Here is a 72,089-nt window from a genome sequence, read left to right on the forward strand (position 1 = left end):
CCATAGCTGACATGATTTATACTCTTTAGCCACTCAGAGTAAGATACTATCACTCCCTCAGCATTCAAATATAGATCAGGAATAACCATAATGTTCCTCTTCAGAAAAATCTTATCAACTTCATTGGCAGTTTCAGCAATGATCTTGGCTTTGACTCTGGGTGCACTGGATTTGGTCACCTGCTTCTCGTTGGCAATAGGGATGAATATATGCCATGCTTGCAGGATGCTTCTTTCCTAGGGCTTTGTCTTGGAGAAATTCAGGATTGATCCATGTTGCAATCTGAATTCCATATGCTCCCATTAGATTCAGCAACACCAACACATTTAGCAAAATTACAATGTAAATATAGACTGCAAAATTGCCAAATCCCTAAAAAACATATTTTATCTCCAAACCCTGGTGTCATTCCTAAAATGCTCATGAAAGAGACTCCACTAAGGAAGTTTTCAATCCCATGCAAAACACTATAGCCAGGAGCAGGGAGATGTGGGTGGATGCGACCCAGACTGATGGATTTACCAGGATGGCAGGCATGTGCATTAATTTACATGCCCTATGGTGCTGGCATAGGTGTCAGCAATCTAGGACATCTCTTGCTCGCATGTGCCCATGCCTGGGGAAGGCACATCAACGCCAGGACCAATCAAAAACCCTTTTTTGTGAGTTCCATGGTGAATCCCCTTGTGATCTTTTCCAATTTATTACTGGTGTAGTTCTTGGTATTAATACCAGCATTAGCACCCCAAATGGCACATCAACCACAGCACATTTAGATGTCACAAGGGAAGCCAAAACTTTTACTTACTTTACATTCACATCTTTGCTGTAACGGGAGCATGCAGTGCCGGCTGTGCCGGGCCCCATAGCCCCGGATGACCTCCCTGGCGCTGTTGTCCTGCGGGATGCGGAAGCTCAAGCTCAGCAAGTGGTAGCAGGGCTTGAGGTTTCGCAGGATGCCTCGCAACCCGTTCCGCTTCTGCTCCTCACTCTCGCCGTTCTGGACGTGTGCCACCAACTTGCCCTCCAGGATGCTGGCCGCGTGATTGAAGCAGCTTTCCGCCACCTTGAAGAAGTAGGGGCTGTCCTCCCAGCCCGCCGCCGCCATGCTGTCCCGTGGCCACGTTCCAGCGGCAGTGGCATTTCGTCCAGGCGGCGCCCGCTCTTGGAGGCCCTGAGGAGGGCTGCTTTTTAAACTTCGCGCCTTCCCCGCAGTCTTCTCCCCTCACGGCACCCGCCACCTGACCGGGAACAGTCGGCTGCGCGGCCCAACGCCGTCTGGGACCGCCAGGCAGGACCGGCATCCCTTGCGCGCCTGCGAACGGACGTTCCCTCTGCCTATCCCGCGGGGCGTGAGGTGCGGGGCGGCGGTGGAGCTCTTTCTCTGTATTTGAGGTACACTCTCATTCATTCTAAAGTATATTTTGAGGTATAGAACTCTTGTCTGCATTTATTTTTCTTTCATCATTTCCAGAATATCAGCCCGTTGCCTGAAGGCTTCCGTCACTTCTGTTGGGAAGTTTTCGGTCAACTGGTTGTTCTTTCGCAGGCAGCCTCGCCCCTACTTCTTTCCCAAGCCAAAAAATGGAGGCCCTTGACCCAAGGTCCTTTCTTTCCCCACCCTTGGGTCGTTCCTGAATGGAGAGGGTGTCTGCATGCTTAAGGAACTTGGCCGGCACCGGCACGCTCCGGGCACACTGAGGCCTGCGGCGCGCACTCGGGCGGAAAGAGGGCTGTGCGGGCGGGAGGTGGACCCGAGGCTCCGTGGGCAGGGAATTCGAGGCCCCAGTGTTTGGAGCCCAAGTTACAGAGTGTGCTGGCTGCGGGTGGGTGTATCAGCCAGACTGCAGGACCCTCACCCTGTGGAGACAGGAGGGAAGGAAGCCAAACACGAACCCCCAAAGCACTAGCCCAGGCCAGGACCACAGTTGCCTGTGCCTAAAGGTGGCGTTGTTTAAAGGTATTTGTCTTTTGTCTCTGTTTTTAAATTTTTCTCTTTGTCTTTGGTTTTCAGTAGTTTATTATGAAGTGGTGAGCTGTGGTTTCTTTTGTATTTATCCTGCTGGAGTTTCATAGTTATTAAGCAACTCTTCATCTTCAAACCCACCATTATGCTTTGTGATGCGCAGGTTCTGGGAAGTATATTTGGCAGCAGACTTCTCTTATGTTCTGGCACTAAAGGGATACTACTTGCTGATTCTGTTAGCACCCCAGCAATAGGGTGCTATTTTTAGGGTACTATTTTAGGGTTCTTTCCAGCTTTCTCTCAGCACTCCCAGAACTAGTCCCCTTATGCCCTCTTAGATATGGCAGCATCAAGAAGCTTCCCCTTCCCAGTTCCACAGGATCCCTCTTCTGAACTCCTGCGATAGCAACACAGATGGGCACCGTGCCTCTTCAGGGATCTGAGTCCCAGCTCACAGAGAATCTCCTGCAGGCTTCTAGTGGCTGGCCATCCAAATTCATCTTTTTGTTCCCCTAGCCCTAAGGATGGCTACTTCCTGTAATTACTACCTCTACATCACCATAATGCTCTCTTTCTGCTTTTTGAATTTTTCTTTTTTTAAAAAAATTCTTATTTAAATTCAGTTTAGTTAACATAGTGTATTATTAGTTTCAGAGGTACAATTTAGTGATTCATCAGTTGCATTCAGCACCCTGTGCTCATATTATCAAGTGCCCTCTTTAATGCCCATCACCCAGTTACCTAATCCCCCACCCACCTCCCCTCCAGAAACCCTCAGTTTGTTCCCTATAATTATGAGTTTCTTATGGTTTGCCTCCCTCTCTGTTTTCATCTTATTTTATTTTTCCTTCCTTCCCTGTTTCTTAAATTCCACATATGAGTGAAATCATATGGTATTTGTCTTTCTCTGACTGACTTTATTCTCTTAGCATAATACTGTCTAGTTCCATCCATGTGGTTGCAAATGACAAGATTTCATTCTTTTTGGTGGCTGAGTAATATTCCATTGAATATATGTATACCATTTCATCTGTTGATGGACATCTGGGCTCTTTCCATTTTTGCTATTGTGGACATTGGGGTGCATGTGCCCCTTTGAATCACTATGTTTGCAACCTTTGGAGAAATACCTAGTACTGCAGTTGCTGGGTCATAGGGTAGTTCTATTTTTAACTTTTTGAGGACCCTCCATACTGTACTCCAGAGTGGCTGCACCAGCTTGCATTCCCACCAACAGTGTAAGAGGTTTCCCCTTTCTTCACATCCTCACCAACATCTGTTGTTTTCTGAGTGGTTAATTTTAGCCATTCTGACTGGTGTGAGGTGGTATCTTATTGTGGTTTTGATTTGTATTTCCTTGATGCTGAGTGATGTGGAGCATTTTTTCATGTAAATCTTCATTGGAGAAATGTCTGTTCATGTCTTCTGCCCATTTCTTGACTAAATTTTTTATTTTGGGGGTGTTGAGTTTGATAAGTTCTTTATAGATCTTGGTTACTAGACCTTTATCTGATAAGACATTTGCAAATATCTTCTCCCATTCTTCTGGTTGTCTTTTGGTTTTGTTGACTGTTTCCTGTGCTATGCAAAAGCCTTTTATCTTGATGAAGTCCCAACAGTTCATTTTTGCTTTTGTTTCCCTTGCCTTTGGAACTATGTCTTGCAAGAAGTTGCTGTGGCCGAGGTCAAAGAAATTGCTGCCTATGTTCTCCTCTAGGATTTTGATGGATTCCTGTCTCACAGTTAGGTCTTTGATCCTTTTTGAGTTTATTTTTGTGTATGGTGTAAGAAAGTGGTCCAGTTTCATTCTTCTGCGTGTGGCTCTCCAATTTTCGCAGCACCATTTGTTGAAGAGACTGTCTTTTTTCCATTAGATATTCTTTCCTGCTTTGTTGAAGATTAATTGACCATACAGTTGTGGGTTCATTTCTGGGTTTTCTGTTCTGTTCCATTGAAAATATGTCTATTTTTGTGCCAGTACCATGCTATCTTGATGATTACAGCTTTGTAATACAGCTTGATGTCTGGAATTGTGATACCTCCAGCTTTGGTTTTCTTTTTCAACATTACATTGGCTATTCAGGGCCTTTTCTGACCTGAATACAAATTTTAGGATTGCTTTTCGAATTTTTCAACTTCTGTTTAACTATGTTTTCATATTAAATTATACTGCTCTGTCCCATTCTCTTCTTTCTATGACTCTAAACATATTAAATCTTACCATTTCCCATGAGATTTTAATGATTTTATGCTGTATTTCCCATTTTTTGTCTGTATTTCAGTGAGGATATTTTCTGTTGACCTCATACTAGTTTATTGTTCTGTTCCTAATGTGTTTAATCTTGGTTATTATATTTTTCAGTTTTATCATTTATGTTTGATTCTGTTTTATAGATTCCAGTTCTCTAGAGAAATTCTCCATTTTCCCATCTATTTACTTGAACACATTAATCAAAGTCATTTTAAAATGTATGTCTAAAGAGATCACAAGTGTTGCCAAGGATGTGTAGAAAAGGGAATCCTTGTGCACTGTTGGTGGGAATGTAAATAAGTACAGCCATTATAGAAAACAGTATGGGGAGTCATTAAAAAATTAAAAATAGAACTGACATATCCAGCAGTCCCATTTCTTGGTGTGTATTCAAAGGAATGAAATCACTACCTTGAAGAGATATGTGCACCCTCATGTTCATTGCAGCATTATTCACAATAGCTAAGACAGGGAAGTGACCTAAGTGTGTATCAACAAATGCATGGAGATACACACACACACACACACACACACAATGGAATAGTGTTCAGCCATAAAAAAGAAGGAAATCCTGCCATTTGTGACAATATGGATGACCCCTGAGGGTATTATGCTAAGTGGACAGACAGAAAAAGACAAATACTGTATGATCTCACTTATGTGTAGAATCTAGAAAAGCCAAACTCATAGAAATAGAGACTAGATTGGTGGTTGCCAGGGGCTAGGGGTTGGGGAAAATGAAGAGATCTTGGTCAAAGGGTACAAACTTCCAATTATATATGAATAGTTCTGGGGATCTAATGTACAGCATGCTAACTATATTTAGCAATACTGTATTATATACTTTAAATTTGCTAAGACAGTAGACCATTAATGTTTTTACCACACACACAAAATGGTAACTATGTGAGGTGATGGATGTGTTAACTAGCCTTCTTGTGATAATTATTTCACAAGATATACATATATCAAATCATCTTGTACACTTAAACTCACGCAATTATCACGGTTATCACACAGTTCAATTATATCTTAAAGCTAGAGAAAGGCAAATGTTTGTTGAATAAATGCATGAATGAATGGATATGAGAAAAAGTTAAAATGCATATTTAATAACTTCAATACGTAGATCACCCATGAATATGTTTCTATGGTCTTTTTTCTTCTTTTTTTGGTCATTTGACATTTTTAGAAATAAAATTGAGACTCTGGCTGGTGTTATCTTACTCTATAAAAGAATGACTTTTGCTTTGTGTAGGCAGAGGCAAATCATCTTAATCCAATCTAGGATTGAGCTGTTTCAAAATTGTGTTGTGAGAACTGGTCTATTTCTTGTTCAGTATTACTTCTAGAGTATAGTGCTTCCGTGACCTTCCATAGCTCTAACTGGAAAAGTCATTACCACTCACCTTTTCTTGGCAGACCCTGAGCTCCAATTTTGGACTACAGATCTGCTTGGCTTCTCAGCCTCATAGGCACTACTTTTTGCTCATCTTATATTCTTGTCATGTGCTACTTAGGAAATGGCAAATATCTCATGGGAAGAATTGGTGCAGAATGTTAGTCTCACCTTAAAGCATTTTGCTTCTTCTGGTCATCTTGGCCCAACAAGTCCTGGCTGCCTTGGTAGCCCTGAATTTCAAGTTTTGTGTCTATATACCTGTGAACTGCCAAAAGTTCAGCTAAGGTTCTCAGCCTCTTAGCTATCAGTTTCTGCTTGGCCATCCACCACTTACAAATAGACAAAGGCCGTGAGGATAACATAGAATAATACAGAATATCAAGCTCATTTCAGTACACTTCTCTTCCCTCTGAGGTTTTGGTCTCTGACTCTTGACACCCTTGTTAGACATTCCAGTACTTTGAAACAGATGCTTTCTGCATTTTATTTATCCTCTTCTAGTTCTCAAGAGAAATGTTGATCAGATATAAGCCAATCCTACATGATCAGAAGTGAGATGTCTATATTCTTTATGACTAAGAAAAAGTGAGATTTCTAGAATGATGGCCTAACTTTGAGGGTAAAGCTTTTACTTTCCAAAATGTCTTAGTGTGGGCTGTCTCAAATACTTCTCTATCATTTGGCTCTTTCTCTGGATGCTCTACCTTCATCTCAATGATATTTAGGTATTGTTATTTTTTTAAAGATTTATTTATTTATTTGGGAGAGAGAAAGAGTGTGTATGTGTGAGTGGGGTGGGGGAAGGGCAGAGGGAGAGAGGAGAGAATCTTCAAGCGGACTCCCTGCTGAGCATGGAATCCGATGTGGGGTTCCATCCCAGGACCCTGAGATCATGACATGAGCCAAAATCAAGAGTCAGACACTTAACCAAATGAGCCACCCAGGCGCCCCTAGGCATTGTTATTTTAATTTGCAGTTCCCAAATGAAATTGATGTTGAGCATCTTTTCATATGCTTATTTGTTATCGGTATATCATCTTTAGTGAGGAATCTGTTATTTTGCTCATTTTTACTTTGGTGGTTCATTTTCTTATTGTTGATTTTTAAAGAGTTCTTTGTACATTTTGGTTTATCTGGTGAATCTTTGTAAATATTTTCTTCCAATCCATGACTTGTCTTATTTTCTTGACTTTGGGCAGTAAAACTTTGAAGGTAACTCAATCAATACCTTTTTTATTTTTTGGAAGTTTTGCCAATTCTAGATGTATTTTGCTATCTGTCAACCTCTATACATTTCTTACTGGAATTTTATATTTAACTGTTTTGGGAACTGGCAAAACCACTGAAAGTGGTTTTTTTTTTTAAAGATTTATTTATTTATTTGAAAGAGAGCAAGAGTGAGGGGGTTTGCTGAGGGAAAGGGAGAGAAATCCTCAAGCAGACTCCCCGCTGAACACAGAGCCTGTCATGGGGCTCAATCCCAGGACCCTGAGATCATAACTTTAGCTGAAATCAAGAGTCGACGTTTAACCGACTGAGTCACCCAGGTGCCCCCACTGAAAGTGTTTTTAATACTGTTGAGTTAACATGAAAATAGAAAGCATCCTTGTGTAGTTTTGTTTTCAGTACAACTCAAAAATCATGTGAAAAAAACTCCATTACTTTTGTAAAGTCTTAATTAAAAAATCAAAATTTGTGGGGCACCTGGCTAGCTTAGTTGCTAGAGCATGCAACTCATGATCTTGGGGTTCTGAGTTCAAGCCCCATGTTGGGTGTAGAGCTTACTTAAAAAAAAAATCAAAATTTGTATTTTAACACGTACCAAATCAACATCTAATGAGGTGGTGGGTTTTTTTTTTTAAACATATTTTGTTGCTATAATGCATACTGCTTATTTTATTGGTGTTATGATTAGTTTTCAGTGCTGGGGTTAAATTCTGTTGTATAGTTTTTAGTATGTTATGTTCAGTTGTTTAGATTTTGTCTAGAAAGGAAAGAATTAAAAACTACTTTCCCTGTCATGTAATATGTGCATTTTTATGTTCAAAGGTCACCATCTTTGATAAAATCCTAAATATTCCTTCCTTGTAGGAAATATTTTTGGATGAAATGGCTTTTTCACAGACTGGAGAATAGCTATATGCTGGAATTGTAGACTATAAGAACATTTAGATCACAGGATAATAAAAATGAAAGAAGCCTTCAGTATTTTCCAGTTATGCCTCATTATTTACAGGGGAGAAAACTGAGGCCCACAAAACAGAATAACTTAGACAAAGTCAAAATGGGTTTGTGACCTTATAATCCATATCTTTTCCTAATCTACCGTGCTGTTTTATGAACCAAACTTGGACATCCTTTTTTTTTTTTTAATTTGAAGACTTTACTTATTTATTTGACAGAGAGACAGCGAGGGAGGGAACACAAACAGGGGGAGTGGGAGAGGGAGAAGCAGTCTTCCCGCGGAGTAGGGAGCCCGATGCGGGGCTCGATTCCAGCCACCCCGGCGTGCCCAAACTTGGACATCCAATCACTATATTCCACTACCCAGTAAGAATCAATAAAGTAAATGTCTTTTATATCACATTTATTTTTATCAGTTGTTTGTTTGCTGGTTTCTTTGCTTGGCAGTTGTGATGTACTTGGGGCTCATTCGATTTCCTGGTTCCCAGGTGCAGCCATAGATCCTGGTATCTCTGTCCATGAGTATCACTTTCTCTTCTGGGCAGTGGTGATGTCTGCCTAGTAACTTCTCTTTTTCAGGCAACGAAAGCTGTGCCCTAGATGTCATAGTCACATGAATGGAAATAAAAGAAATTTGGTTCACTAGGCAGGTGGCACTGCCTTCATGACCCTATCCCAAGATATCCAACATCAAGTAAGAGAGGAGATATGCTGGTTGTATACCATCTTTCTATGTAGTGTTCACTCTTTGCTATCCTACACTGCTGCCTATGTTGTATGAAGAGAAAAGAAGCTCCCTGCCTTGAATTCTGAACCAAATTGAATTTTGAATGATGACAGGTTTTGTAAGTATATCTGTTCTTTCAGAAAGCTGTAATCTTTTTGCCAAAATATTGGAACATTTTGTGAATTTTGCTACTATATGGAGAATAAATATGGGATAAAGTATTTGAAAGGGGACTGTTCAAGAAAATACACAGTTACTGTACTTAGACACATGCAGATGAGCCCACTTTTCTTCAACACCCATCACTCAGATTCTGTCTTGAAAGGAATTCCCAGTAAGTCCTAGGTCAGGCCATATAGAGAGTATGGCTAGCTTAGTATATGCCACAGGTGAGCATCTGAGACAGTCTTTTTTATATGATATTAGGTGTCAGATGGAACTAGAGAGTAGGAAACTTTGTCATATACAAATGTCACTCAAGTAGTGCCTTTGAGGGCAGCACACTCAAGTACTTTATTAATGAAAATCTTGACAATGGAGTCTGTTATGGACCTACTGTGTTTAACTCTTGAGTCTGAATTAAGCCCCAACGGTAATTTTCAAATTTCCAGAGCACTTTCCAGAAGGGAATAATGGGCCTCACATTTCTTAGTGTGTTTTTAAGCTTTCCTACCATTCCATCTCTTTATCCCATACTTGTCTCTCCATGATTTTCCCTATATGGAACCATCCACACCTGACATACTCTGGCTCTTTGTATTGATCAAAGAGACCAAGAAATCATGGCTTGGCCCTGCCCTCGGCTTTCCACTCTCTTACTCCTTGACCCTTGTATTGGAGCACACCTGCTTGGTTTAGTGCTGCTGTTCCATGTTAGAGTGGGGACTCATGAGGCTTGGTTTCCTGACTATGGGCAGGGTGGAGCTCATGGGAAAGGCCATGTGGGTAAAACACCTGGCAGTTGCAGAACAGGCCTTCCTCTCTTGATTGTAGGGTTAGGGTCCAGGGTAGCAAGCTGATCGATCAGAGAACTATCTTCTTAGGTTGTGGGGGTGGACCCTTGATGGCTGCTCTCCAGTGCTCAAATTTAGAGCCATCCCAGAATCTGGAGGCCCAACGCTTCTGTACCAAATAAGAGAAGGTTGTGAATATATGAAGGAGAGAGATCCATCCTCTCCCACCCTCCCTGCCCTGGCCTCCACTGTCCTTAAGGATTTTATTATCACATTCCACCAGGAATGGGCATCACTAGCTCTGGAAGTTGCAAATCTCTGATGATCATGTGGCCCGCAGGAAATAGCCCTTGCTAAGTCTTAGGAAATGTAGTATCATAGCTTATCAGAGCTTGTGTCTTCATCAGGAAAGTCAGGACAATTCCTCATGCTTGCCTCAGAGGAATATTAAAATTAGTAAAATCTTAGGTTGAATATGTTTTTTTAAAGATTTATTTATTTGAGGGGCACCTGGGTGGCTCAGTCATTAAGCATCTGCCTTCGGCTCAGGTAATGATCCCAGCGTCCTGGGATCGAGCCCAGCATCGCACTCCCTGCTTGGCGGGAGGCCTGCTTCTCCCTCTTCCACCCCCTCTGTTTGTGTTCCCTCTCTCGCTGTGTCTCTCTCTGTCAAATAAATAAATAAATAAATCTTAAAAAAAAAGATTTATTTATTTGAGAGAGAGAGAGCGAGAAAGAGAGAGACAGTGTATGGGGAGGGGCAGAGGAAGAGGGAGAGAAACAGACTCCACTAAGCTGGGAGCTCAGCATCGGGCTTAATCCCATGACCCTGAGATCATGACCTAAGCCTAAATCAAAAGTTCAATGCCCAACCAACTGAGCCACCCCAAATATGGTTTTGACAAACCTAGAGTGTGAGGTGGTATCTCATTGTAGTTTTTTTATTAAATTTTTTATTTAAATTCAATTTAATTAATATATACTGTATTATTAGTTTCAGAGGTAGAATTTAGTGATTCCTCAGTTGCATAAAACACCCAGTGCTCATTACTTCAAGTGACCTCCTTAATGTCCATCACCCAGTTACCCCAATCCCCTGTTCACCTTCCCTCTAGTAACCCTGTTTGTTTCCTATAGTTAAGTCTCTTATGGTTTGCCTCCCTATTTTCATCTTATTTTATTTTTCCTTCTGTTCCCCTATGTTCATGTTTTGTTTCTTAAATTTCACGTATGAGTGAAATCATATGGTATTTGTCTTTCTCTGACTGACTTATTTCTCTTAACATAATACCCCTTAGTTCCATCAACGTGGTTGCAAATGGCAAGATTTCATTCTTTTTGATGGCCGAGTAATATTCCATTATATATATGTATACCATATCTTCTTTATCCATTCATCTATTGATGGACATCTGGGCTCTTTCCATATTTTGGCTGTTGTGGACATTGCTGCTATAAACATTGGGGTTCATGTGCCCCTTTGAATCACTGTATCCTTTGGATAAATACCTACTACTGCGATTGCTGGGTTGGGAAGCCTACATACTGTTTTTCAGAGTAGCTAAACTGGTTTGCATTCCCACTAACAGTGTAAGAGGATTCCCCTTTCTCCACATCCTTGCCAATATCTGTTGTTTCTTGAGTTGTTAATTTTAGAGCTTTTCCCCTAAGGTCAGGAACACATCAGGGATGTCCACTCTCACCACTGTTGTTCAACATAGTACTGGAAGTCCTAGCCTCAGTGATCAGACAACAAAAAGAAATAAAAGGCATCCAGATCGACAGGGAAGACTCCTCCCAAAAATTGCTAGAACTGATACAAGAAGGCTATAAAATCAATATACAAAAGTCAGTTGCGTTTCTATACACTAACAATGAGGCAGAACTAAGAGAAATCAAGGAATTGATCCCACTTACAATTGCACCCAAAACCCTAAGATACCTAGCAATAAACTTAACTGAAGAGGTAAAGGATCTGTACTCATCATAGTTTTGATTTGTATTTCCCTGATGATGAGTGATGTTGAGCATCTTTTCATGTGTCTGTTAGGCATCTGTATGTCTTCTTTGGAGAAATGTCTGTTCATGTCTTCTGTCGATTTTTAAATTGGATTATTTTGTTTTTGGGTATTGAGTTGTATAAGTTCTTTACATATTTTAGATAGTAACCCTTTATTGGATCTGTCATTTGCAAATATCTTCTCTCATTCCATACGTTGCCTTTTAGTTTTATTGTTTCCTTCTTTGTGCAGAAACTTTGTATTTTGATTTAGTCATGATAGTTTATTTTTGCTTTTATTTTCCTTGCCTCAGGAGACATATCTAGAAAAATGTTGCTATGACCAATGTCAGAGAAGTTAGTGCCTTTGCTCTTTTCAAGGATTTTTGTGGTTTTGTGCCTCACATTTAGGTCTCTAATCCATTTTAGTGGGGGCAGAAGGAGAGGGAGAGAGAGAATCTTAGGCAGGCTCCATGCTGGGTGTGGGGCTCAATCTCACAACCCTGAGATCATTATCTGAGCTAAAATCAAGAGTTGGATGCTTAACTGACTGAGCCATCCAGGTGCCCCATAGGTCTTTAATTCATTTTGAGTTTATTTTTGTGTATGGTGAAAGAAAGTGGTCCAGTTTCATTCTTTTGGATATAGCTGTCCAGTTTTCCCAACACCGTTTGTTAAAGAGACTGTCTTTTTCCTATTGTATATTCATTCCTCCTTTGTTGAAGATTAACTGCCCATATAATTGTAGGTTTATTTCTGGATTTTCTGTTCTATTAATCTATGTGTCTATTTTTGTTCCAGTACCATACTGTTTTGATTACTACAGCTTTGTAATTTAACTTGAAGTCTGAAATTATGATGTTCCCAGCATTGCTTTTCTTTTTCAAGATTGTTTTGGCTATTTGGGGTCTTTTGTGGTTCCATACCAATTTTAGGATGTTTGTTCTAGTTCTGTGAAAAATGCTTTTGGCATTTTGATAGGCATTGCATTAAATGTGTAGATTAAATGTGTAGAATTTTAAGAATATTCTTTCTTCTAACCTGTGAGCATGAAATGTCTTTCCATTTTTTTGTGTCATCTTGAATTTCTTTCATCAGTGTTTTATAGTTTTCAGAGTGCAGGTTTTTCACCTCTTTGGTTAAGTTTATTCCTAGATATTTTATTGGTTTTGGTGCGGTTGTAAAGGGGATTTTTTTTCTTAATTTCTCTTTCTGCTGCTTCATTTTTAGTGTATAGGAATGCAACAGATTTTTGTATATTGATTTTATATCCTGATCCTAACCCTACAAATAATGAAAATTTTACTTCTTCCTTAGAAATCTGGATACCTTTTATTTCTTTATATTGTCTAATTGCTGTGGCTAGGACTTCCAGTACTATGTTGAATAGAAGTGGTAAGAATGGATATTTTTGTCTTGTTCCTGACCTTAGGGGAAAAGCTCCCAGTTTTGTCACCATTGAGTATGATGTTGCTGTGGGTTTTCTATATAAGGACTTTATTATGATGAGGTATGTTCCCTCTAGAACTGCTTTGCAGAGGATTTTTGTCATGAATGGATGTTATACTTCATCAAATGCTTTTTCTGCATCTGTTGAAATGATATGATTTTTATTCTTTCTTACTGATGTGACATATCACGTTGATTGTTTTGTGAATATTGAAACTTGCATCCTGGGAGTAAATCCCACTGGATCATGGTGTATGATTATTTTTTTTTTAGTGTATTGTTGGATCAGTTTGCTGATATTTTATTGAGGATTTTTGCATCTATATTCATGAGAGATATTTGCCTCTCTTTTTCTTTTTTTGTGGTGTTTTTATCTGGTTTCGGTATCAGGGTGATACTGGCCTCTTGGAATGAATTTGGAAGTTTTCCTTACTCTTCTATTTTTTGGAATAGTTGAAGAATAGTTATCAACTCTTCTTTGAGTATTTGGTAGAATTCTCCTGTGAAGCCATCTGTTCCTAGAATTTTGTTTTTGGGGAGTTTTTTGATTACTGATTCAGTTTCGTTGCTGGTAATTGGTCTGTTTAAATTTTCTATTTCTTTCTGCTTTAGTTTTGGTAGGTTATGTGTTTCTAGGAATTTATCCATTTCTTCTTAGTTGTCCATTTTATTGGCGTATAGGTTTTCATAATATTCTCTTACAATTGTTTGTTTTTCTGAGGGTTGGTTGTTATTTCTTCTCTTTCATTAGTGATTTTGTTTATTTGGGTCCTCTCTTTTTGAGGAGCCTGGCTAGAGGTCTATCAATTTTGTCGATCTTTTCAAAGAATCAGCTCCTGGTTTCCTTGATCTGTTCTGTTTTTTTTTTTTTTTAAAGATTTTATTTATTTATTTGAGAGAGAGAGAATGAGAGACAGCATGAGAGGGAGGAGAGTCAGTGGGAGAAGCAGACTCCCTGCTGAGCAGGGAGCCCGATGTGGGACTTGATCCCAGGACCCTGGGATCATGACCTGAGCCGAAGGCAGTCGCTTAACCAACTGAGCCACCCAGGCGCCTTGTTCTGTTTTTTTTTTTTTTTCAGTTTCTATATCATTTGTTTCTCCTCTAATCTTTATTATTTCTTTCTTTATGCTGGTTTTAGGTTTTTTTTTGTTCTTGTTCTAGCTCCTTTAGGTGTAAGGTTAGGTTATTTGAGATTTTTCTTGCTTCTTGAAGTAGGCCTGTATTGCTATAAACTTTCCTTCTAGAACTGCTTTTGTTGCATCCCAGAGGTTTTGGACTGTTGTGTTTTCATCTTTATTTGTTTTCATGTATTTCTGGATTTCTCCTTTGATTTCTTGGTTAACCCATTCATTGGTAGTATGTTGTTTAACATCCATGTTTTTGTGGTCTTTCACTTGCGGTTGATTTTTAGTTTGATAGCATTGTGGTCAGAAAAGATGCGTGGTATGACTTTGATCTTTTTGAATTTGTTGAGACTTGTTTTGTGGCCTAATGTGTGATGTATGTTCTGGAAAATGTTCCATGTGCACTTGAAAAGAATGCATATTCTGCTGTTTTTGAATGGAATGTTCCACATATGTCTGTTAAATCCATCTGGTTTAGTGTGTCATTCAAAACCACTCTTCTTGCTGATGTTCTGTTTGGATGATCTGTCCATCAGTGTAAGTGGGGTGTTAAAGTCCCCTGCTATCACTGTATTACTATTATTTCCTTTATTTTTGTTATTAACTGTTTTATGTATTTGGGTGTGCTCATGTTGGGTGCCTAAATATTTACAAAGGTTGTATCTTCCTATGGGATTGTCCTCTTTATTATTATATAGTGTCCTTCTTTGTCTTTTATTAGTCTTTGTTTTATTTATTTTTTATTTTTTCTTATTTTTTCATTAAGTTGCCCCATTTTATTTTATTTATTTTTTTCCTGGTGTAAGACTTTATTTATTTATTTATTTAGTTCGTTCAGTTAGCCAGCTCATAGTACATCATTAAATTTTGATGTAGTGTTCAATGATCCCCCATTAGGTGCATATAACACCCAGTGCTCATCACAACATGTGCCCTCCTTAATAACCATCACTGCCCTCCCTTCTATAACCCTCAGTTTGTTTCCCAGAGTCTAGAGTCTCTCATGGTTTTTCTCCCTCTCTGATTTCTTCCCATTCAGTTTTCCGTCCCTTGCCCTGTGGTCCTCTGCACTATTCCTTATGTTCCACATATGAGTGAAACCATATGATAATTGTCTTTCTCTGCTTGACTTACTTCACTTAGCATAATCCCCTCCAGTTCCACCCATGTCAATGGAAATGGTAGGTATTCTTCCTTTCTGATGGCTGAGTAATATTCCATTGTATATATGTACCACATCTTCTTTATCCATTCATCTGTTGAAGGACATCTCAGCTCCTTCCACAGTTTGGCTATTGTGGACATTGCTGCTATGAGCATTGGGGTGCATGTGCCCCTTATTTTCACTACATCTGTACCTTGGGGTAAATGCCTAGTTGTGCAATTGCTGGGTTGTAGGGTAGCTCTATATTTTTTCAAATTTTATTTTATTATGTTATGTTATGCTACACCAAAGGCATAGATGCTGATCCATATAATCCTGTGTTGCCGACAAACAGAGCATCAGCATACTTTAGGTTGAAAAAGTAAGGGATTCCCATAATGTGTGTGACTATTTTATGTGTATGGAGGCTGATTTTTTTTATTATGTTAATGTTACAATACATCATTAGTTTTGATGTAATGATCCACAATTCATTGTTTTCGTATAACACCAAGTGCTCCATGCAGTATGTGCCCTCCTTAATACCCATCACCGGGCTAATGCATGCCCCACTGCCTCCCCTCTAAAACCCTCAGTTTGTTTCTCAGAGTCCATAGTCTCTCATGGCTTATCTTTCCCTCCAATTTCCCCCCTTCATTTTTCCCCTTCCTTCTCCTAATGTCCTCCTTGCTATTCCTTATGTTCCACAAATAAGTGAAACCATGTGATAATTGACTTTCTCTGCTTGGCTTACTTCACTTAGCATAATTTCCTCCAGTCCCATCCATGTTGATGTAAAAGTTGGGTATGCATCCTTTCTGATGGCTGAGTAATATTCCATTGTATGTATGGACCACATTATCTTTATCCATTTATCTGTTGAAGGGCATCTCAGCTCTTTCAACAGTTTGGCTAGTGCGGACATTGCTGCTATGAACATTGGGGTGCATATGGCCCTTCTAAAAAACAAGAATCCAGGGCCTGATGGATTCTCTGGGCAATTCTACCAAACATTCAAAGAATAAATAATACCTATGCTACTGAAGCTGTTTCAAAAATAGAAACAGAAGGAAAGCTTCCAGGCTCATTCTATGAGGCCAGTATTACCTTAATCCCCAAACCAGGCAAAGAACCCATCAGAAAGGAGAATTTCAGACCGATATCCCTGATGAATATGGATTCCAAAATTCTCAACAAAATCCTAGCTAATAGGATCCAACAATACATTTAAAGGATCATCCACTGCGACCAATTGGGATTTATCCCCAGGATGCGAGTGTGGTTCAACATTCGCAAATCAATCAATGTGATAGAACAGATTAATAAGAGGAGAGAGAAGAACCATATGGTGTCTCAATTGATGCAGAAAAAGCATTTGACAAAATAGAACATCCTTTCCTGATTAAAACTCTTCAGAGTATAGGGATAGAGGGAACATTCCTCAAGTTCATAAAATCCATCTATGAAAAACCCACAGCAAGTATCATTCTCAATGGGGAAAAGCTGAGAGACTTTCCCCTAAGATCAGGAACACGACAAGGATGCCCACTCTCACCACTATTGTTCAACATAGTACTAGAAGTCTTAGCAACAGCAATCAGACAACAAAAAGAAATAAAAGGTATTCAAATTGGCAAAGAAGAAGTCAAACTCTCTGTCTTTGCAGATGACATGATACTTTATGTGGAAAATCCAAAAGACTCAATCCCCAAATTACTAGAACTCATATAGCAATTCAGTAATGTGGCAGGATACAAAATCAGTGCACAGAAATCAGTTGCTTTCTTGTACACTAACAATATGACTGTAGAAAGAGAAATTAGAGAAACTATTCCATTTACAGTAGCACCAAAAACCATAAGATACCTCGGAATAAACCTAACAAAACAAAGAGGCAACCCACAGAATGGGAGAAGATATTTGCAAATGACACTACAGATAAAGGGCTGGTATCCAAGATCTATAAAGAACTTCTCAAACTCAACACCCAAAAAACAAATAATCAAGTCAAAAATGGGCAGAAGACATGAACAGACACTTCTCCAAAGAAGACTTACAAATGGCTAATAGACACATCAAAAAATGTTCATCATCATTAGCTATCAGAGAAATTCAAATCAAAACCACATTGAGATACCACCTTATACCAATTAGAATGGCAAAAATGGACAAGGCAAGAAACAACAAATTTGGAGAGGTTGTGGAGAAAGGGGAACCCTCTTACACTGTTGGTGGGAATGCAAGTTGGTACAGCCACTTTGGAAAACAGTGTGGAGGTTCCTCAAAAAATTAAAAATAGAGCTATCCTATTATCCAGCAATTGCACTACTGTGTATTTATCCCCAAGACACAGATGGGTAGCTCTGTTTTCAATGTCTTGAGGAAACTCCATACCATTTTCCAGAGTGGCTATACTCCTCAGTAATCAGATGACAAAAAGAGATAAAAGGCATTCACATTGGCAAAGAAGATCTTTTTGCAGATGACATGATACTTTATGTGAAAAACCCAAAAGACTCCACCCCCAAGTTAATAGAACTCATGCAGCAGTTCAGCAACATGGCAGGATACAAAATCAATGCACAGAAATCAGTTGCATTTCTATGCACTAACAATGTGACTGAAGAAAGAGAAATTAAGGAATCAATTCCATTTACAACAGCTCCCAAAACCACAAGATACCAAGGAATAAGCCTAACCAGAAAGGTAAAGAATCTATACTCTAGAAACTACAGAACAGTTATGAAAGAAATTGAGGAAGACACAAAAAGATGGAAAACATTCCATGCTCATGGATTGGAAGAATAAGCATTGTTAAAATGTCTATGATGCCCAGAGCCATTTACACTTTCTCTGCATTCCCTATCAAAATACCATTGACATTTTTCACAGAGCTTGAACAAACAATTCTAAAATTTGTATGGAACCAAGGCGCCTGGGTGGCTCAGTCATTAAGCATCTGCCTTCAGCTCAGGTCATGATCCCAAGGTCCTGGGATTGAGCCCCGCATTGGGCTCCCTGCTCAGCAGGAAGCCTGCTTCTCCCTCTCCCACTCCCCCTGCTTGTGTTCCTGCTCTCGCTATCTCTCTCTCTGTCAAATAAATAAATATTTAAAAAAAAATTTGTATGGAACTAGAAAAGACCCCAAATTGCCAGGGGAATGTGGGAAAAGGAAACCAAAGCTGGGGGCATCACAATGCCTGACTTCAAACTATATTACAAATGTGTAGTCATCAAGACAGTATGGTACTGGCACAAAAACAGACACATAGATCAATGGAACACGATAGAGAACCCAGAAATGGACCTTCAACTCAATGGTCAACTAATCTTCGACAGCGCAGGAAAGAATATCCAGTGGAAAAAAGACAGTCTCTTCAATAAATGGTGCTGGGAAAACTGGACAGCCACATGCAGAAGAATGAAACTATATCATTCTCTTATACCATACACAAAGATAAACTCAAAATGGAGGAAAGACCTCAATGTGAGACAGGAATCCATCAAAATCCTAGAAGAGGACATAGGCAGTAACCTCTCCAACGTTGGCCACAGCAACTTCTTTCAAGACATGTCTCTAAAGGCAAGGGAAACAAAAGTGAAAATGAACTTTTGGGACTTCAAGATAAAAAGCTTTTGCACAATAAAGAAACAGTCAATAAAACTAAGAGGCAACCCACAGAATGGGGGAAGATATTTGCAAATGACACTACAAAGCACTGATTTCCGAGATTTATAAAGAACTTCTGAAACTCAACACTCAAAAAACAAATAATCAAATCAAAAAATGGGCAGAAGACATGAACAGACACTTCTCAAAAGAAGATATACAAATGGCTAACAGACACATGAAAAAATGTTCATCATCATTAGCCATCAGGGAAATTCATATCAAAACCACAATGAGATACCACCTTATACTAGTTAGAATGGCAAAAATTAACAAGACAGGAAACAAATGTTGGGGACAATGTGGAGAAAGGGGAACCCTCTTACACTGTTGGTGGGAATACAGTATTTGTTTTAAAGTCTAGTTTGTCCAGTATAAGTATCGCTACTTAGGCTTTCTTTTCACTTCCATTTGCATGATAAATGTTTCTCCCTCCCCTTAATTTCAATCTGCAGGTGTCTTTTGGTTGGAAATGAGTCTCTTGTAAGGAGCATATAGATGGGTCTTGTTTTTTTTTTTATCTACTCTGTCACCCTATGTCTTTTGATGGGAACATTTAGTCCATTTACATTCAAAGTAATTATTGATACGTATTTGTTGCTATTTTGTTACTTGTTTTGTGGTTGTTTCTACAGATTTACTCTGATCCTTTCTTCTCTTGTTTTCTTTCATGGTTTGTTCACTTTCTGTAGTGATATACTTCGATTTCTTTCTCTTTATTCTTTGCATATCTATTACTGGCTTTTGATTTATGGTTACCATTAGGTTTGTATATAACATCTTTTGCATATAGCAGTCTATATTAAGTTGATGGTGGTTTAAGTTTGAACCCATTCTCCCAGGGTCCTGGGATTGAGCACCACGTGGGGTTACCTGCTCAGTGGACAGCCTGCTCTCCCTCTCCATCTGCCCCTCCCCCTACTTGTGCTTTCTCGCTGTCTCTCAAAAAATAGATAAAATATTTTATTTTATTTTTTTCCACAATTTATTTTATTTTATTATGTTATGTTAATCACCATACATTACATCATGTTTTTGATGTAGTGTTCCATGATTCATTGTTTGCGTATGACACCCAGTGCTCCATTCAGTACATGCCTTCTTTAATACCCATCACCAGGCTAGCCCATCCCCTCCACCCCCTCCTCTCTAGAACCCTCAATTTGTTTCTCAGAGTCTGTAGTCTCTCATGGTTCGTCTCCCCCTCCAATTTCTCCCCCTTCATTTTTCCCTTCCTGCTTTCTTCTTCTTCCTCTTCTTCTTCCTCTTCTTCTTCTTCTTCTTCTTCTTCTTCTTCTTCTTCTTCTTCTCCTTCTTCTTCCTCTTCTTCCTCTTCTTCTTCTTCTTCTTCTCCTTCTTCTCCTCCTCCTTCTTCTCCTTCTCCTCCTCCTCCTCCTTCTTCTTCGTTTTCTTCTTCTTCTTCTTCTTCTTCTTCTTCTTCTTCTTCTTCTTCTTCTTCTTCTTCACATGTAATGTATTTGTTTCAGAGGTACAGGTCTGTGATTCAACAGTCTCACACAATTCACAGTGCTCACCATAGCACATACCCTCCCCAATGTCCATCACCCAGCCACCTCATCCCTCCCAACCCCACCACTCCAGCAACCCTCAGTTTGTTTCCTGAGATTAAGAATTCCTCATATCAGTGAGATCATATGATACATGTCTTTCTCTGACTGACTTATTTCGCTCAGCATAACACTCTCCAGTTCCATCCACGTCGTTGCAAATGGCAAGATTTCATTCCTTTTGATAGCTGCGTAATATTCCCATATATATATATATATATATATATATATATATATGTATATACACACACACACCACCTCTTCTTTATCCATTCATCTGTTGATGGACATCTTGGCTCTTTCCACAGTTTGGCTATTGTTGACATTGCTGCTATAAACATCAGGGTGCACGTACCCCTTCGGGTCACTACATTTGTATCTTTGGGGTAAATACCCAGTAGTGCAATTGCTGGGTCGTAGGGTAGCTCTATTTTCAACTGTTTGAGGAACCTCCATCCTGTTTTCCAGAGTGGCTGCACCAGCTTGCATTCCCACCAAAAGTGTAGGAGGGTTCCCCTTTTTCCGCTTCCCCGCCAACATCTGTCATTTCCTGACTTGTTCATTTTAGCCATTATGACTGGTGTGAGGTGGTATCTCATTGAGGTTTTGATTTGGATTTCCCTGATGCCGAGCAATGTTGAGAACTTTTTCATGTGTCTGTTGGCCATTTGGATGTCTTCTTTGGAAAAATGTCTGTTCATGTCTTCTGCCCATTACTTGATTGGATCATTTGTTCTTTGGGTGTTGAGTTTGATAAGTTCTTTATAGATTTTGGATACTAGCCCTTTATCTGATATGTCATTTGCAAATATCTTCTCTCATTCTGTCGGTTGTCTTTTGGTTTTGTGGACTGTTTCCTTTGCTGTGCAAAAGCTTTTTATTTTTTGATGAAGTCCCAATAGTTCATTTTTGCCTTTGCTTCCCTTGCCTTTGGCGATGTTTCTAGGAAAGACTTGCTGCAGCTGAGGTCGAAGAGGTTGCTGCTTGTGTTCTCCTTTAGGATTTTGATGGACTCCTGTCTCACATTTAGCTCTTTCAACCATTTTGAGTCTGTTTTTGTGTGTGGTATAAGGAAATGGTCCAGTTTCATTCTTCCGCATGTGGCTGTCCAATTTTCCCAACACCATTTGTTGAAGAGACTGTCTTTTTTCCATTGGACATTCTTTCCTGCTTTGTCAAAGATGAGTTGACCATAGAGTTGAGGGTCCATTTCTGGGCTCTCTATTCTGTTCCATTGATCTGTCTGTTTTTGTGCCAGTAGCATACTCTCTTGATGATTACAGCTTTGTAATAGAGCTTGAAGTCTGGAATTGTGATGCCCCCAGCTTTGCTTTTCAATAAATAAAATATTTTAAAAGAAAGTTTAAACCCATTCTTCACCCCCCTCCCCCACCGTGTTTTAGGCATATGGTGTCATATTTTATATCCTTTTATGCATCCCTTGACTGATTTTTACAGAAATACTTATTTCACTGCTTTTGTGTTTTTTACTTTTCATTCTCTCACTTCTGGTCTTTCCACTCAGAGTCCCCTTTAATATTTCTTGTAGGGCTGGTTTAGAGGTCACGAACTCCTTTATTTTTTGTTTGTCTGAGAAACTCTTTATCTCTACTTCTATTCTGAATGATAGCCTTGCTGGAGAGAGTATTCTTGGCTGTAGATTTTTTCCTTCAGCACTTTGAATATATCATGTTACTCCCTTCTGGCTTGCAAGGTTTCTGCTGAAAAATCTGCTTATAGCTTTATGGGGTTTCCTTTTTATGTAACTATCTTCTTTTATCTTGCTCCTTTATTTTATTTTTTTTAATTTTTTAAAAAATTTTATTATGTTATGTTAGTCACCATACAGTACATCATTAGTTTTTGATGTGGTCATACACGATCCATTGTTTTTGTATAACACCCAGTGCTCCATGTAGTGTGTGCCCTCCTTAATACCCATCACTGGGCTAACCAATCCCCCCTCCCCCCTCCCCTCTAAAACCCTGTTTGTTTCTCAGAGTCCATAGTCTCTTATGGTTCATCTCTCCTTCCGATTTCCACCCCCCTTCATTTTTCCCTTCCTTCTCTTAATGTTCTCCATGCTATTCCTTATGTTCCACAAATAAGTGAAACCATATGATAATTGACTTTCTCTGCTTTACTTATTTCACTTAACATAATCTCCTCCAGTCCCCTCCATGTTGATGTAAAAGTTGGGTATTCATCCTTTCTGATGGCTGAGTAATATTCCATTGTATATATGGACCACATCTTCTTTATCCATTCATCTGTTGAAGGGCATCTTGGCTCTTTCCACAGTTTGGCTATTGCGGACATTGCTGCTGTGAACATTGGGGTGCATATGGCCCTTCTTTTCACTACATCTGTGTCTTTGGGGTAAATACCTAGGAGTGCAATTGCTGGGTCATAGGGTAGCTCTATTTTAAAATTTTTTGAGGAACCTCCACACTGTTTTCCAAAGTGGCTGTACCAACTTGCATTCCCACCAACAGTGTAAGAGGGTTCCCCTTTCTCCACAACCTCTCCAACATTTGTTGTTTCTTGCCCTGTCCATTTTTGCCATTCTAACTGGTGTAAAGTGGTATCTCAGGGTGGTTTTGATTTGAATTTCCCTCATGGTTAAGGATGATGAACATTTTCTCATGTGTCTGTTAGCCATTTGTATGTCTTCTTTTGAGAAGTGTCTGTTCATGTCTTCACCCATTTTTGACTTGATTATTTGTTTTTTGGGTGTTGAGTTTGAGAAGTTCTTTATAGATCTCAAAAACCAGTGCTTTGTTTGTAGTGTCATTTGCAAATATCTTCTCCCATTCTGTGGGTTGCCTCTGTTTTGTTGACTGTTTCTTTTGCTGTGCAGAAGCTTTTTATCTTAATGAAGTCCCAAAAGTTCATTTTTGCTTTTGTTTTGCTAGCTTTTGGAGATGTATCTTGAAAGAAGTTGCTGTGGGCAATGTCAAAGAGGTTACTGCCTATGTTCTTCTCTAGGGTTTTGATGGATTCCTGTCTCACATTGAGGTCTTTCATCCATTTTGAGTTTTTCTTTGTGTATGGTGTTTGAGAATGGTTGAGTTTCATTCTTCTGCATGTGGCTGTCCAATTTTCCCAGCACCATTTATTGCAGAGACTGTCTTTTTTCCATTGCATGTTTTTTTCCTGCTTTGTCAAAGATTATTTGACCATAGAGTCGAAGGTCCATATCTGGGCTCTCTATTCTGTTCCATTGGTCTATATGTCTGTTTTTGTGCCAGTATCATGCTGCCTTGGTGATCACAGCCTTGTAATATAGCTTGAAATCGGGCAACGTGATGCCCCCAGCTTTGTTTTTCTTTTTCAACATTTCCTTGGCAATTCGGGGTCTTTTCTGATTCCATACAAATTTTAGGATTGTTTGTTCCAGCACTTTGAAAAATGTCATTGGAATTTTGATCGGGATGGCATTGAAGGTGTAGATTGCTTTGGGTAGCATAGACATTTTAACAATGTTTGTTCTTCCGATCCATGAGCATGGAATATTTTTCCATCTTTTTGTGTCTTCTTCAATTTCTTTCATGAGTGTTCTATAGTTCCTAGAGTATAGATCCTTTGTCCTTTAAAATATTTTTTCTTTATAACTACGTTTTGCCATTTTAATTACTTTTTGTCTTGGTGTGGCTCTCTTTGGATTGATTGTTTTGGGGAATCTCTGTGCTTCCTGGATCTAGATATTTGTTTCCTCCCCCAGGTTAGGGAAGTTTTCAGCTGCTGTTTCTTCAAAAAGAAGAAACTTTTCTTTTTCCTTTCTTCTTCTGAGATCCCTATAATCGGACTGTTGTTACGCTTGATGGAGTCACTGAGTTCTCTAAGACTATTCTCAGTTTGCATAATTTTCTTTCCTCTCCTTTGCTTAGTTAGGTTACTTTTCTTTATTCTGTGTTCCAGGTCATGAATTTCTTCCTCTGCTCCATCTAGGCTGCTATGTATTCTGTCAAGTGGTATTTTAAATTTCATTTATTGTGTTCTTGATCTCTGATTTGTTCTTTTTTTTAAAAAATCTTTGTTAAGGGTCTCAATGATGTCCTGCACTCTTTTCTCAAATCCATTGAGTATCTTTATGATCATTACCCTATATTTTTTATCAGGCATATAACTTATATCTGTTTCCCTTAGGTCTCTTGCTGTGGTTTGGTCCTGTTCTTTCATTTGGGACTTATTTCTTAGTCTCTTTTTGTGTAACTCTTTGTGTCTGTGTCTATGTTAGGAAAGTCAGCTATTTCTCTTGCTCTTAATGATAATAGCTCTATGAAGAAGACCTGTAGTACCCTGCAATGTAGTGTCCCATTTCCCCAGGGCTTGGCATTTCAGGGAATGTCTCCTATGGCATATGCTCTGCTCTTGAGTCTTGGCCTCTTTTTCCTTCAGTCCAGTTGTCTGCTGAGGCTCTCTTTGCCTATTGTGGACAGTGTTTGGTTCCCAGCAGAGTCAGTGGTGGGGGGGGGCGTGTTTTAACATGTCTGGTGATCTGCTTGTGAAATGAGACCTACCCTGCCAATGGAACTGAGATCCCTCAAAATGCACAGGTTGGGAGATGTGTTCTACTGGTCTTCTGGGGAAGGGGTCTTGGAGCGATGGGACTAATGGTAGTGTGACTGGGAAGGGTGGATCTGCTGAAGTTTGGGGTTGAGGGGGCTTGATGCAAGCAAGTTAGGTAACCAGTATTGGCACCAATGCTGGTTCCCAGAGGTTGCTGTTGTTTGTGCGGGGGGCGGGGGGGGGAGGGAAATGGAGCATGACAGCTTCTTTGTTTCTGAAGGGGTCTCCGTGTGATCTCTGTCTCTGTGGGCCATGCTCAGAGATGAACAAATTGCTCTCCTTCCCTTCTGCCCTGGCATTTTTCAAACTGATGGTTCTACACTATATCTATACAGCCTGTTTGTCATATTGTCTCTTTAAAAACTCAGCTTCCTAATATCCTCTGGGCTGTCCCAGAGCCTAGGTGGCTGATTTTTTAAATTCCAGGCTTTAAGTCCTGCTGGTTATGAGAACTCAAGAAATTCAGCCTCTCTTGCTTTCAAAGGCAACTGTTATGGGAATTTGTCCTCCCCATTCCCGGCTCCCTGGTGTTTTTTGTCCTTCTCCACAGCATCAGCTCCCTCCCCACCTTGACAGTTATGGTCTGTGTCACTCCCAAACTGTGTCTTAACCCTTCCTACCTTCTTTGATGTGGCCTCTTCTCTACCTTTAGCTGTGGAGTTTGTTCTACCAGTCTTCAGGTAATTTTATGGGTCATTTATGCTAATATGAGTGTTATCTAATTCATGGGATGAGGTGAGCTTAGGGTTCTCCTACTCTGCCATCTTCCCAGCCAACCAATCCTAGTCTTTTTCTTTTGGAAAAGAAATTGACATCTCCCAGTGTTGGGGCATTGGCCTTTCAGATTTTTATTAATTTTCTTCTTCTAAGTCCTTCTTCTAACTAATTTTTTATTCCTTTTTCATGGCTTTCTTCTCTTATCTGACATTCTTTCTGTGTTCCCTTATTCCCTCAAATGAATGATGAGAATCTCCCCATATTTATTATGGTGTGGTCCAGGACTGGTCCTGAGATTACATTTCTGATGGGGCTGAGGATGGAGGAAGAAGCCCTGGTTCTGTAGTTCACCATTAATTGAGAGTGGTGGGGGACCACCTCTTGCCCCTATAGGAGAGTTGTATATTGGGAGTACAGGCTTCTGAAAGCTCAAGGCTTAGAGCCAGCTACATTCCTAGCCACTATACCCATGTCTTGGTGGGTGCCATCTCCTTTGGGGATTATCATAAGAGAGCTACTTACCCAGTCCCAGATGTAGATGACCTGAGTGTTGTGGAGCAGTTGCTCATCCCTGAGGTGGACACATGGAGGAGTCATTCTGTTAAAGGGGTCTAGAAATGTTTCCCTGAGAGCCCTGAGCCCTGCTCACATCTTTACTTTGGACTGTAGCCAAAGAAGGAGAGGTTAGAACTTAAACTAAACTAAAAACCTACAGGCTTGTCAGAGAGGCAGTTGCAGAAGGTGGCACCAGACATCTGGTCACTTGCAAAGCATAGTGAATTATGGCCATCAGATCTCTGTTTAACCAGGGCTGGGCATTAGGAGTCAGCAAAATGTCTCAGTCCCAATGCAGTGCCACTGGAGCCCAGGTCCGTGATTTCTCACTTCTTGTCTCCTTTTTTGTTTGGAAAATGGACACAAAGAGGCTTGAATTCTCATCCTATTCTGAATCTATCCCCCCCCCCCCACCTTTTAGGAAGCAGAAACCTGGTAAAAGCAATACTTAGGATCATAAGTCAACATTTTTACATTCTAGGTCATCAGGTGGTTATTCCCAGAGCCCTGCAGTGACCTCTTTGAAAGTCAACTGTCCTTGGATAAAGGAGAGTATCCTTCAAACTGAGGTAAGCTTGGCTTTTTTGGCCTGTTGACCTTTAGGGATCAGCAGCCAAGAAAAGTTTCCTCTGTATCTCATGATGGATGCTTCCTATTCATATTTCCTTACATTCTGGAATGGAGGTGATTAACCAGGCTTGGAGAAAGATCAGGGGAGTTCTCTCTGGACTGGTCCAAAACAAAGAAGTTTTGGATTCTTATGAGCTCTGTTTTGAGGAGGGGCTAGAAAAGCATAGGGTAGTTTTAATTCCCAGAGAGACCTCTAGACTAGTCAGATTCTCCTTTTGATTTCCTCCTCCCTCTGATTCCTCCACCCACTTGGCTCCAGTTATTTATATCCTCCATACTGGTGAATGAATCAGCAGTTTTGGAATCACAATGTAGCCTGTTAGAAATATAGAATCTCAGGTCCATGGTAGACCTACTGAATCAGGATCAACTTTTAACAAGGTATACAGGTGATTTGTATACTTGCACAAAATAATGAAGTTTGAAAAGCCCTGATTTATAAATTCTTTCTTGGATGGGTGAAGGAAGGAACTCCAGATATGGCTTTTATGCTGTAATTCTAGGCGTCTGGGTGTTTTGAATATTTTCCTTAAACACTAGAATTTGCATCTGGGCATTTGAGAACTATAATTTGACCACTCTGAATAAGCATTCTGCTCTGACCTCCTCACTGTTTAATCCCAATGCCAGCCCTGCTAAGCCCATAAAGGAGAACTGCTATACTTGCTCTCTCTTCTCTACTGAAAAAAGCCACATCTTACTGAGGGCTGAGAGTATCCTCAGATCCTCTGCAGGCATCCCATGGGAAGAACATGTCCAGCTAATTGGGTTGGACAGAGGAGAGACTAGCAGTGCTCATGGGAGTTCAAGGAAAGGCAATGTTTCACTTGGCTGAAGGCCCGGGTTGGGGGTTAAGAAAAGAGCACCTCAACTCCAGCTCTTAGCCAAATAAATGAAAGATGAGACTTTGGGTTAAACTCCTTATTCCCTCCCACCACTCTTGGCTTATCCAAACCTTGGAATACTGTTCTTTTACCTCGAATCCGAGCATCTTCCTGCAGCTGAAAAATAATGAGAATTCAGAGAGAGTACTTAGAGGCCAGTCTCCTCTGAAAATTTGGGATAACAGCTGTACACTTGGTCAAATGTAGTGATGTCTATGTGGGAAATACGGGCTTTTAAGGAATGGATTTAAATTCTAAGTTTCCTAAAAGCAGAATCTGTATTGTTTTTGTGTCCCTCATACCAAACCACTTAACATAATACCCTGCATATAGCATCGCTCAATAAATGTTTGTTGAATAATGAATAAATAAATAGGATGGGATGTGGCATCTTTAGGGGTGGGAGACACAATTCATTACTTATGGTCATAATTGCTCATTTAGTGGTCTCTCCTCTTTTATTTTTTCCGACCCTTTTGCTCTCCCGTTTCTGGCCCGTTTTACCCTCTCTGCATCTCCAGTGGTTCTCTGAGGAGAACCTTTAAATAATCTCACTGATATGAGGAATTCTTTTTTTAAATTGTTATGTTAATCACCATACATTACATCACCAGTTTTCCATGTAGTGTTCCACGATTCATTGCCCAAGCATAACACCCAGTGCTCCACGTAAAACGTGCCCTCTTTAATACCCATCACCAGGCCAACCCATCCCACCACCCTCCTCCCCTCTAGAACCCTCAGTTTGTTTTTCAGAGTCCATCATCTCTCATGGTTCATCTCCCCCTGAGACTTACTCCCCTTCATTCTTCTCCTCCTACTATCTTCTTCTTTATTCTTCTTTTTAAACATATGTTGCCTTACTTGTTTCACAAGTACAGATCTGTGATTCAACAGTCTTGCACAATTCACAGCGCTCACCATAGCACATACCCTCCCCAATGTCTATCACCCAGCCACCCCATCCCTCCCACCCCCCACCACTCCAGCAACCCTCAGTTTGTTTCCTGAGATTAAGAATTCCTCATATCAGTGAGGTCATATGATACATGTCTTTCTCTGGTTGACTTATTTCACTCAGCACAACACCCTCCAGTTCCATCCACGTCGTTGCAAATGGCAAGATCTCATTCCTTTTGATGGCTGCATAATATTCCATTGTGTATATATACCACCTCTTCTTTATCCATTCATCTGTTGATGGACATCTTGGCTCTTTCCACAGTTTGGCTATTGTGGACATTGCTGCTATAAACATCAGGGTGCACGTACCCCTTCGGATCCCTACATTTGCATCTTTGTGGTAAATACCCAGTAGTGCAATTGCTGGATCTTATGGTAGTTCTATTTTCAACTGTTTGAGGAACCTGGAGGTTCCTGTTTTCCAGAGTGGCTGCACCAGCTTGCATTCCCACCAACAGTGTAGGAGGGTTCCCCTTTCTCCCCATCCCCGCCAACATCTGTCGTTTCCTGACTTGTTAATTTTAGCCATTCTGACTGGTGTGAGGTGGTATCTCATTGAGGTTTTGATTTGGATTTCCCTGATGCCGAGCGATGTTGAGCACTTTTTCATGTGTCTGTTGGCCATTTGGATGTCTTCTTTGGAAAAATGTCTGTTCATGTCTTCTGCCCATTTCTTGATTGGATTATTTGTTCTTTGGGTGTTAGTTTGATAAGTTCTTTATAGATTTTGGATACTAGCCCTTTATCTGATATGTCATTTGCAAATATCTTCTCCCATTCTGTCGGTTGTCTTTTGGTTTTGTGGACTGTTTCTTTTGCTGTGCAAAAGCTTTTTATCTTGATGAAATCCCAGTAGTTCATTTTGCCCTTGCTTCCCTTGCCTTTGGCGATGTTTCTAGGAAGAAGTTGCTGCAGCTGAGGTCAAAGAGGTTGCTGCCTGTGTTCTCCTTTAGGATTTTGATGGACTCCTGTCTCACGTTTAGGTCTTTCAACCATTTGGAGTCTATTTTTGTGTGTGGTGTAAGGAAATGGTCCAGTTTCATTCTTCTGCATGTGGCTGTCCAATTATCCCAACACCATTTGTTGAAGAGACTGTCTTCTTTCCATTGGACATTCTTTCCTGCTTTGTCGAAGTTGAGTTGACCATAGAATTGAGGGTCCATTTCTGGACTCTTTATTCTGTTCCATTGATCTATGTGTCTGTTTTTGTGCCAGTACCATACTGTCTTGATGATGACAGCTTTGTAATAGAACTGGAAGTCCGGAATTTTGATGCCGCCAGCTTTGCTTTGCTTTTTCAATATTCCTCTGGCTATTTGGGGTCTCTTCTGGTTCCATACAAATTTTAGGATTCTTTGTTCCATTTCTTTGAAAAAAGTGGATGGTATTTTGATGGGGATTGCATTGAATGTGTAGATTGCTCTAGGTAGCATTGACATCTTCACAATGTTTGTTCTTCCAATCCATGAGCATGGAACGTTTTTCCATTTCTTTGTGTCTTCTTCAATTTCTTTCATGGTATTTTATAGTTTTCTGAGTACAGATCCTTTGCCTCCTTGGTTAAATTTATTCCTAGGTATCTTATGGTTTTGGGTGCAATTGTAAATGGGATCAACTCCTTGATTTGTCTCTCTTCTGTCTTGTTGTTGGTGTATAGGAATGCCACTGATTTCTGTGCATTGATTTTATATCCTGCTACTTTACTGAATTCCTGTATGAGTTCTAGCAGTTTTGGGGTGGAGTCTTTTGGGTTTTCCACATAAAGTATCATATCATCTGCAAAGAGTGAGAGTTTGACTTCCTCTTTGCCAATTTGGATGCCTTTGATTTCTTTTTGTTGTCTGATTGCTGTGGCTAGGACTTCTAATACTATGTTGAATAGCAGTGGTGAGAATGGACATCCCTGCCGCGTTCCTGACCTTAGGGGAAAAGCTCTCAGTTCTTCCCCATTGAGAATGATATTCGCTGTACGTTTTTCATAGATGGCTTTTATGATATTGAGGTATGTACCCTCTATCCCTATACTCTGAAGAGTTTTGATCAAGAAAGGATGCTGTACTTTGTCAAATGCTTTTTCTGCATCTATTGAGAGGATCCTATGATTCTTGTTCTTTCTTTTGTTAATGTATTGTATCACGTTGATTGATTTGCGGATGTTGAACCAGCCTTGCAGCCCAGGGATAAATCCCACTTGGTCATGGTGAATAATCCTTTTAATGTACTGTTGCATCCTATTGGCTAGTATTTTGGTGAGAATTTTTGCATCCATGTTCATCAAGGATATTGGTCTGTAATTCTCCTTTTTGATGGGGTCTTTGTCTGGTTTTGGGATCCAGGTAATGGTGGCTTCATAAAATGAGTTTGGAAGTTTTCCTCCATTTCTATTTTTTGGAACAGTTTCAGGAGAATAGGTATTAATTCTTCTTTAAATGTCTGATAGAATTCCCCTGGGAATCCATCTGGCCCCGGGCTTTTGTTTGTTGGGAGATTTTTGATGACTGCTTCAATTTCCTTAGCGGTTATAGGTCTGTTCAGGTTTTCTATTTCTTCCTGGTTCAGTTTTGGTAGTTGATACATCTCTAGGAATGCATCCATTTGCATTCCAGGTTATCTAATTTGCTGGCATAGAGTTGCTCATAATATGTTCTTATAATTGTTTGTATTTCTTTGGTGTTGGTTGTGATCTCTCCTCTTTCATTCATGATTTTGTTGATTTGGGTCATTTCTCTTTTCTTTTTGATAAGTCTGGCCAGGGGTTTATCAATCTTGTTAATTCTTTCAAAGAACCAGCTCCTAGTTTCGTTGATGTGTTCTACTGTTCTTTTGGTTTCTATTTCATTGATTTCTGCTCTGATCCTTATGATTTCTCTTCTCCTGCTGAGTTTAGGCTTTATTTGCTGTTCTTTCTCCAGCTCCTTTAGGTGTAGGGTTAGGTTGTGTATTTGAGACCTTTCTTATTTCTTCAGAAAGGCTTGTATTGCTATATACTTTTCTCTCAGGACTGCCTTTGCTGTATCCCAAAGATTTTGAACAGTTGTGTTTTCATTTTCATTGGTTTCCATGAATTTTTTAAATCTTCTTTAATTTCCTGGTTGACCCTTTCATTCTTTAGTAGGATGCTCTTTAGCCTCCATGTATTTGAGTTCTTTCCGACTTTCCTCTTGTGATTGAGTCCTAGTTTCAAAGCATTGTGGTCTGAAAATATGGAGGGAATGATCCCAATCTTTTGGTACCAGTTGAGACCTGATTTGTGACCTAGGATGTGATCAATTCTGGAGAATGTTCCATGGGCACTAGAGAAGAATGTGTATTCTGTTGCTTTGGGATGGAATGTTCTGAATATGTCTGTGAAGTCCATTTGGTCTAGTGTGTCATTTAAAGTTTTTATTTCCTTGTTGATCTTTTGCGTAGATGATCTGTCCATTTCAGTCGGTGGGGTGTTCAAGTCCCCCACTATTATTGTATTGTTTTCAATGTGTTTCTTTCATTTTGTTATTAATTTCCTTATATAATTGGCTGCTCCCATGTTAGGGACATAGATATTTACAATTATTAGATCATCTTGTTGGATAGACCCTTTAAGTAGGATATAGTGTCCTTCTTCATCTCTTATTACAGTCTTTGTTTTAAAATCTAATTGGTCTGATATAAGGATTGCCACCCCAGGTTTCTTTTGGTGTCCATTAGCATGGTAAATGGTTTTCCACCCTCTCACTTTCAATCTGGGGGTGTCTTAGGGTCTAAAATGAGTCTCTTGCAGACAGCATACTGATGGGCCTTGTTTTTTAATCCAATCTGATAGCCTGTGTCTTTTGATTGGGGCATTTAGCCCATTTACATTCAGGGTAACTATTGAAAGATATGAATTTAGTGCCATTGTATTTCCTGTAAGGTGACTGTTACTGTATATTGTCTGTGTTCCTTTCTGATCTATGCTGCTTTTAGGCTCTCTCTTTGCTTAGCGGACCCCTTTCAATATTTCTTAGAGGGCTGGTTTCATGTTTGCAAATTCCTTTAGTTTTTGTTTGTACTGGAAGCTTTTGATCTCTCCTTCAATTTTCAATGACAGCCTAGCTGGATATAGTATTCTTGGCTGCATATTTTTCTCGTTTAGTGCTCTCAAGATATCATGCCAGTCCTTTCTGGCCTGCCAGGTCTCTGTGGATAGGTCTGTTGTCAATCTAATATTTCTACCGTTATAGGTTACATATCTCTTCCCCCGAGCTGCTTTCAAGATTTTCTCTTTGTCTCTGAGACTCGTAAGTTTTACTATTAGATGTCGGGGTGTTGACCTATTTTTATTGATTTTGAGAGGGGTTCTCTGTGCCTCCTGGATTTTGATGCCTGTTTCCTTCCCCACATTAGGGAAGTTCTCTGCTATAATTTTCTCCAATATACCTTCTGCCCCTCTCTCTCTTTCTTCTTCTTCTGGGATCCCAATTATTCTAATGTTGTTTCGTCTTATCGTATCGCTTATCTCTCGAATTCTGCCCTCGTGATCCTGTAGTTGTTTCTCTCTCTTTTTCTCAGCCTCTTTATTTTCCATCATTTGGTCTTCTATATCGCTGATTCTCTCTTCTGCCTCATTTATCCTAGCAGTTAGTGCCCCGTTTTTGATTGCACCTCATTAATAGCCTTTTTGATTTCAACTTGGTTAGATTTTAGTTCTTTTATTTCTCCACAAAGCGTTTCTCTAATAACTTCCACACTTTTTTCAAGCCCAGCTAGTATCTTTAAAGTCATGATTCTGAACTCTAGGTCTGACATCGTACTAATGTCCGTATGGAGTAGGTCCCTGGCAGATGGTACTACCTCTTGTTCTTTTTGCTGAGGTGATTTTTTCGTCTTGTCATTTTGTCCAGAGGAGAATAGATGAATGAGAGAACAAAATGCTAACAGGTTAACAACATCCTTAGCAAAGATACTCTATACAAATCAGAAAAGACCTGAAACCAGGGGAAAAGAAAGGGAAAGAAAGAAAAAAGAAAGAGAAAAAAAAAAGAAAAAAAAAAGAAAAAGCAAAAACAGAACAATACAAAAAAACCCAGAATATGATCAGATATGATCAAGCTAGTGCATAGGTCAGTGGCATACAGTAGATTTTGGGCGTATTTTGGTCTGTTAGAAAAAAGTGCCTCCTAAAATTTTAAAGGAAGAAAGACTTATATATGTACAAAATAAGGGTTGATACAATGAAGGGATGGAAGATGACTGTAAAGATGAAAAGTATAAAAGATTTTATAAAAGGAATTGATAAGAAGTTGTTTGAAAAAAGAAAGAAGAAGATTTAAAAAAAGGAGAGAATGTGATCAGGCAGGAGAGTAGTACAAAGCCATACACTAGTGATTTAGGGTATATTTTGATCTGTTAGAAGAAACTGTATCTCAAAATTTTAAAGAGAAAACAACTTATATATATATGCCAAAAATAAGGGTAACTACTATGAAGGGATAAAATATGACTCTAAAAATGAAAAATAAAAAATGCTTTTTTAAAAAAGGGATTGATAAGATGTTGGTTGAAAAAGGGAAAAAGAAAAATTAAAAAAAAACAGTTAAAAAATTAACTTTGAAAAACTAATGAATCATGGTAAAAAAAGCCATGAATTCTATGCGCAGTATTCCCCTAGCACTGGAGTTCTCCTGTTCTCCTTGATTGGTAAACTTGGTCTTGGCTTGCTGGCTGTTCCTGCTGATCTGGGGGAGGGGTCTGTTGCCGTGGTTCCCAAATGTCTTTGCGGGAGGCGGAATTGCCCCGCCCTTGTCGGTCCGGGTAAGCAAGCTGCTCGGGTTTGCTCTCAGGAGCTTTTGTTCCCTGCAAGCTCTCCCTACAGCTTTGGAGGACCAGGGTGAAAATGGTGACCTCCCAACCTCCACCTGGAGGAGCTGAGAACTGGGGCCCCCAGTGAAAAGCAGTCATTCCTGTCTCCCCGGTCTCTGGCCGCACTCCCTGCTCACCCGGCCTGTGACCAAGGGTTTCTATCTCTGGCACCCGACCCCGTGTGGAGTCTCCAAACCCAGTAGATCCCTGCGGTGCGCTCCCGTGCCGCTCCTCCCCAGGGAGGAAGGGGAGTCTCCCCAGCTCTGCCGCTTGTTGGGTCCCTGCTGGAGGAGTAGTGGCCCGACTGTGCCGTGGATCACAGTTCATGGCAACCCCGAGGTGAGAGCCCGTGCCTTGGCTCCGTTTCTGCAGCCGGCTTCCCCGCTCCAATACCTGGGAGCTCTGCCGCACTCAGGCACCCCCAGTTTTTCTGTGACCCCGAGGGTCCTGAGACCATACTGTCCCGCGAGGGTTCCACCCCCAGCTTAGCCACTGGAGCGACGTCCTTCAGTGGAGCCGACTTCTAGAAGTTCCGATTTTGTGCTCCGCGGCTCTGTCACTTGCCAGAAGTGGCCGATGGAGGCCCCTCCCCTGCCGTCTATCCTCCCAAATATCACCTCGGATTCACTTCTCCGACGTCCTACCTTCCAGTTAGTGGTCGCTTTTCTGTTCAGAGAGTTGTTGCTACTCTCTTCTTTGATCTCCTGTTGAGTTCGTAGGTGTTCAGAATGGTTTGATCCCCATTCAGCTGAATTCCTGAGACCAGAGGAACTCCAGGTCTCCTACTCCTCCGCCATCTTGCCTGATATGAGGAATTCTTAATCTCGAAACAAACTGAGGGTTGCTGGAGTGGTGGGGGGTGGGAGGGATGGGGTGGCTGGGTGATAGACATTGGGGAGGGTATGTGCTGTGGTGAGTGCTGTGAATTTTGTAAGACTGTTGAATCACACACCTGTACCTCTGAAACAAATAATACATTATATGTTAAAAAAAAAGAAGGTAGTAGGAAGGGAGAAATGAAGGGGGGGAAATCGGAGGGGGAGATGAACCATGAGAGACTATGGACTCTGAGAAACAAACTGAGGGTTCTAGAGGGGAGGGGGTGGGGGAGGGGTTAGCCTGGTGATGGGTATTAAAGAGGGCATGTACTGCATGGAGCACTGGGTGTTATATGCAAACAATGAATCATGGAACACTACATCAAAAACTAATGATGTAATGTATGGTGATTAACATAACATAATAAAAGAAAATAAAATAATACTGAAAAAATATCTATGAAAGACCTTCAAAAAAATCCTTCTTACCCATCCTAGAGTAAACAGCTGCTGATGATATATACTTTGGTACCCCTGAGCAAACAGTGGTCTGGTAGATCATCTCTCTACATAACAGTGCCCTAAGCATGGGTCCTAATCTTTGTCCAATCAAAAAGATAGTACATTCTAATTCTATCTCTCCCTGATATCTTTTGCTTGACATTATTCTCTCAGTATTTAAGTACAAAAATTGTTCTTAATAAGTCTGTGACTAGGGTATCTGTTTTGTCTGTACCAGCCTGGAGGATCTTTGAGAGTAGGGATTTCTCTGGTGGACCCCATGAGAAAGCACAAGAAGAGAGTTTCAGCATAGAGCACATCAGATGGGACTTTTAACTTCATATATAGGCCCTGAGAGGATGGAAATCAACACACACAAGTCCCACTTATAGACAGGCTTCCTCCCCTTACTAGCTGAAGTGCTATCTGGAGGAGATGCAGGCCTCAGGGTACTAAAGTTCTAAGTAGGGTGGAGGCCCTCCGACCCTAAGGCAAAAGTTGGGTAAAAATATCAAATTTCTGATCTACCCAGTACCCCCTTTTACTTGCAGCCAGATGGAGGCAAAGACTGCTATAATTTTCCCTAGAGTAAGTCCCAGACATAGCAGCAGGATACAAAGACATAGCTTCTTGGGACTATAGAATGGTTTCAGTTCTAAGGCCAAGAGTGGTTCAGATAGTGAATTAGAGGAAGTTTATTTTCAGTGCCTTTTCAATTAATTTATACATCACGTCTTGCCAACTAGGAAGAGAGAACTATTTCTAAGATCATGGGAGGCTCATATTATACTTAGATGATAATTTTAATGAAACTGTATCTTTAGTCAGATAAACAAATGTTAAAACATCTGTCTAAAAGTTTCCCATTTACCTTGGTTTTATAATATTAGTACTTGTTCTAAGTTATGTGTTTACTTATATAAATAGTGATAAGAAATTGTGTAGATAGTGCCTGTTGTTCTCCACTGTACCAGACAGGAAAAAAAAAAGGTGAGAGAGCAGGCTTGGTAGGACCCAGATATATCAACACCTTGAGCAAGCTAATATAATAACCCAGTGTCTGGGACAGACCAATAATATAGTGCATGTTTGACTATATTTTTTCAATATTGATCAGTATATAGAAAAAAGACTGAAATCTGTGGAGGAAGAGCAGAGGAGGAGGAATGTTTTTATTTGGAGAAGACATTTACTCTGGCTTCTAATTTGCACTTCCCTACGGTTAGTAGACATACTTGCCCAATAAGAAAATTTACCATGTCAGTTGGGGACTCTTTCTAACTCAGTCACTTATCAGTGTTTTGTATAACTACACAGAGTGTTCTTGCTGAGAGAAGTTCTGGTAGATACAATTTTCTCTGTTATCATATTTCCACAAGGGGGTTGTTAAGCCTCTTCTTCCCTTAGCTTCCTGAACTGACAAGTCAGTGCTACTCTTTAAAGGGAGAAATCACTAGATAAAGGAAAGAAACTAAAACCTTGATTAGAGTCAATATCACAGTAGGGTATAGTAAAAATGGAAGCAAGGGAAAGTGATATGGCCAGGGAATTTAGAGAATTGAAATTTAATCTCACCTCCTTTTGTATATCCCTAAAAGCCATTAACACCTGAAAGAAGACACAAAAATTATAAAAAATTAATGTTATGGGCTTTCTTACAAAGGAATTTTATATATAGAATCTTCCAGCTATTAGGCTATAGGGTGTGAATGCCAAGAGGACTATGGCTTCCTAGCTTTAGCAATAAATCCCACTGACTTCTACTCTCTATATATTTCTGGGCCACCATTTCTCCATATGGTAAATGGGTGAAATGCAGGAAGTTATTTAAAGAAGACTGAGTTGTGAAAGGAATGTAAATGAAACCCACACTCTACATCAAAAACTAATGATGTTATGTATGGTGATTAACATAGCATAATAAAAAAATAAATGAAACCCACTACTACATTTATTTAATTGGTCCTTGTTCTGAAGCTAAGCATAGCTGTTAAAATCAACACATATTTGTATTTAGATTATAATACACAGGAGGACAACACCAAATATTGGTGAACAGCTAGAACTCACACAATGTTGGAAGGAGTATAGAATTGTATGATCACTTTGGAAAAAGCTCTGGCAGTTCTTATAAAACTAAATATGTACCTTCATTTGCACCAAGCTATGGATGGATATAATGATTGTTGGAAATATGAGTTGCCTCATTTTGGGGAAAGGATGAAGACTTTGAGATAGATAGTTGTATGTTTTTTGGTGGAAATACAGATTTGTTTTTGTTGATACTCAGGAGTTTAAACATGTGTGTATGGATGCATATGGAAGCTGAATAGTCAGTGGGGTGGGCTATGCCAGTTATCAATTTACTGCCTTTGTTTACTCTTTGTTGTATCACATTCATACTTTTCTATGTCATAGGTATTCAGTCATATACTGGTTCCCAACAGGATGGTTTTCTGATGCTTACATAAGCAACTCACTCTTTAGCTAATACAATAATTGTAAGAACATTAAATAGTTATCCTACCCATTTTAATTAAGATTACTTTCTTCTGTAAAACTTATAGGAAGAGTCATTGAAAATCATGGAGAATAAAAAGTTGATCACATTACTCATTTCATACAGTATTGTTCAATGGGAGCTTGCAGGAGAGGCTGTGGAGACTTTTACTCATTTTTAATAAAAAATCCAGACTCATTAATTTGATAGTCTTTTCTTGCTTGGCTCCATAGGGAAACTTATATTATAGGTTCAAAGTAATCAATTGTCCTCCTATTTCCATCTCTGTCTAAGAGTTTAAGTGTACATGCAACTAAAATGTCAAGCTTGGGAAGCTGAAGTAATTGATATTTTTGGGAAGTCATCAGAAACTCCAAATAATGTCTGTGTTCTACAAACATTCACAACAGCTTGCTCTGGCTATCTAATGGGCAGAGTTAGCTTCTGCACTGATATACCATTCAAATATAAAGTGAAATATGGCATTTTCATCTTTGAGAATTGGCCACCTTATTATTTTTGTATAGCTGGGAAACCAAGGACATTTTGTGAAAATGGAAAAGACATTAGTTTTTATTTTTTTTTTAAGATTTTATTTATTTATTTGAGAGAGCGAGAATGAGAGAGAGAGAGCACATGGGGGGGGGAGGGTCAGAGGGAGAAGCAGACTCCCTGCTGAGCAGGGAGCCCGACGTGGGACTCGATCCCGGGACTCCAGGATCATGACCTGAGCCGAAGGCAGTCACGTAACCAACTGAGCCACCCAGGCGCCCCTAAAAAGACATTAGTTTTTATAGAATTAAAAGAGGCTCCTCTCAAATTCATTAACTTTAAGTCTATTGTAAAGCAATTTCAAAATCAGGGCTGAATAATGTAGATTTTGAGGGGCGCCTGGGTGGCTCAGTCTTTAAGGCATCTGCCTTCGGCTCAGGTCATGGTCCCGGAGTCCTGGGATCGAGCCCCGCATCGGGCTCCCTGCTCGGCGGGAAGCCTGCTTCTCCCTCTCCCACTCCCCCTGCTTGTGTTCCCTCTCTCGCTGTCTCTCTCTCTCTGTCAAATAAATAAATAAATAAATAAAAATCTTGAATAATGTAGATTTTGAGACTTACTGCTCATGGCATTGCTTTAGTTAGAAGACTGAAGACAACAAATTTACATTGGTGACCTAATGGACCTATTTTTTATTTTTAACTCATAGTTGTCAGATTCCAAAACACAGTCTTAATTGGATTCAACAATTTAATTTATTATCAAACATTTGATTTAACAAAAGACTTTTTTTGACTAGATCTCTTTAAATGATTTAATCTCATTTCATTGAAAGGAGATTCAGATATTTTTTTCTAACCGCAAAAATGGCAATTATTCTTCACATCCAAAGTACAGACTCATATTCTGTAACTTCTTAACACTTTAGAAGTGTTCAACAAAAAGCAGGTCTGAGTCTCTCAAATCTAATAAATTTGAAGGACAGAAAACTCCAGGCATAGTTTTCTATTGTTAGCCATTATTCTCATTTAAACTATTGTCAATAAATTTGGGAATGTGTAGGACATTTTGAAGCATTAAAATTTTTTTGTTAGCAACCTCTGATCCCATGGAATGAATCTGGTATTTGTGCTCCTCCAGAATCTTTATTAAAATACTCTAAAAAAATTCACAACAGATAGAAATGCCTTAGTAATAAACAATTTCCTATTATAAATAATTCAAGCAGAATGGTGTCCCAAATATTGAAATTACATTGAAATTATATCTGAATGACAGTCCAATTTTGATGTCTTTTAATGTCTTGATATAGACCTGTCAGCCATAACCACTGGGAGGGAGAAAACAATCCTCCTCTGTGTTAATGACAAAATCCCAATCACATTCCAGGCAAGACCTTTAGAAGCAATGGGACCACTTGGGATGTTACTCTGTGAAACTCACTAGCAATTATATGAAAATTAATCATTTTTAATGGAGTTAATTTTGCATTCAAATGCATAAAACTAAACACCTCTACTCTTCAGGTTGAGTCGTTTATTTTTTGAGAGGTTTATTTTGAAGCGAATTCATTCTGGAGGGGCCAGATGTTTCAGAAAATTATGTTTTATGATATAGGAATCAAGGGCCACAGTCAATTATTTGTTAGACAATTTGAATAGCTCCAAAGGTAAAATAACTTTCTTTTGGATCAGAAATAGAATTAAGATCTTTAATTTTCATAACAAGATGGTAACTTTGCCTTCTTGTCATCCAAGGTTTAAAGTATATGGATTTCTCAAGTGGGTATGGATTTCTTGCTAGTGGATGAGATTTATTCATTTTGTAGTTCTTATTAAAAGGCTGGCAGAGAAAACGTATTTAAGAGGCATGATCTAATGGACAGGTGAATATCTAGAAGGTGCTGAGGTGCACAAAGATGAGTTTCTGAGGATTTGGGACTGGATGAGTAATAGAACAAGACAGGAGAGAGCATGAGAATCCTTCACTATCAGTCAACAATTACTCAAGGGGAAAGGAAGAAGTTTGCTTTATTCTTAAGTCCTCTCTCCCTTCTCCCACTTCTCACCATGCTGTCAAAAATGACCTCTTTGTACTCACTTGGTCCCACAGGGCTTCGGTGATTGTTAGCTGTATTTCCTGTTGAAATAAGAGACACATTTTGGGAACATTACCCTAATTCTCCCAGAATCTGAGTAGATAACATCATGAAACTGATAGAATATACCGTATTTTTTTTGGAATTGAGATGGACACTTGAAGTCACCCTATTTTCTAGACAACCAAAAGTCTCCTTCAGCTCTACTGAGTCATTTTTAGGCTGTATCTCTTGTCATCTCTTGACTTAGCTGGACAGGTATAAACAGACTCATATTTTACCCTTATAAATACCCGCATAGGCTGCCTGCCCCTGGAGTTATCTAGTGCAGTAGTAGCATTGAAAGTATTACCTAATCTTGGTAGACTGTGATCCACCAGTTGGTTAAGAGTACCCTGAACAACAATGCCAAAGTCCTCCAAGATATGGTCCTTACTAGGCAGCTTTCTGCCTCCTGGCTGCAGTCCCTTCTTCTCCATTTTCCTCAGGAACCAGGCGCCCCCAAAGAAACAGTCTATTTGGAAGTCTTACCCACCTTTGGTTTCATTGTGTCATCAGTGGATTTTCTGGAAAGAAAGAATGATATAAATCTGATGAGGCACTGGGTAGGTGATGTCAGCAAGATGGCAGAAAAAGAGATTCCAGTCCTTATACTCCCCAACACAAACATCAACTTTGATAACAATTATGGATGGGAATACCTCTGTGGGAAACCAAGAGTCCAGTGAAAAGATGCCAGCACCTCACTGGAGCAAATTATCCATAAATAGATGCATTGAAGAGGGTAAGAAAAACAGCTTCACTTTACCTATGTCACCCTTCCCCAAGAGTAGCATGGTTCAGTGCCAGGAGAGATCATCTCAGCCTGTGATTTCTCCCATGGGGGAAAGTGAAAGTGGAATGAGCACCCTGTTTCCCCAGCCTTGTGAGACATTGCCCAAGAAACCAACTTCTGTTTCACCCCACCCAGGTCACTGAGGTGATTGGCACGGCTAAATAGTTTGGGGGGATCTGGAAACAGAGAAGGGGAGTGGGCATTCACAGGAGCCACCATATGGATCTCAAAAATCAGCTACAGATCCTACTAGCTGGTTTGTGGACTCTATTAAGAGACTCACCCATGAACTCCATGGGACTCCTTATCTGCAGGTGCCCCCAACCCCCTCAACTGGCTGACAAATGCCCCTGGCACTCTGTATACATCCTGAAGTGATGCATAAAAGCCTCTGCAGATGGCAAGTGCAAGCATCTGCATAGTATGTAGATATCAGCAGCTAGCTCAATTGTGTAAGAATGAGAGAAGGCATACAATCTTGAAATAAGTCAGTCAGAGAAAGACATGTATCATATGATCTCACTGATATGAGGAATTCTTAATCTCAGGAAACAAACTGAGGGTTGCTGGAGTGGTGGGGGTGGGAGGGATGAGGTGGCTGGGTGATGGACAATGGGGAGGGTATGTGCTATGGTGAGCTCTGTGAAGTGTGTAAGACTGTTGAATCACAGACCTGTACCTCTGAAACAAATAGTACATTATATGTTAAAAAAAGAAGAAGAAGATAGCAGGAAGGGAAAAATGAAGGGGGGATATCGGAAGGGGACACGAACCATGAGAGACGATGGACTCTGAGAAACAAACTGAGGGAAGGGGGTGGGGGGATAGGTTAGCCCGGTGATGGGTATTAAGGAGGGCATGTATTGCATGGAGCACTGGGTGTTATTCGCAAACAATGAATCATGGAACACTACATCAAAAACTAATGATGTAATGTATGGTGACTAACATAACATAATAAAATTAAAAAAAATACTAATCCAGTGCTCAGATTCTGAGTTGACAAATAAAAATGAAGTTATAAAGCCAATCAAAAAAAATCATACTAAAGAAGCTTAGTGAGCTACAAGAGGGCACAGACAGCTAGTGGAAATCAGGAAGGCAATACATAAACAAAAGGAGAAGTTCGACAAAGAGATAAAAAACATAAAAAAAGAACCCAACAATTTCTGGAGCTGAAGAATATGGTGACTTCATTGAAGAATTCAATAAAGAGCTTCAACAGCAGACTCAAGAAGAATCATTGAACTTGACAGATAATTTGAAATCCAAACAGGAACAAAAAGAAAATTCAAAAGAGTGAAGAAAACCTATGTAACTTATGGGATACCATCAAAGGACACAATATAGACATTTGAGAACCTCAGAAAGAACAGGGAAAGAGAAAGGGGTAGAAAAATTACTTAACAAAATAATGCCAGAAAAATCCCTAAATCCAGGGAAGGAGATAACCCTCCTGATTCATGATGCTCAAAAATCTCAAAAGAGGCTGAACATTGAGAGATCCTCACTGAGACATTATAATAAAATTGTCTAAAGGCAAAAGACAAAGAGAATTTGGAAAGCATCAAGGAAAAGTGAATTGCTACGTACAAGGCTACTCCCAAAAGACTATAAGCAGACTTCTCAGCAGACACCTTGCAGGCCAGGAGAGAGTAGGATGAAGTAGCCAAAGTATTAAAAGAAAAAAACCTGCTAATCAAGAATACTTTACCTGGCAACACTATCCTTCAGAAATGAATGAGAGGTAGACTTTCCCAGACAAACAAAAGCTAAGCAAGTTCATCACCACTAGACTTGGTGTACAATAAATGCTAAAGGGATTTCATCAAGTTGAAATGAAAGGATGTTAAACAGGCAGAATGAAAACATGAAAGTGTAAATCTCCCTGGAAAAAATAAGTATGTAGTCTAATTCAGAATACTTCAATACTGTAATGGTGGTGCTTAAATCATTTTTAATGCTAGTATAAAAGTTAAAACCCAAGAATACTAAAAGTAACTGTAGCTACAATAATTGGTTAAGGGATACACATTACAGAATGATGTATATCTCGAGGCATCTGGCTGGCTCAGTTGGTAGAGCATGTGACTCTTGGTCTTGGGCATCATAATCCCTGATTTCAAGCTATATTACAAAGGTATAGTTATCAAATATTATGGTATTGTCATATAAACAGACGCATAAACCAGTGTAACCCAGTAGAGAGACCAGAAATTAACACACATATATACAGTTAACTAATCTTTGACTAAGGAACTAAGGATGCAAAATAGGAAAAAGATGGTCTTTTCAAAAAAACTGTGTTGAGGAAACAGGATATCCACATGCAAAAGAATGAAATTGAACCCTTATTTTAAAACATGCATAAAGGGCACCTGGGTGGCTCAGTTGGTTAAGCGACTGCCTTCGGCTCAGGTCATGATCCTGGAGTCCCAGGATCGAGTCCCACATCAGGCTCCCTGCTCAGCAGGGAGTCTGCTTCTCCCTCTGACCCTCTTCCCTCTCATGCTCTCTATCTCTCATTCTCTCTCTCTCAAATAAATAAATAAAATCTTTAAAAAAATAATAAAAATAAAAAAAAATAAAACATGCATAAAAATCAAACCAGCAGTGATTAAAGACTTAAACATAAGACCTCAAACTGTAAAGCTCCTAGAAGAAAACAAAGGGAAAAGCTCCATGACATTGTTTTTGGCAATGGTTTTTTGGATATGGCACCATAAGCCCAGGCAATAGAAACAAAATTAAACAAGTGGGACTATATCAAACTAATAACTTTTTGCACAACAACAAAAAATCAACAAAATGAAAAGGCAGCCTCTGGAATGAGAGAATATACTTGCAAACCATACATTTGATAAGGGGCTAATATCCAAAATACATAAGGAACTCATACAACTCAATATCAAAAAGGCAAATAACCCATTTGAAAAATGGGCAAAGGACCTGAATAGACATTGTTTCAAAGAAGACATACAAATAGCCAACAGATACATGAAAAGTGCTCAACTTCATTAATCATCAGGGAAATGAAAATCAAAACCACAGTGATAATGGTCATACATGTTAGAATGATTATCAAAAAGACAAGAAATAAACAAGTGTTGGCAAGCTGTAGAGAAAAGGGAACACTTGAGCACTGTTGGTGGGAATGCAAATTGATACAGCCACAATGGAAAACAGTATGGAGGTTCCTCAAAAAATTAAAAATAGAACCACCATATGGGCTAGCAATTCTACTTCTTAATATTTATCCAAGGAAAATGAAAACACTCTATATATAGCTGTATACAGAAGAATGAAACTTGACCATTCTCTTACACCATACACAAAGATAAAAAAATGGATGAAAGACCTCAATGTGAGACAGGAATCCATCAAAATCCTAGAGGAGAACATAGGCAGTAACCTCTTTGACATTGGCCACAGCGACTTCTTTTAAGACACGTCTCCAAAGGCAAGGGAAACAAAAGCAAAAATGAACTTTTGGGACTTCATCAAGATAAAAAGCTTCTGCACAGCAAAAGAAACAGTCAACAAAACAAAGAGGCAACCCACAGAATGGGAGAAGGTTTTTGCAAATGACACTACAGACAAAGGGCTGATATCCAAGATCCATGAAGAACTTTTTAAACTCAACACCCAAAACACAAATAAGTCAAAAAATGGGCAGAAGACATGAACAGACACTTCTCCAAAGAAGACCTACAAATGGCTAACAGACACATGAAAAAATGTTCATCATCGTTAGCCATCAGGGAAATTCATATCAAAACCACAATGAGATACCACCTTAAACCAATTAGAATGGCAAAAATTGACAAGGCAAGAAACAACAAATGTTGGAGAGGTTGTGGAGAAAGGGGAACCCTCTTACACTGTTGGTGGGAATGCAAGTTGATACAGTCACTTTGGAAAACAGTGTAGAGGTGCCTCAAAACATTAAAAATAGAGCTCCCCTATGACTCAGCAATTGCACTCCTGGCTGTTTACCCCAAAGACACAGATGTAGTGAAAAGAAGGGCCATATGCACCCCAATGTTCATAACAGCAATGTCTGCAATAGCCAAACTGTGGAAAGAGCCGAGATGCCTTTCAACAGACGAATGGATAAAGAAGATGTGGTCCATGTATACAATGGAATATTACTTAGCCGTCAGAAAGGATGAATACCCAACTTTTGCGTCAACATGGATCGGACTGGAGGGGATTATGCTAAGTTTCTCACTGGCTCTCAGACTTGAGGTCTAGTTAACTATTCTGAGCACTTTAATCAAAGATAGGCAGCTTAGAAACCTGGAAGACACTTTGACTCTCTCCCTGAGTTTCTACAAACTCTTATCTCAAAACATCTGTATACTTCAAAAGCTCAAGCCAAGTCCTGATTCCTTTCTGAAACTTTCTTGACCCATAAGCTCACTGCAAGCCTCCTTCCTTCCAACTTTATGGATAACATTGCCTGGCTCTCATACTCAGTTTCATGGGGGCAGATTCTGGCCCGCCTCCCCACCCTGGTCCAGGGAAGCATGGTTTTGGATGGCTGGCCTTGATTTACACCATAGATGATGTAAGGACTTCTACCAAAAGTTTATCCTGGGATAAATAAATGTACGTTGTATGCCCAACTAACTCCTAGAGGTATTTCAGATTGATGCCCACTCTCTAAATTGAAATGACAAAGATCTAATGTTCCTTCCATTGAGGAGGTGGAGAACAGAGAGGACGCATGAAAGTCCCTACCTTCCTCTATCAGGAAATAGGTGCAGCCAGAAGGGGGTTGGGAGACAGGTGACCCTAGTTCATGTCCCATACAGTATTTCTAAAGACTTTTGAAGATCATCATTAGCTCCATTTACCTATTCTGCTGCCTGGAGGTCCTCTGTTCTTGATCTTGGAAGATATGCTGTGCCATTTGTCCTTGAACAGAAACCAGAAACTCTGGAGCTGAAGATGGAGATAGCTCTAGGCCCTGGGAAGGCACAAATGATAGGGGGAGAGGGCAGGTGTATAGTGAGAAGAGCAGCATTTACTTACTAGAGAACTACCAGGACAGAGGTCTCCATAGTTCCTGAAGCATCTGTGTTTTGAATGGGTCAATGTGTGTCTGAAAAAGTAGGTGAAGAAAGAGAAACAACCTGAGTAAAAAATAATAGCCGGCTGAGATTGGGGCTAAGGAGCTGGCTAGAGGCTCTTTCAGGTGAAGGTGGGCTCAAAGGCAAGGATAAGAAGTAGTGTATAGTGAATTCAAGATAGGAAAATTCCCTATCCCACTACCCCACAGTCAGAATCTTCATGGTCAACTAAGGGTAGCACTACAGGCTGGAAGTCTATCAGCTCCAGCCTTCAAGTGCTTTGTAGAGGAGGAGGGAAATCTCATAGTTGATAGTGTCAAAAATACATGGAGTTGAGAGGCTAAAGTAGTGACCTAGACAAGAGTTAAATGCTCCTCTGAAAATTTGCTTCCCAGTTTCCCCCTCTCATCCTTCCCCACCTCCAAACCCAAGTCAGAACTAGTCCAGTTATGCCCAGAAAGTTACCCAGCTGGACTTCCCAAGTTGTACCTCACCCACCCCTTTCCCCCTAGAATTTCTCCTCTTTGAGCCCCATCTCACAACAACCCCATCTCATCTGCTCCTTATCTACCTTGCCCTTTTCAACTCTCTGTGACTTCAGCTGTGACATCATAGATCTGAGACAGTTGGCTGTCCCCTCCCACCCTCAGCCCAGGCTCCATTCAGTCCAAATGATAATGATAAAATAATGAGAGATTATGAAATTTGAGTTTTAATTTGTAAGATTTTTGCTGCTTCATTGCCTTCCACCCAGTGCTTCTGAGAGACAGTAGGAATGAGCTTAGAGGAATCCACCTTTAACTTTGAATTTCAAAACAAGGTCTGAAAAATTTGGCTTTCAATTTCTTAAAAAACTTTTTAAAATTCCAGTATACTTAACATACAGTGTTATATTAGTTTCAGGTATACAATATAGTGATTCAACGATTCTATACATTACTTAGTGCTCATCAAGATAAATGTACTCTTAAACTTCTTCACCTATTTCACCCTTTCCCTCGCCACATCCCCTCAGGCAACCGCTAGTTTATTCTGTGTTTAAGAGGTTTTTATTTTGGTCTCTTTTTTCTTTGTTCATTTGTTTTATTTCTTAAATTCCACATATGAGTGAAGTCATATGGTATTTGTCTTTCTCTGTCCGACTTATTTCACTTAGCATAATACCCTGTAGATCCATCCATGTTGTTACTAATGGCAAGATTTCATTCTTTTTATGGATGAGTAATATTCCATTGTTTGTATATACACCACCTCTTCTTTATCCATTCATCTATTGATGAACACTTAGGTGGCTTCCATATCTTGGCTATTATAAATAATGGTGCAATAAACATATGGATGCATGTATCACTAAATTAGTGTTTTCATTTTGGAATCCTTGTGTACCTTGTGCCCTCAGGCAATTCCACTGGGAGGCAACAGCTGGAAGCTTGTGCTTGGTTTCTCCTGGATTTTGCCACATGTGCTTTTTCCCTTTGCTTTTTCCCTAACCCTGTAATAAACTGTAACCATAATTAGGACAGCTTCCGAGTCCTGTGAGTCTTTCTGGTGAGTCATCAAGCCTGAGGGTATTCTTGGGACTCCCAACATAACGTCCCAAATCTCAGCAGCTTAAAACTGGAAAGGTTTGTTTTTTGTTCACATTACATGTCCTTTCTTGGTGGTGGTGGTGGGGGCTTAGAGGAAGTGCTCTGCTCTATATCATCCTCACTCACATAATCAAGCTGAGGCAGTTTCTTCTTCATGCTTCAGCAATTTCTGACATAGGAAAACAAAAACATGATGAATCATGCCTGTTTTAAAAAGTTTCCTTAAACCAACACGTAACCTTTACTCATATTTCATTGGTCCAAATAAGACATATAGGCACACTTAGCTTTGAGGTGGCTCAGAAGTTCTCTCCCATCATGGGGTCAGACAGAGAACTGGAGTATCGGTGAATAGCATTGCTAATTACCTCAGCATCTACAAGCTCTGAAAGTCCTGGCTTGAGACATCTACCATTTAGAACAGGATCTATTATGCAGAGAAAAAAAAATTACATAAGGAAACTGGAAAAGTACAGTTACATAACATTTAAGGAACTATAGACATCAAAGAAGAAAGAGGCAGTTCAGATTTGTCAAGAATAAGATTTTGGTGCACAAACAATGTGCAGTTCCTGAAGAGGAGGATAGATGGAAGCCAGCTTACAGGGAAAGTGGGGTTTAAGAAAAGAATTGATGGATAGGAAGTAATGTTAGTATACCTGGACATGCTGTTGAAAAGCACAGCAGCAGAAATAAGAGAAAAGATTTGATAAATTCTACTAAACTGCTTAAAATCTGTGTTTGAAAACCTACATAAAAGATTTACATGTTTTGGTGAAGATAAAAGTATATGAGTCTGTTCATCCAATGCTGAGACATTTCAATCTTTCTAAAATGAGAAGTATCACCAGGATAGGGGTTTTGTAAAAAAAAAAAAAAAAAAAGCCATGAGGTATCCTCATGGAAAGGGTGTATCAGGGATGAAACAATAATGAAGAGAGATCAAGAAGTTGACGTTAACATCAGCTTATTTTATTTTGTGAATGTTTGTTAAGCACCTGCTGTGTCTTGAGAACTAGGATGGAAACAGTGAAATAGCTGGAGGAGATGGTCCCAGTCCTTGAATGGCCCTTTTGTAGTTAAGCAGTAATGTTTGGGTGAGCTATGCAGTAATTGACAATGTTAATCAGGGAGGAGGTCAACAGAGTGGTCACTGTTACAATAACAAAACAGTAGAAAGGATGTGTGAACAATTACGGAAAGGAGGAGTCTATTCTATCCAAACATCCCAGTTATAAAATGCCATGAATGTTTAATTATTTGAGTTATGTGTTTTAAATGTTTACAGTTCAGGATTGTAACTGGTGTAATCCCTCTCCTGTAGCAGTCAACTAATATTTTCTAAATCCAGCTAGCTTCTGAACAATTCTAGTGAGTGAGGCTGAAGACAATTTATGCTTGCAATTGGCTGTAGCAGATCAGGCTGGAGCTTACTAGGAAAGCCTCAAGGGTATCCCCTCTCTTTTTTTGCATTTCTGATACTTTTGCGGAGAAGCTGAAGACAAAGTGGGCATCTGGTCAGTTTCTTCAGAAGTCTTTAGATGAGGGAGGCTAAAATCGTTGCCCAAGCAGTTGTTCTTGAGGTTGGACCCTGGGGACCTGTTTCCACAATTATCCTCAGCTAAGCTTCCTATGATCTGTCAGAGGAGGCAGAAGCTGCTGGAGCCTGAAGAGATCAGTGTAGTTTGCAGTAACAAGACCCTGAGATACCTGGCAGAATCTTCCCATTCTTCTCGCCCTGTGGCTAATAATGCTCAATGGGATCACAGTTGCTTCTCCCCAGGAAAATATTTTAATGTCATTGTGGATGTAGAGAATGCCAAACAAAAGGAAGAGCGAAAGCCAGAGAAGGCAGCTGACTGGAGAGGCTCACAGGCTTTTGGGCATTGAGGCCGACTTACCCAACCCACTAGAGAGAAAGTCAGATGAGCCAAGGGCCTTTCAGAATAATTGTCCCTGCCTGAGGCTCTGGAGGCTCAATTTCCTCTAGTCATTCTCAAAGTGTAGTCCTCAGACCAGATGCATCATCAGTATTGGCCTGCAAAGTTTAGCAAGTCAAGTTCTTGGGCTCCAGCCCTGTACCTACTGAATCAGAAGCTCTTGTGGGTGGGGCAGCCATCTGTTTTAATACGATTCAGAGGCACTCCAAAGTTTGGTAACCACTGATGTAGTTGGGTTTTTGTTTTTTGGATTTTTTTGTTTGTTTTGATTTTTTTTTTTGTTTTTTGATAGGATTACCAAGCACACAGTGGAAGGAGGTGAGCTATCTATCCACTACTAGGTTCAGACAAAACCGGCATTTTTTGTATTTATTTTGTACTGATCTTATGGCTTATTCATCTTCGAGTTCTGGAATGAGACCCTGATGATCACCTGTCACAGGCTGGTCAGATTCCATTTAATTCCATACTCTTTGGAATGTCTGCTGTTTGCTGACATGTTAGAGAGACCACATGAGACAGAAAGTTAACATTAACCTTAATGTGTGATTTAAGAACTACAAACAAAATACCTAGAAACCACCAAGAAGGGAAGGATTTTAACAGTAGGCTCAAATATGAATATTCAGGATAGCATTAAAGATTCTTTGCAGACTGGTTGTTATAATTATGATAATGTATATTCCTTGATTCAAAGATGCACATTTTTCATGTTTTAGTGTTTCTGAAATTCAAATGCATCTTACAGTTGATCTGTATCTTTAACATGATTTATTCTGCTTGACAAAAATATTAGCAATTAATAGGTGGTTTACCTTTTTCAGCAAATGACAGCTTAGAGGCAAATATATTAATAACCCAGCACTAATGGCTAGACAATGTGCTAAATGTTATGTGCACATCTCACTTAATTCTCACAACCAAGCTATGATAGTGCACAATTGTCAAATCCATTTTCTAGGCAAGGAAACAGGAGAAAGAGAAGTAGACTGAGCAGAGTAACAAGGCAGGTGAAGAGCAGAGCTGGGATTTGAGTTCAGCTGTGTTTAATTCCAGAGTCCATCCTTTTAATCTCAAGTATTACATGTTCACATCTCTCTCCCTTTACTAAACTGTTTCTTCTGCCTGGAAATTTTTTTTCTCTTCTCTTCCTAAAACTTGGTAATCTAGACAAGGCAAAGTCAAAGTATCTTTCCTGTGAAGATTTCCCTGACCATTTGATAAAGAATGTTTGTTTTTCTCCTCAGAACTCCCATAGCAATCTTGTCACACTGTTATAATATAAATTGCTATGTTGCATTATAGCTGTTAATACAACTTTCTTCCACACAATGTAAGTGTCTTAAAGGAAGGGACTCCGTCTTACTCATCTTTATAACCCCAGAGCCCAGTACAGTGCCTGGACAACAAGACTTTTGGCTGAATTGCTTAAACAAGTGTGTTCCTCTTACTTTACTGAGATATAGAGAAAGCTTTACAGACTTAAAATATCATTTATTGAGTACAAACTGCTGACATAGTATTATCTAAGAGCTTTACATGCTTTATAAATGTCTTGAGATAAATGAGTAAAATATTTAAAATAGCCTGTAACACATGTTAAAGACTCAATGTTATTATTTTTATTATTACTATTTTTAACTGCAAAACTCACTAAACTGACTTGCAAAAACTCACTGAAATAGTTACTATGATTGTCACTATAGATAAGTAAACTAAATAATAGAGGGCTAAGTAACTTATTCACAGACAAATATACAATAAAATATAAATATATTTGTATATGTACAAATATATACAATAAATATGGACATTTTGAACTTTGATCTTCATATATTTATAAAGAAAGACCCAGATTTTATATATATAAATATATTATTTATATATAAATTATTTATTTATAAATAATTATTATAAATATTTGTAAATATATAAATTATATATAAATATATATTTCATAATTTTACATAATACATAAAAGAGCAATGCCTGTAATGTAGACTTAATTTCAGTGTCTGTTAGTTTTTCTGTGCAGTCATGCTCTGCATGCTATTCTGGAACTGCTTAACTCCAGGTTGTCTTATTACTCAAGTCTTTTTCAACCTCTCTGCCCCCATTCCTGGGAGACCTGAAACAAAAACCTTGATAACTTTCTCTGGTTATGTCTCTGTTCAGATTTTCTGTTCTTCACATTTCTTTCTGGGATCTTTAACAACTCTCTCTGTACTCCAAGCCATGGCTTCTGTGACACTGTCTGTGAAAACATTTGAAAACAAACAAGCAAAAACTTCCAATAATCATAACTTGTCATTCTGGAATGGTGCCACAAGGAGGCAGTGGTGTCTTAATCATTAGGTCTGAACCAACTAGCTTATTTACTCAATTTATAACCTTGAGTTTTGCATATTTCATTTACAAAAAGATGCAAATCTGTTGATAGTTACTCAAACACCATTTTAAAAGTATATTTGGAATCAATGCTAAAAAGGAAAAATTTAGATATTAAAAAGGGAGTCAAGGTGTAATTTTGTATTTTTTCTCTTAACTCTTAGCTTATCCTAAATAACTTTAATTTTAGATTACATTAAAAGAAGAATAAAAGAGGAAAAGGGATAGGAAGGGAAAAAGTAGCCCACAGGCTCTATTCTCAGACACCAGGCTTGTTCAGCCAAACTCCACATCTCCTACACCTTCCTGATGTGCCTCCAGTTTGTGATCATCTCTATCTTGTTTCTATCTCAGGTAAAAATGGCTATGCCACCTGTAGGATCTGATTAATTTAATTAAAGGAATTATCTTAATTTTGTTTCCTGTAACTTAGAGCCCCTGCTTTATTTCTCAGCAATAACAGGAGTTGCCTGACCTCGTAATGCCATTATGCTTCAGGGTTACAGGAGCCTCTAATTCCAATTTATCTAAATCAAAATAAGGCATTTCTCTTTTCAGTTCAGTGGAACAATGAAGTAGCACCTTCCCTTTTTCTCCCCAAGGACAGAGCAAATAAGCTACAAATGTGTGTGTGTGTGTGTGTGTGTCTGTCTGTGTAGATGCACAGATAGATGAAGAGAGAGAGGTATATATTTCACTTATATGTTTCATATATAATGGTGTGTGTGTTTGAAACAGGCAACATGAAGAGTATCTTAGATTTAAATAAACTTTAATCCTTGTTCTTCACTACCTTTAAATCTCTAGTTGCAAGGTTTGGGCAAATTACTTAATTTATTTGAAGCTTGGAATATGAATATATTTAGAAGGAATTGTTTCATCTCCATTCCTCTAGTGTTTTTCTTTTTTCTTTTTTTATTATTATGTTATGTTAATCACCATACATTATATCATTAGTTTTTGATGTAGTGTTCAATGATTTCCATTCCTCTAATTTTTTATAAAGATTTTTATTTATTTATTGAGAGAGAGAGAGAGAGAATGGTAGAGAGAGAGCATGAGAGGGAAGAAGGTCAGAGGGAGAAGCAGACTCCCCGCTGAGCAGTCCATTCCTCTAGTTTTAAAGTGGTTGGATTTTTACCATAAATGCAAAAATTTTCTGATTCAAGCTTTAAAAAATATTTTATTTAAATCCACTAATTGAAATTTTAAGTGAAAAAATTCCATGCTATCTCCACAGATGCAAGAAGATATCCAATAAAATTCAGCACTTATCCATTTTTAAAGGTCTTTGCAAACTGGGGATAGTAGGGAACTTTCTTAACAGTTCATAGCATCTATCAAACTGAAGGAGGGAATAAAAATAGTTGTATAAAGAGGTATCTAGTCACAGGTAGGAAAATAGGTGAAAATGTTCTTATATATTGGTTACCAAAAAAAGATGCACACAATGAAATATCTAAGTTCTTAATCTCTAGCAAAGAGCAAGGTAAGGATATCATTGAGAATTCTGGCATATCACAGCAAAGACATTCAAAATTAGGAAGCAAAGAAACATGCCACATGGGTGGACACTGTTGCTTACCTATTTCAAGGTTATTTTACCTTTTTACTTACTAACAACTCTAATTTATATACCCAACACCAGGGAATGATTTATTATTGTCTAAATCATTCGTGAAATTCCACTCACCTTGGCTGGATACTCAGTTTCCCAGTCTTCCTTGCAACTAAGGGTAGCCAGGTGATACAGAATTAGCCAGTGAGTCTAAAGGGAATGCAAACAATGAATCATGGAACACTACATTAAAAACTAATGATGTACTGTATGGTAACTAACATAACATAACAAAATAAAATAAATAAAGGGAAACTTTGGTGGAATAATCTTTGCTCTTCTCTCAATTTGGACATGATATCTGAGAAAATGATGCTAGAAGCTACAGGAGCTGTAATGAGACTGAGGGAAGGGGAAAAAAATCACAGTCACATTTATCCAGTAATTTGACTTATCATGGAAATGCTGAACCAAACCCGAAATCTCATACCCCCCTCAGACTTCTTAAGTAACATTAAACATTCTTATGGTTTAAACTATGGCTATTTAGGTTATCTTTTATTTTCATACAAATGCATCCTAACTGATACACAGTGCAAAGATAGAGGCAGTAATCAGGGAGAAAAACAAGCTAAAAAAATCCTCAAATTCTGTTTGGGAATTATGGTTCTGTTGGTAGTAATATGTAATAAGAACATTCATTTCTTTAAAAAAAGGTAGGGCGCAAAGAGCAAATGATAAAAATTGGGGTTAGAGGAAAAGGTAGACAGAAGAGTAAAGTAAACCAAAGAAGGACTAAAAAAATCAGCATTATCAAATATATAAATTAGCAATACCAAATAATAATAATAGAATAGGCATGGGCTAAATAAAATGATCAGGGACTTCCACTTCTGGTAACTACTAACTAGATAACTTGGACTAACACATTGCCAAAACAAAAAAGCTGAAGAACATATTTTTAATTTTTTTATTATTTTTCTTTTTATTTGGGTATAGTTGATACCTTACCTTAGTTTCAGGTGTACAACTTAGCGATTTAACAAGTTTATACATAATGCTATGTTCCCTACAAGTATAGCTACCATTGGTCCTGTTACATTGCTATTATAATCTCGTTGACTGTATTCCTTACACTGTGCCTTTTATTCCCATCACTTATTCATTCCATAACTGGAAGCCTGTATCTCCCCCTCTCTCCTTCAACCATTTTACCTGACCCCCCACACCTCTCCTCTCTGGCGACCATTAGTTTGTTCTCTGTGTTTATAGGTCTGATTCTGCTTTTTGTTTGTTTATTCATTTTGGTGAGTGCTGTGAATTGTGTAAGACTGATGAATCACAGACCTGTACCCCTGAAACAAATAATACATTATATGTTAATAAAAAATAAAAAATGTTTACTTCCAAAAAAAAGGATTCCACTTATGAGTGGAACCATATGGTATTTGTCTTTCTTAGTCTGATTTATTTCACGTAGCATAATACTCTATAGGTCCATCCATATTGTCTCAAATGGCATCATCTCATCCTTTTTTATGGCTGTGTAATATTTATATATAAATATAAGCACACACACACACACACACACACACACGTATATAGTATACATACCACATCTGCTTTATCCATTTGTCTACTGATGGACACTTAGGTTGCTTCCATATCTTGCCTATTGTAAAAAATAAACATAGGGGTACATATATCTTTTTGAATTAGTGTTTTTGTTTTCTTCAGTAGTAGAATTATTGGATCCTATGGCATTTCTATTTTTAATTTTTTGAGGAACCTCCATGCTATTTTCCACAGTAAGTGTACCAGTTTCATTCCCACCAACAGTGCAGGAGGGTTCCTTTTTCTCCACATCCTGGCCAACACTTGTTATTTCTTGCGTTTTTAATTTTAGCCATTCTGACAGGTGTAAGGTGGTATCTCGTTACGGTTTTGATTTGCATTTCCCTGATGATTAGTCAGGGATGTTGAGAATCTTTTCATGTATCTGTTGGCCATCTGTATGTCTTCTTTGGAGAAATGTCTATTCAGGTCCTCTGCCCATTTTTAAATTGAATTGTTTGTTTTTTGGTGTTGAGTTGTATAAGTTCTTTATATATTTTGGATATTAACCATATATATGTATATATATATACATATATATATATATACACACATATATGTATATAAAATTTTAAAATATCTTCTCCAATTCAGTAGATTGTCTTTTGTCCGTAGTTTCCTTTGCTGTGCAAAAAGCTTTTTATTTTGATGGAGTCCCAGTAGTTTATTTTTGCTTTTGTTTCCCTTGTATTGGGAGACATATCTAGAAAAATATTGCTACAGCCAGTGTCAGAGAAATTACTGCCTGTGCTCTCTTCCAGGATTTTTATGGTTTCAGATCTCACATTTGGATCTTTAATCCATTTTGAATTGATTTTTGTGTATGGTATAAGAAAGTAGTCCAGTTTTGTTCTTTTGTATGTAGCTGTCCAGTTTTCCCAGCACTATTTATTGAAGAGACTGTCTTTTCCCCATTTTTGCCTCCTTTGTCATAGATTAATTGACCATATAAGTATGGGTTTATTTCTGGGATCTTTATTTGAAGAGCATGTTTTTGATATGTGCTTTGAAGATATTTTAATGCTAAGAAAGCAGTGAAGAATTTTGAAACCATCATCCCAAAGAAAAGAAAATCTAGAAAAGCAAGCTCAACATTTTGGAGTCTGTTATTTCCATAAGGGCATCTTGAAGGGGTGGTTGAGAATATGAAAAGTTATTTTGACAGTTTCCTGAAGTAAGTGGGAAAAATGGAATTCAGGGACCACCAAGGGGGTGAGTTGGAGCCTTAAAGGGCCATACCCTGAAATAAAAGTGGATTGGAAGCAGACCAACTTCATAAGGACTGAAGCCCAGCTTCATCTCAGCCCCTGGAATTACATGAGAATGATCCAGGACTGCAAATGTCCATGGCTGTCTGACAGAAGCTAGTGGAAATTTCCTCTAGAGAAAGAGAATATGAGCAAGAGCCATAAATTATTTCCACAATTTTCATAACATCCTGTTCTCAGTAGAAAAAATTAAACAACATGGAGAGACAAAAACTAGAGACAGTAGAAACAGATCCAGACACATAACTTTAAAATAAATAAACAAAATATTTGTGGAGATTAAAGATAAGATTGAGAACTTTGGCATAATATTTCTTGAAACTATAAGAAAATCTAAGTGAAAGTTCTAGCAAACTCAGTGGATGAAACAGATTTTAATGGATAAGTTTGAAGGAGATTAGGCAGTATTGAGGAGTACACTAATGAATTATAAGGTAGGTAAGAAAATATATTCAGTAAGGCACAGACAGAATAAAGAAAAAAGAGAGTATGTAATACATAATGTATAGAATGAGAAGGATAAGGTACATGTACATGGAGCTACAGAGAAGAGAGAGAGAATGAAGTAATATATGAGAAAACAGGGCAATGCATAAGATAATGGATAAAAATGTTCCAAACTGAAAAAGTATATCAACTACAAATGCTAGAAGTCCTGTAAATAAATCCCAAGTATGATAAATAAAAAGAAGGTCACACTTTGTCACATCATAATGAAGTTACTAGAAATCAAAAGAGAAAATATAAAAACAGTGAGAGAGAGAGGATAAAAAGGACAAATTAACTCCAAAGAAGTACAATTAGATTAACAACTGACTTCTCAAGAGAAGCATTAGACTAACAAGAAGATAGAAGACACTGAGGTAATATCTTCAAAGTACTGAATAAAAAAATAACCTACCCATTACAATTCTGTGTCCAGTAAAACATCATTTAAGAAAGAGGGTGATTCGCTTTTTCGCAACGGGTTTGCCGCCAGAACACAGGTGTCGTGAAAACCACCGCTCAACCTAAACCAAAATGGGAAAGGAAAAGACTCACATCAACATCGTCGTCATTGGACACATAGATTCGGGCAAGTCTACCACTACTGGTCATCTGATCTACAAATGTGGTGGGATCGACAAAAGAACTATTGAAAAATTTGAGAAGGAGGCTGCTGAGATGGGAAGGGGCTCCTTCAAGTATGCCTGGGTCTTGGATAAACTGAAAGCTGAACGTGAACGTGGTATCACCATTGATATCTCCCTGTGGAAATTCGAGACCAGCAAGTATTACGTGACCATCATTGATGCCCCAGGACACAGAGACTTTATCAAAAACATGATTACAGGCACATCTCAGGCTGACTGTGCTGTCCTGATTGTTGCTGTTGGTGTTGGTGAATTTGAAGCCGGTATCTCCAAGAATGGGCAGACCCGTGAGCATGCCCTTCTGGCTTACACACTGGGTGTAAAACAACTAATTGTTGGTGTTAACAAGATGGATTCCACTGAGCCACCCTACAGCCAGAAGAGATACGAGGAAATCGTTAAGGAAGTCAGCACCTACATTAAGAAAATTGGCTACAACCCCGACACAGTAGCATTTGTGCCAATTTCTGGTTGGAACGGTGACAACATGCTGGAGCCAAGTGCTAACATGCCTTGGTTCAAGGGATGGAAAGTAACCCGTAAAGATGGGAGTGCCAGTGGAACCACACTGCTTGAAGCTCTGGATTGCATCCTGCCACCAACTCGTCCAACTGACAAGCCCTTGCGTCTGCCTCTCCAGGACGTCTACAAAATTGGTGGTATTGGTACTGTCCCTGTGGGCCGAGTCGAGACTGGTGTTCTTAAACCTGGGATGGTGGTCACCTTTGCTCCAGTTAATGTTACAACTGAAGTAAAGTCTGTTGAAATGCACCATGAAGCTTTGAGTGAGGCTCTTCCTGGGGACAATGTGGGCTTCAATGTCAAGAACGTATCTGTCAAAGATGTTCGTCGTGGCAATGTGGCTGGTGACAGCAAAAATGACCCACCAATGGAAGCAGCTGGCTTCATGGCTCAGGTGATTATCCTGAACCATCCAGGCCAAATCAGTGCTGGATATGCACCTGTGCTGGATTGTCACACGGCTCACATTGCTTGCAAGTTTGCTGAGCTGAAGGAGAAAATAGATCGTCGATCTGGAAAAAAGCTGGAAGATGGTCCCAAGTTCTTGAAATCTGGTGATGCTGCCATTGTTGATATGGTTCCTGGCAAGCCTATGTGTGTTGAGAGCTTCTCTGACTATCCTCCTCTGGGCCGTTTTGCTGTTCGTGACATGAGACAGACGGTTGCTGTGGGTGTCATCAAAGCAGTGGACAAGAAGGCAGCTGGAGCTGGCAAGGTCACCAAGTCTGCCCAGAAAGCTCAGAAGGCTAAATGAGTATTATCCCCAATACCTGCCACCCCAGTCTTAATCAGTGGTGGAAGAACGGTCTCAGAACTGTTTGTGTCAATTGGCCATTTAAGTTTAATAGTAAAAGACTGGTTAATGATAACAATGCATCGTAAAACCTTCAGAAGGAAGGGAGAATGTTTTGTGGACCATGTTTTTTTTGTGTGTGTGTGGCAGTTTTAAGTTATTAGTTTTTAAAATCAGTACTTTTTAATGGAAACAACTTGACCAAAAATCTGTCACAGAATTTTGAGACCCATTAAAACAAAAGTTTAATAAAAAAAAAAAAAGAAAGAAAGAGGGTGATTCAGTGGATTAAGCATCTGCCTTTGGCTTGGGTCATGATCCCAGGGTCCTGCTCAGTGGGGAGCCTGCTTCTCCCTCTGCCTGCCCCCCCCCCCACCGCTTGTGTGCTCACACTCTTTCTCACAAATAAATAAATAAAATCTTTTTTAAAAAAAGAATGAAGGTGAAAAAAATATATCACTAGCACTAAATGAAAAATTAAAGGGAGTTCTAGGAGAAAGAAAATGCTCACAGGTGGAAGTTCTTATTTTCTTCTGTACTATCTTCTGATTCACTAATATCTCTTCAGCTTTGTCATATTTGTGTTAAACTCATCCACTGAAATCTTAGCTATTGAACTTTTCAATTCTAGATGTAGAAAAAATTGAGCAAAAGAAAGTCAAATATGTAGGTAAATTTAAATTAACCATTGACCATGTAGTAGTAGCGGCAGCAGTAGTAGTAATGATGTCATATATAATAATTCTGTATTGAGTACATGTAATTAAATACATGAAAACATTAAGGAGGATGATGTAAAGGTACATTGTGAATCACTTAACTTTAATGGAAATTCCCAAAGTGATCACTCAGTAACCATTTTTAGGTAATAAGTCCAAAGTAAGCTTCAGGCTGAGCTTTTCAGCAATCAGGACAGACCTACAATGTCCCCTGGGCTCTCAGGTCATCATAATTTGCCATCTCATTGGCCACCTTAACCCACAATTACTTCTGAAGGGCTAGACCTGAGCCTCCTTTGTTAGAATGGTGCTCTTAGCAATATATTAGCAGTCATACAGAGGGATATGTGCAGAAATGATGGTGTAATTATGCTAGGAGAAATATGAAAGAAATTGCCTTATTACCTGTTAGGAATTTGAAGTTTTCAAGTTTTCCTTTGTCATTTTCTGCAGTCATTAAGGGATAAGTTTAAAAATGCTGTCAAAGTTTAGAAGTTTCCTGAAGTCTTTATTTGCAGAGACTTTTGAGGACAGAGCTTACATATTTCTCTTTATACACAAAAAGTCTTTTAAATGGATAAAGCAATGCCAGTTCACATGACTGGACAATTGTGGCACATTTTCTCTCTTGTACACTTCTCCTGAGATCTGTGGCATAAGTACCAACTCAGAAAAATGAGATGTATTCTGCACCAAGAAAACCCAGAAATATGGTAATATTTTTCTTGTGTTCTCTGATGGGTTTCTCTGTTCCTGTGCTCCCTGTGAAGAATCCTTTCTGCCTCAATTCCTGCCACTTGTTATTCCCTCATCAGGCACTTCCTTTCTCTTTCACTTCTCTCATCTTATCTCTGTTCCCCTGGGCTGGACGTCATGTTCTCCCTGTTTCTATCTGACATGGCATTCATTTCTGTGACCTGAAATGTTTTGGTCTGCTCCTCAAAATCACCTCTCTTCCTCCTTTTGGGAAAATTAAACATTTGCATTGGGCATGAAGAAAAGAGAATCTAATGATTCTTTTTTTTTAAAGGTTTTATTTATTTATTTGAGAGAGAGAGAGAGCACAAGAGGGGGGAAGGTCAGAGGGAGAAGCAGACTCCCCACTGAGCAGGGAGTCCGATGTGGGACTCGATCCTGGGACTCCAGGATCATGACCTGAGCTGAAGGCAGTTGTTAAACCAACTGAGCCACCCAGGCGCCTGAGAATCTAATGATTCTTTAGCATTCAAGATTCTTAAGTCATTACAAGTTTTCAAGGTAATTATTTTTAGCATTCATTTTACATATGAGACAAATGAGACAAGATCTTTTCTATATCTTGTTATATTCATTGTTTCTGGTGCTGAAACACCACATTATACCAGAAAACTGGAAGTTCAGGGAGACTAATACCTGAGAGCTGTCTGTAAAAGGTGAGAGGGGGATAGGACATCAATGATAGACTTTGAGTACCCTGGGACTCACAAATAACCCTCTTCAAATACTCCAAATGCACAGGGTCCAGAAACTAATTACATCTTTAATTATAGGTATTCTCTACAATTATGTACCCTGAGATATGTGGAAGTTCAGAACAGGGCATGAAACACTGCATTGAGGCAAACCTTTCCAATTGGCAAAATTTTTCAGTACCCTTTATACATCTGCTTTCATGCAAGCCCCAAGGGTCAAAATCCCTTACTGGTTCCTAATCAGATCTGTTCCCTGTGAGTAGTAAAGCCCTAGACTATTCTTCTGAGTTTCATTCATTTACTTACTCATTCACTCATTCATGTATTCATCTTTATTTTTAAATAATACTTTTTGAGCAATTCCTTTGGGCCAGTTATAATGCTAGGTACTCTTGTGTGTCTCATCTTAAAAGAAACTCTTCTTAGGCAGCTTTTCTTTGGAAATTACCTAGTCAGCTAACTCCACCTAATTGTGATAATAAATGAAAAATAGTGGTAATGTTTTCAGAGCTGTTTCCATTCTAAATTTGGACTCACAGGCTGAATAACCAAAGCACTGAGAATAATGAAATTGCAGCACCAGGTAAAAATATAAGTGATTTTATTTACTTATGCGACTTCTAAAATAACTCTAATATAGTAAATCTATACCTTTGAGGAAGTATGACTCCTGATAGAGTACAATTTCCAGGTTTGTCTTTCATCAAAATGTCCTTTGGTCTTTATTTCTAAGAGAGAAAATTTCCCCAAAGTTTAAGGAATTTCTAGTGCTAGTAAGTGGGGCCCCATTTGGAGATGAGCAACCTTTCTTTTTGCTGCCCTCCAAAATTATAATGGGTGGTTCTCTGTCTGCATTTCATGGTTTGATTCCTTGCTTTTCTAGCATCTTCTGCCAATGATGTAATATTCTCAGGATGAATCCAGGTTGCTATAGCTAAAGCTACAGTGGTGAGCAAAAGAAAAAAAAGTATTAGCATGGAAAATGCAATCCCTACATGACTTGAAGTATTTAGGTTTTTAGCAATAATACACACAATTTAGCCTTCTATTTCATCTTTTAGAAATCAAGGGAGAGGTCTATATCCAACAGAAATTTTCAAACTCTCCCTTAACACCAAATTCTCACACTGACATTCAAACTTGTCTTCTGGATCACTGAATTTGAAGAAGTTTTTCTTTAATTCTGTGCTAGTTATTGCTCAGGTAGGTGAGAAGGAGAGGTAATGTGGACTTGCTTCCTAAGAATGGCTTTAATTCTGGGTGTTGTTTGGGTAAATAATGGGAGAGAAATTATAAGTCCTTTGAGAAATTGAATGTGCCCATCTTGCAGTATGAATGCAGGAGATAGAGGAGGACATGAAGGGACAAGATGGTATAGTCAGTGGTGTTGAAAAGTTATTTTGAGTCTATGGTTATATGGGTTGTCAGCCCACAGTAGGAAAAAAAAGGCTAAGCTTTGGAAAGTTAGTAGGTAGTTTATATTTGCAAATGGCATAAGGGCACGGACAAGAGCTGAATCTGAATAGATGATACAAACTGGGGATTAGAGATCATGACCAGTGTGTATTGCCATATTGGTCAACAGTTTCTCTTGATGAGTTATATAGCATCTGGGATGTCTCTATGCTGCCTTCTCTCTAACTCATCCCCTTTCTCCTCACTCTGCAAATGTCCAGCCACCACTCCTCTTCAGTTTGCATTAATGACCCCATTTAAATATTTATTGAAAAAATAAAAGCCATTACGTGGGAACTGCTTCCTTCCCAACATCACATCTATGCATGTTTGATGGATGAAGAAAACTTGCTCCCACCTAACGGCATGCTCTGCTTCTGCTCTGCAACCCAGCTGCTCTCAGAGATACTATTTCTGCAATTTTCTTGTATTTCTCCTGCAATTTATCCCTCTCTACTGGATTATTATCAAGAGTTTACAAAACATCCTCCAGTTGCTTTAATAATAAAACAACAACAACAAAATAAATTCTAAGACATTAAAGAAAGAACAGTAAAAGTGGACAGGAAGTTGATCTAGGGTTGGAATCCTATAGAAAAGATTATTGCAGATTTTAGGAAATCTAGAGACTTAGGGAAGTTTATAATTTCAGAACATAAATTTTTGAGTAGGCATGAAACTTTGTGAATAGAGAAGAATGTTGAAACTTGAATATTTGTTAGACATAAGAAGAGGCTTTATCTGATTTATTTCTTATATTCCAAAGAAGATACTGAAGGCAATGAGAAACCACAGTGTTGTTTCTGAGTTCATCCTCCTTGGGCTGTCTGCTGACCCCCAGATCCAGGCTCTGCTCTTTGTGCTGTTCCTTGTTATTTACCTCCTGACCCTGATGGGGAACCTGATGCTCCTGCTGGTGATCAGGGCTGATTCTCACCTCCACACCCCCATGTACTTCTTCCTGGGACAGTTGTCCTTCCTGGATCTCTGCCACTCCTCTGTCACTGTGCCCAAGCTGTTGGAGAACCTTCTGTCTGAGAAGAAAACCATCTCAGTAGAGGGCTGCCTGGCTCAGGTCTTCTTTGTGTTTGCCACTGGGGGCACTGAATCCTGCCTGCTTGCTGTCATGGCCTGTGACCGCTATGTTGCCATCAGCTCCCCTTTGCTCTATGGCCAGATGATGAACAGACAGCTGTGTATGGGGCTGGTGTGGGGCTCATGGAGCTTGGCTTTTCTGGATGCTCTTATCAATATCCTTGTAGCTCTCAATTTAGACTTCTGTGAGGCTCAGAATATACACCACTTCAGCTGTGAGCTGCCATCTCTCTACCCTTTGTCTTGCTCTGATGTGTCTGCAAGTTTTACTGCCCTGCTGTGCTCCAGCCTCCTGCATTTCTTTGGAAATTTCCTCCTGATATTTTTCTCCTATGTTCGCATTTTATCCACCATCTTGAGGATTAGCTCTACCACAGGCAGAAGCAAGGCCTTCTCCACCTGCTCCTCCCACCTCACTGCAGTGATCTTCTTTTATGCCTCAGGGTTACTCCGCTATCTCATGCCAAATTCAGGATCCACTCAAGAGTTAATCTTCTCCTTGCAGTATAGCGTGGTCACTCCTATGCTGAATCCTCTCATCTACAGCCTGAAGAACAAAGAGGTGAAAGCAGCTGTGAGAAGAATTTTGAGAAAATGTGTCTAGTGTTACAAGTAATAGATTACAAAATCAGAATGATGAGGGGAGAAACTGAATAGAACTGCAAGTGCCTGAATATTAAGGAGAATTTTCTGATATCAGGATCTGCAACATACCTCACATCTTTTCTTTAAAATGGTTAAGAAAAGGTGGAGCTATTTTCCTGGTATGGTAGTAGTTCTGTCCTAGTCAGAGGAAGATGGATGGATGAACCTCTTGTCTTACAATTTTTCTTATAAAAATATTTATTACAGACAATATGGTAGACTTTGTTATTGCTTGCTTATGTTATCTTTACCATTCTTCCAGTAACTAAATTCCATGTGTTCAGTATAGTTCCAGAGAGACTGTTAATCATGTTGTCCCCAAATCCTCTTTCCTCCCCCACTCGTTATTCACTCATTCTTCCTGGCACAGTGGCTGGCATAGGAATGAGTATATGGTCAGTGCCAGACCTTCCACTCCCTTAGGAATTTTAATCTTCAGAATAGATTCAGAGAGGCAGAGGTAAGTCTTTCTGTTTGCAGCATTCTGGTAGCCTATCCCAGTGCCTCTGCTGATAAGATCACTACTGTTATCATAGATTCTATACTTTCAAGGCAGACTGATAAACATGAATTAAACCTATATCTTTTTTTAAGATTTTATTTATTTATTTGGGAGACAGAGTGAGTGAGAGAGAGAGAGAGAGAGAGAGAGCGAGAAAGAGAGAGAGCACAAGCCGGGGAAGAGGCAAAGGAAGAGAAAAAAGCAGGCTTTCCCCCGAGCAGGGAGCCTGATGCAGGGCTCGATCCCAGGACCCTGGAATCATGACCTGAGCCAAAGGCAGACGCTTAACTGAGCCACCCAGGCACCCCCATAAACATGAATTATATTAAGAGCACATGATTAGATATTTGCATCATGTCCTGCAGGCACTGTGCCAAGAATTTTACATACATTATCCCATTTAAATGTCACAACAAATGCTATAGTAAATACTTTAGTTATCCTTGTTTCAGAGAAGGGAAAGTGGACTCAGAGAGGTAAGTGGTGGGGGTGGAATTTGGAACCAAACAGATTTATCCCAAAGCCTGTTTTCTTTACCACCTTGACACACTGACTATCCCTTTGGTGCTGTGAGCTACCCCAGACCCAGTTCATGAATTTCCCTTTTAATGCTTTACTATTGTTGTTTTGTTTTATTTCATTTAAGTAAGTCAGAATTAGATTCTGTCATTTGCAAGGAAAAGACCTAAAAGATGCATATCGGTACTGCAATTAAATTGCAGGTATAGACATCCAAGGACAGCTGGGATATTTGAAATTGTTTATTGGACCTAGGTATGTCCAATAGAGAATACAGATAACATTTGTTTATCTAGCTTCAAACCATTTACCTAATGGTCAACCATTTCCAGCTGTGAGAGGGAGATACTGTTAGACAAGTAGCTCTGCCACTCAGCCCTAATAATGCTACAAAAATGGTGGAATGTGAGAGAGTAAATGCTGCACAGTGCATATAACAAACTCTAGGAAGAAATCAACAGAATTTCAGCAGTGGCCCCTTAGGTCATGAAACATAATTGGAGAATTACTGAGAAGGAGATTTGGGAGATTAAAATTATCATGATCAAAAATTAATTATTTCTTTCTGAAATTACCTTTTAGTTTTTACTTACTTTACTTACTCTTCATTTTGCACTCCTTAATAGCAGAAAATATAAACTCAAAGAGATCAAGGGCCTTTTCCTGGCAATCTTTGCTACTTTTTCAAGAATATGAAATAGTTTCAAATGTGCATGTTGTACAATAAATGTATTTTGATTGTGTAAATTATGGGCAGAGAAACTGGGAAAATATATAGGATGAATTTTCACCAGAGGGATTCCACTGCCAAAAGAGTTTGAAATAATTATGAGTAGAATAGTCTACCATGTGAATGCCAATCTTTTCCTTCCTGGTGAGCCTAGTTCTGGTCCACGAATTCTCTAACAGTTTGTCCATGGCTGGGCATGGTGGTTATGCAAAGGTTCAACAACATTTTCATTCACAAAGGCTCTTCTACTGTTGCCATTGGTGAAACTCATTTTAATAAAGGTTACACACAAATTTTGTAAGATATATTATCAGATAGCTTCTATTTTTTCTTTCTATTATGAATTAAAAATTCAATTACATTTACTACTTGGTTATTTCTAGTACGTAGGAATGTTGTGATATTTTGTATACTGAGCTTGTGTCTGTTGACTTTGTTGAACTATCTGCCTGGTCATAATGGCTTGTTTATAGATACTATTGGATTTTAAAATTACATTTTAATGATTTCATCTTAAATAAAAGCAAATAATTTTGTTTCTTTTACTATTTTCTATTTCTAATTTTTATATATCTTTTATTTTTATTTTTATTATTTTTAAATTAAAATTTTTTTATTTGAGCATAGTTGACACACAATGTTATATTAATTTCAGGTGTACAACACAGTGATTCAACTTCTCTATGTGTTATGCTATGCTCACCACAAGTTTAGCTGCCATCTATCACCATACAACACTATTATAATATCATTGACATATTCCCTATGCTGTGCCTTTTATTCCCATGACTTATTCGTTCCATAACTGGAATCCCATATCTTCCTTTCCCTTTCACCCATTTTTTTGCCCATCCCCTGACCCCATCTCCCCTCTGGCAACCACCAGTTTCTTCTCTGTATTTATAGGTCTGATTTTGCTTTTTATTTGTTTGTTTCTTTTTTTCTCTTTTTTTTAGATTCCACACGTGAGTAAATCTGGTATTTGTTTTTCTCAATCTGGCCAGTTTCACTTAGCATAATACCCTCTGGTTCCTACCATGTTGTCCCAAATGGCATGATCTCATCCTTTTTATGGCTGTGTAACATTCCTCTCTCTATATAACTATATACATATATATATTGGAATACACAAACACACCATATCTTCTTTATCCATTCGTCTATTAATGGACACTTAGGTTGCTTCCATATCTTGACTATTATAATGTTGCAATAAACATAGGGGTACATGTCTTTTTTATTTAAATTCAATTAGCCAACATATAATACATGATTAGTTTTTGATATAATGTTCAATGATTCGTTAGTTGCGTATAACACCCAGTGCTCATCACATCATGTGTTCTCCTTAAAGCCCATCACCCAGTTACCCTATCCCCTCACCAACCTCCCTTTCTGCAACCTTCAGTTTGTTTTCCAGAGTTAAGAATCTCATATGGTTTATCTCCCTCTCTGATTTCTTCCCATTCAGTTTTCCCTTCCTTCCCCTATTGTCCTCTGCACTATTCCTTATGTTCCACATATGAGTGAAACCATATGATAATTGTCTTTCTCTGATTGACTTATTTCGCTTAGCGTAATACCCTCCAATTCCATCCATGTCGATGTAAATGGTAGATTTATATATCTTTTTGAACTAGTGTTTTCATTTTCTTTTAGATACCCAGTAGTGGAATTATTGGAAAATACGGTATTTCTAATTTTTTTTCCTGTTTTCAGCAGTGGCTGTACCAGTTTATATTCCTACCAACAGTGCACAAAGGTTCCTTTTCCTCCACATCCTTGCCAACGCTTGTTATCTACTGTGTTTTTATTTTAGCCATTCTGACAGATGTAAGGTGGGTATCTCGTTGTGGTTTTGATTTGCATTTCCCTAATAATTAGTGATTTTGAGCATCTTTTCATGTGTATGTTGCCATCTGTATGTCTTCTTTAGAAAAATGTCCTCTGCCCATTTTTTAAATCAGTTTGTTCTTTTGGTGCTGAGTTGTATATGTGTTTCATTTTTAAAGTTAATTCAGTGGCCAGAACCTCTTGTACAAACATCTTTTTATTGGGATCAGTAAGAAAGCTTGTGTTTCAACATTAAGAATGATGTTTGTTTTGTTTTTGATCAATACCTTTAACTTAAGAATTCTCTTCTAATTATTATATTTTGCTAAGAATTGGTGTAAAATTTTATCAAATGCTTTTTCTGTTTCCATTGAGGACCAGGACTCATTTCTTTCATCTAATAATATATAGCGTCTGTCACATAAGGCATGCAATAAATACATATTGAATAAAAAATAAATTCATTGAAATAATCATATGGTTTTATTTTTTAAGTTTTTATTTAAATTCCAGTTAATTAACATACAGTGTAATATTAGTTTCAGGTGTAAAATTTAGTGATTCAGCACTTACAAACAACACTCATTGCTCCTCACAACAAGTGCATTACTTAATCCCCATCAACTATTTCATCCATCTCCCCATCCTCACCCCTCTGGTAACCATCAATTTGTTCTCTATAGTTAGTTAAGAGTTTGTTTCTTGGTTGGCCTCTCTCTCTCTCTTTCTTTTTTCTTTTCCCTTTGATCATTTGTTTTGTTTCTTAAGTTCCACAGATGAGTGAAATCATATGGTATTTGTCTTTCTCTGGCTGACTTATTTTGCTTAGCATTATACTCTCTAGCTCCATCTATGTTGTTGCAAATGGCAAGATTTCATTTTTATGGCTGAATAATATTCCATTCTATATATATACCACATCTTCTTTATCCATTCATCTGTCGATGGACACTTGGGCTGCTTCCATAGTTTGGCTATTGTAAATAATGCTGCAATAAATATAGCGTTGCATGTATCCCTTTAAATTAGGGTTTTTGTGTTTTTTTGGGTAAATACCTAGTAGTGTGATTACTGGATTGTAGGGGATGTCCACTCTTACCACTTATATTCAACATAACACTGGAAGTCCTAGCCACAGCAATCAGGCAACAAAAAGAAAAAAGAAGGCATCCAAATTGGCAAGGAAGAAGTTAAACTTTTACTATTTGCAGGTGACATGGTACTCTATATAGAAAATCCAAAAGACTCTACCAAAAAATTGCTAGAACTGATACAGAAATTCAGTGAAGTTGCATTGCAGGATACAAAATCAACATACAGAAATCTGTTGCATTTCTATATACCAATAATGAAGCAGCAGAAAGAGAAATCAAGGAATCAATCTCATTTACCATTGCACCAAAACCCATAAGATACCTAGGAATAAATCTAACCAAAGAGGTAAAAGATCTGACTCTGAAAACTATAAAACACTGATGAGGGAAATTGAAGATGACACAAAGAAATGGAAGAACATTCCATGCTCATGGATTGGAAGAACAAATATTGTTAAAATGTCTATACTACCCAAAGTAATCTACACATTTAATGCAATCCCTATCAAAATATCACCAGCATTTTTCACAGAGCTAGAAGAAACAATGCTAAATTTTATGTTTTTTTTTTTTTAATAATAGTATCAGTAGGGGTTCTGGTGTTGAAGAATTTTTGCATTACTGATATCACCCTATTTAGGTGGAGTAGTAAAGACTGAATTAACTTTTGCCAGTATTTAACTTAGCAATTTCCCATTTATGTTCATAAATGAGATAGTATAATATTTTTCTTACACTCACCTGGTCTTGTCTTTTCAGCAGCTTTATTGAGATTATGTTTCACACATCACAAGGTCACCTATTCAAAGCATACAATTCAGGTCACAGTAGTGGGGTATATGGACCAGGTCCCGCACCTCGTCCTGGGCACCAGGGGCACCCTCAGGGAAGGACGGCTGCCAGGGAAGCTCAGGCACTACTGATGACCTGGAAACACTCAAGCCTGCGTGGTGAGGAGCGAGGCTCTGCTGAAGTCGAGGCTGCTGAGGCCCTGGTGGGGCAGGTGCTACCCATATGTGAGGTGGGTCTGCCCTGGAACTTTGGGCCCTTGCCCAAGCGCCAGCGGGACCTGCACAGAGCCAGCCCAGGGATGACTGACATCAGGAAAAAACCCTTGTAGGCTCTTGGACAGAGCCCACCTTGGAGGGAGACTCAAAGCATGCTGCAAAATATAGTTGCCTACATTTGCTTCTGTGAAAGACAGTCTTGACCTCCCACTCCAAATTCATGTCCTGATCTTTACACAATTGGAATCAAAAGATTTGGGCTATAGCCCAAATGAATTGGACTCAATTTTTTTAAATAGGCAAATTCCTGCCACTCATTTCCTTTGAGCTAGGGCACTTAATTGCCACCTTTTGGCTTGAGAGTTTCCAAAAGGCAATTTTGGTCTCAAGCCTATGTGTATGTGCCCATAGTTCTGAGGTTCAGCCAATGCTGGATACAGAACAGTCAGTGGCAGCAGGGCTGTGTTTTAAATAGTCTTATGCATATGGTGGAAACTGAGAAGCTTGCATATTTTTAGAATTTTGTAAAGCCATTTTATAATAAATGAGAATCTCTGAAAGGAGAAAACAAACAAAACCAAGCATACAATTCAGTGGTCTCTAGCACATTCACAGAGTTGTGCAGCCCTCACTACAAACCAGTCTCAAAACATTTTCCTCACTTCAAATAAATTCAATACCCCCGCACGGTTACTCTCCATTCGCTCCCCCCAGTCCCTGCCATAGGCAGTAACTAATCTACTTTTTGCCTATATAAATTTGTCTATTGTAGACATCTGATCTTGGTATCACTAGTATGCTTCCTTTCATCTTTGTATTTTCTTTTTTTTAATTTAAATTCAATTAGCCAACATATAGTACATCATTAGTTTTTGATATAATGTTCGGTGATTCATTAGTTGCATATGACATCTTTGTATTTTCTTAATACATTTGCATAAAAAAGGAACTATCACTTCCTTGAAGGTTTTATAAAATTCGCCTTTAAAATTTTGAGGACTTCTCTTTTTGTTGTTACTAGGGAAGGAAAATTTTGATTACCAATTTAATTCCTTTAATAATTAGTGATATACTTGGGTTTCATATTTGTTCATGAATCAATTTTAGTGATTTGTAATTTTTGTCTATTTTCATTTAATTTTAAAAATTTCATTGGTATTTTGTTACTTATAATATTCTAAAATTTTTCAAGCTTTTTCAGCATTCAGTTAATTTGAATATAAAAAAATTTCAAACATACAGCAAAGTTGGAAGAATTCTACAGTGAACATTTACATAACCACATCTAAATTTTACTATTAACATTTTATATACATGCCTTATCATCTACCTATCCA

At 38.9% G+C, this 72,089-nt stretch overlaps 2 protein-coding genes and 1 pseudogene across 2 annotated transcripts; 1 reads left to right on the plus strand and 2 right to left on the minus strand.

Moving 5' to 3' along the window:
- Positions 1-1,108, minus strand: part of LOC113922327 — a 1,418-nt pseudogene extending 310 nt beyond the window's left edge.
- A 17,622-nt stretch (positions 1,109-18,730) lies between these two features.
- On the minus strand, positions 18,731-47,438 carry C9H12orf54 (chromosome 9 C12orf54 homolog). Its single transcript, XM_027594761.1, has 8 exons — positions 47,396-47,438; positions 46,682-46,794; positions 41,523-41,553; positions 40,990-41,028; positions 37,476-37,508; positions 27,891-27,915; positions 26,252-26,300; positions 18,731-18,779 (listed from the first exon to the last, which is right to left on the minus strand). The coding sequence occupies exons 2-8, from the start codon at positions 46,735-46,737 to the stop codon at positions 18,767-18,769; spliced, it is 246 nt and encodes an 81-aa protein (XP_027450562.1). The 5' UTR covers positions 46,738-46,794; positions 47,396-47,438; the 3' UTR covers positions 18,731-18,766.
- A 16,670-nt stretch (positions 47,439-64,108) lies between these two features.
- Positions 64,109-65,026, plus strand: LOC113922465 (olfactory receptor 8S1-like). The gene has a single exon (XM_027594363.1). The coding sequence runs from the start codon at positions 64,109-64,111 to the stop codon at positions 65,024-65,026; it is 918 nt and encodes a 305-aa protein (XP_027450164.1).
- Positions 65,027-72,089: the final 7,063 nt, after the last annotated feature.

Source organism: Zalophus californianus, chromosome 9 (genome assembly GCF_009762305.2).
Source record: "Zalophus californianus isolate mZalCal1 chromosome 9, mZalCal1.pri.v2, whole genome shotgun sequence".
NCBI classification, from domain to species: domain Eukaryota; kingdom Metazoa; phylum Chordata; class Mammalia; order Carnivora; family Otariidae; genus Zalophus; species Zalophus californianus.

Bases quoted from the DNA above. Each gene is read 5' to 3' on its own strand.
- C9H12orf54 (XM_027594761.1), bottom strand. From the start codon at position 46,737: ATGGCACAGCATATCTTCCAAGATCAAGAACAGAGGACCTCCAGGCAG. The intron at 37,509-40,989 runs GTGAGTACAAAG...GTCTTCTTTCAG, and splicing joins CCGAAGCCCTGTGGGACCAA to GTGTTAATGGCTTTTAGGGA. The intron at 27,916-37,475 runs GTGAGATTAAAT...ATTATTTTTCAG, and splicing joins TTAGGGATATACAAAAGGAG to CTGCAGGAAGATGCTCGGAT.
- LOC113922465 (XM_027594363.1), top strand. From the start codon at position 64,109: ATGAGAAACCACAGTGTTGTTTCTGAGTTCATCCTCCTTGGGCTGTCT.